The 72,089-nt window shown below is 38.5% G+C and overlaps 3 protein-coding genes across 3 annotated transcripts in view; 2 read left to right on the top strand and 1 right to left on the bottom strand.

Moving 5' to 3' along the window:
• Positions 1–6,878, top strand: part of LOC140244681 (uncharacterized) — a 133,443-nt gene extending 126,565 nt beyond the window's left edge. The window contains exons 16-19 of the mRNA XM_072324298.1: positions 223–307; positions 925–1,086; positions 3,930–4,010; positions 6,148–6,878. Coding sequence (XP_072180399.1) covers positions 223–307; positions 925–1,086; positions 3,930–4,010; positions 6,148–6,305 — 486 coding nt within the window. The 3' untranslated portion in view covers positions 6,306–6,878. The remainder of the gene's footprint in view (positions 1–222; positions 308–924; positions 1,087–3,929; positions 4,011–6,147) is intronic.
• Positions 6,879–11,762: 4,884 nt separating this feature from the next.
• On the bottom strand, positions 11,763–25,050 carry LOC140244152 (nucleoside diphosphate kinase homolog 7-like). The gene is made up of 9 exons (XM_072323782.1): positions 24,926–25,050; positions 19,713–19,829; positions 18,743–18,909; positions 17,986–18,026; positions 17,399–17,519; positions 16,653–16,807; positions 16,165–16,317; positions 14,545–14,678; positions 11,763–13,647 (listed from the first exon to the last, which is right to left on the bottom strand). The coding sequence occupies exons 1-9, from the start codon at positions 24,926–24,928 to the stop codon at positions 13,399–13,401; spliced, it is 1,140 nt and encodes a 379-aa protein (XP_072179883.1). The 5' UTR covers positions 24,929–25,050; the 3' UTR covers positions 11,763–13,398.
• A 325-nt stretch (positions 25,051–25,375) lies between these two features.
• Positions 25,376–62,522, top strand: LOC140244153 (RING-box protein 2-like). Its single transcript, XM_072323783.1, has 4 exons — positions 25,376–25,471; positions 27,631–27,999; positions 32,852–32,899; positions 62,280–62,522. The coding sequence occupies exons 2-4, from the start codon at positions 27,825–27,827 to the stop codon at positions 62,396–62,398; spliced, it is 342 nt and encodes a 113-aa protein (XP_072179884.1). The 5' UTR covers positions 25,376–25,471; positions 27,631–27,824; the 3' UTR covers positions 62,399–62,522.
• The last annotated feature ends 9,567 nt before the right edge of the window (positions 62,523–72,089 follow it).

The raw sequence follows: 72,089 nt of genomic DNA, 5'->3' as shown, positions 1-72,089 counted from the left end.
GTCAAAAAAACAAATAAACATGAGATTGATGCTTTGTCATTGGCAAAAACAGATTAAAATTACTGTCATATGACCCAGAAAGCTGGTAAGATTAGATGTTAGTCCATCTGTATTTGAAAGATCACTTCTGCCGATAAAATCGTCCCCGTTTCTTGCCTGAATGATTTTTGCATAGACTGTAAGGTTCACTTCTCGTTCATCTCGCATTTCCTAACTCCTCAGGACATTCTGAGGAGAGATGTTTTTGTCTACAAGGATCGCATCGATTTGGATGACTGCCAGATTGAAGATCTTCCTGATGGCAAAGGTATTACCCCTGTTTGCCAGTGATGGCCTTACTCTATAGTTAGTGTCGTGTGTTTCTGTTTTCATTTTACAAATGAGTACAGAAATTGTTCTTCTTGTTCAGAGAACTATCTGTCATTCCTATCGATAAATGGCTGGCAAATTTAAAAAGAAAAAGAAAATGAGAACCATTGCATGGAAATAGCTCATGTGAATATTAAGGATGAAAGGGACAAAGCACTGCAATATATTTAAAAAGAAATGTGTACCTTATTATACGCAAAGAAACAAACATGAGTGACATATATTGAAAAAAAAAGGATAGATGTATATTCTGCAAACAGCAGGAGCTCAAGGATACACAGAAACATTATGGAATGAAAAAACGACCAAATAAAAGATAGATAAGCTCATTTTTGCGCCGAAAATTCTGCAGATTTAATGGAAAACACTATTTTCCAAGTTGTATTGCTACATGTAGAAAATGTCTATTGCTCTAGTGGTAAAAATAATGTTTGTCCACAGATAATATACCTTTCAGCTCTCAGAACACTGCATTACAGTTTAATAAATGGCATCCCTAGTAGGCACCTACCTGTACAAATTATAATTTTTTTCCCCTCTGTTTTGGTCCCTCAGAGAATGACTGGAACCTCACCCTCCGCTATGCATGGAAGATCCAAAATTTCGAGGACCCGCCCAAGGTCTACGTCTTCATGTGTCGGAACCGGAAGGAGAAGAAGCGATGGCTGAGACATTTCGGCAAAGAGCGCAAGATTGTCCACGAGGGGCTCACGAGAGGTAAGACTTCCATCTTTCCTTCTGGTTTATTTATGTGGTATATGTTACGTTTCCAAGGCAACAAAGTTATTATCTATAAAAGTCTACTAGACCATAGAGTTTTGTTTGTCTGATATATCAAGAAACTGTTGTCTTTTTATTCACCCTTTGGCTTCTTGAGTGACACTTTTAAATTGTCCATCAAGGATTAGCTCTTCTTTGGAATGGCCTCAAATTTGTATACTCTCTTTTGAAGCAACTTTTACTGTCTTGGTTAAATTCTGTGAAGATAATCACTGGTGCTGTGGCAAAACTAACATGGGTTCATATGGTATTTTGACTCGAGAGAGAAAAGGTGAAGGCTATGTAGTCATCACTAATTATTGTTTGTTTGCAACTACTTTATTTCTGTTTGAATAATTTGTGCAGTCTTTTAGATCAGTCTTCTGACGGCCTTTGTGCAGATTTGCTTGTATTAGGAAGTAAAGTTTGACCAGAGAATTAATTACTGTTGTTTATTTCACTAAATTCTTATAATTCATATTTTTCAATTTTGATTAACTGTTAAATGGAAATCAAGCAATATATAAAACACTTGAGGCATTATGAATATTATGGCTTCAAAACATTTGTCTTGAAGATTTTGGCTTATCAAAAATTAAACATCATATCGTTCTCCTATCCATACCTGATATAAGTGTATATTTGAAACACTTAGTATGTGTTGTTTCCTTGAATTATTTGAAACATTGATATACAACTGGGTGATACATGTATTTATTGCACTAATTTCTTACAAACTCCATTTGGGCTTTGAATGTCTGTTTTTAGTTGTCCTTGTTTAAAAAATCTTGTTATGTGTTTTGACTTGTTGCTATAATACTCATATTGTATTTTTTTTTTTTTTTGCTCTCATTCCTCTACAAAGTGTATATCATAGTAAGAGAATAATAATGAGAATGAAGCACTGGACCTTCTTTGAAGAAATATAAACATTGTTTTCGAATTTATGTAAAAACAACACTTCTCTCAACCAAATATGTGTTGCATTTATTAGACTTTGTGTCAGAATACTTGTGTGAATGATAAGACATTAAAAGCTTGCATTTTATCATTGTCTCTGTCATTAACCATGACAACTCATTTTTGAAAGTGGGGATGTTGGTAGAATAATCTTAATTCGTTTGAAAACGTTCCTTTATTCAGTCAGAGAAGGTTCTCTGCAGAGATCCAGACCAAAGAGAAGATTTAAGAGTAAGAATTCTGCATGGTTCTCTCCGTATAGCAGACATGCCACGCTGCCATGGAAACTTCCTAACAACCAACCAATCAGACATTGCCTTTTAACTTCCTTTCAATGATATGATTTTCTCAATGAATTTAACAACATTCATTTTTTGCAGATCTCTGACTGCAAAAATTGAATGTCTGCCATGATTAAGTTCATTTCTGCATGTGATATGATTTGATTTTCACCAAATTATTTTCATTATTCTTTCACACATCTAAAGCATGATATTTTTATTCATTTATTTTTGTTTTCAAAGAATATTCACTCTAAATATTTATTTTTCAGTTTGATATGTCTGCGATCTGATCTAACTGGATAACTCATTTAACTAAAACATAAAATCACTTTTTTGATATAATTTATATCATCACTGCTTTCAATGTTTTCAAAAGGAACTTGTCTCAATCATCAACCAAAATTCTAACAAACAAATATATCCAGATATGATATTATATCATATGATGATATTTCATGTATTTCTCATTTGAGTCTATATTTGGACAAACTATTAGGAAGTATTCATCTTAGCCCTGAATTTGCGAGTATAACCCATTTTAAAATATTTCATATAAATATACTAATCATCCAGCATTCAGTTGGTAAAGAGGTATTTGCAAAATATATATACATATATATCCCCATATAATGACTTCTTCGGTTAATAACACTGATTATGACAAAACCTTTTTTTGTCAGTGTAATTGAATACTTTTCTAGGATGAGATGGTTTTTTTTACCATTGCCCATACCAATGTTTCCATGGTCAAAAACAAATTAAGAAGGAGTAAGCACAGGAATGGCATGTGCATTGTGTACTGGCATGGCATCTTCATTTTTATTTTTATTTGAACAACATACTTTTAAAGTACTTGAAGTTTTACAGTCAAATCACATTGGCAGGACAGTTGTTTTCTTTTTTTTTCTCTTTTTTTTTGTCTGTTATAAAAGTGGATTAGCATGCCCAAATATTACTTAATGGAGAGGCTCATTTGTTTCCAGTTTTCGCAATATTGTCATATGCGTATGAAGCCATGAATTTCCTTAATTCACTGAAATTTATGATAGCATCGATGATAGGAATTTCTAATAAAAAAAGGAAGTCTGTCAGTGTGGAATCTCTCCCTCTCTCTCTCTCTCTCTTGCTGTCTCTCTCTATCTGTAGTATATATTCCAAAATGCTTCCAATATTACAGGTGATTTGACTCTACTATGTGGAAGTTACCTTGGGGTATGAGAGTGAACAAAATTGTGATTTGAATAGTTGTAAAGGAAGGGTGCTATGACAGGAAAAGGCAGGCACATAATACTGCAGAAATGAGAATATCACGAGTTCATGCAGCATCAAAGTATCATATGAAACACATTCGACTTGAGGGATGTATGCCTTGTTTCTCAGATTACCTATAAAGAAAAAAAAATGTAATATGTAATCACAGAAAAGCCAGTCAGAGGTTGTGTAAGCGATACAAGTTGTAGCTCCAGTTCCATTCAGTATATGAGATACATGTACACGTTACTTGTATATTTATCAATCTATCACCATTATTCCTTTCATTTCTCCTCGTGCTTACAGGCAGCAGTTTTATGGCGGCCAAGGAGGCGGCTCTGAAATCAACCACCAACAACACGAAGCCAAGCAAACCCAGCGACAGAGGTGAGATATTTGCACAATTCATTCCTTGTCTTCCCTTAGTGCCCAGTCATCTATTATAATTAAGTCAGTGACAATCTCAATGACAAGAAGCTTCTGGAATGTAACTTCTCAAATTTCTATTAAACTTGAAAAGTAAAAAGAAAAGTAGAGTTTCTAGCACTGCACTGTGCTACTTGTATATTTCTGAAATTAGAATGTAATGCCCCTTGTCATCTGCACAAGCATTGACTTTCTACAAATTATGTTTAAGTAGCCATGTAAGTGGAAAATGAAATGAAATTTGGAAAGTGGAAAGAAATACGGAGAGAAGAATGTTGCATTCACAAAGTACATGCATGAAAATACACACAAAAAAAGCCATTGTCTTGTTTTTTTCATAAAGGCATATTTCTTTATATTCCCATAAGGGACACTGCCTTTTCCTTCAAATGGAAATTCTGTCTTGTCATCCAGGTTGAATACCACATGTAATCATTAAGAATTTAAGGCGGTGTCACACCTGTCCGGGCAAGCTATGCGGGCTTGTGGCGAGGAGGTAGTTTGAAGCACGTAGAAGATTTTCCGCGGGCGGACAAGAATGTTTGCAATTTTTGCACTTGTTTCTTACTTACTAGACGCGTGCTACTTAGCTTCTACTTGCGTGCGTTCCGTGTGACTCGCGTGAGAGCTTTGAAACCGATCCATTTTCTGTTACGAGCGACTTACGGGGATTGCGAAGTACCTGCTTTGGAGTTGCCTGTGAGGTGCTACCGGTAAGGGTTTCCTACTTGTGTTCTGCGCGTACCTCTACGGGCAACTCCCGTGAATCTTCCGGAACAAGTTTTGAGCATGCTCAAGGCCTTGTCATACCGTATCTGGGGAAGTTTTGCGGCTTGACTTGCGGGGAAACAAATTTGCTACCCGGAGCTCTCCGCAGTTGGCCCGAACTTGACAGTACCTAGCACTTATCTCGTCCTTAGTTGCCCGAAGGTGCGCACGCTAGTCCAATTTTCCCGCATCAAAGTTTTGAGCATGACCAAAACTATTTCCGGATGAGTCGCGAGGATTGCCCGAAGAGTTCCACGCAGAACACCCGTAGGAGGGCCGTAGCCGCCGCAATTCACAGGCATTTGACCCACTTGAAGTAGGTAAGTTGCCCGCTGATCTATGCCTATGTGAAGGGAGTGCGTGCCATTTGTTGGCTCATTCTCTTCTTTGTCCTCTGTCCTCTGTGGCGTCGAGGACTACCTGGACCCTTTCGGACAGGACTTCATCCGCCGAATGGACTTCAGCAGCAATTTGATGCATTTGCTGTGAATCTTCCGGGCTTTGTGGCTGTCCAGCCATTGGATGTTCTCTGCCCTTGTGCACTTTCCGTCTACGGGGCATCTTCACTTCTTGAAAGCTAGTTGACAAATGATTGTTTGCCCATCCACTCGAACCAGCCTATTGTTCAGGCTAGCACTCACCTCGCAGGCGACTAGTACGCAGATAATACGCAGTTGTGGCGCAGGTACTTCGCAGAACCCGTATGTCGCCCATAACTGACATAAAAGAAGCTATCACGAAGCTATCACGTGACACCCACGCGCCTAACATGCAGTTCAACGGAATACACGCAAGAAGGACTTAGGTATCACGCGTTTATCATGTAATACCCACGCCAAACTCGCCCTAAACCTTGTCCGGCCGCAGAAATTATTCTGCGTGCTGAAAAATCCCCATACGCAATAAGCCCGCTTAGCTGGTGTGACAGGGCCTTTTTTGGCAGCGGGTAAATAGAGCGAGCGTGCGCACCTCCGGGTAACTACTTTTGAGATACATGCTAGGTACTGTCATGTGCGGGTCATCTGCGGGGACCTCCGGATAGCAAAAATGTTCTTCGGAAGTCGCACGCAAGGCTGGTGTGACACGGCCTTTAGCTTTGTAGATGCAAATAAGATCATTGAATTTATTGTTGTGGAGACCCTCATGAACACTTGAGCTTTTGCACAGAGAATTTATAATTCAACATCATTTATCTGTTTCTCCTTCAGTTACAATGTAATTCAGGTTTGAAATTCATTTGTGTGGAATATGACCCTATGAATTCATATTCATATGGCTCTTCTCACATTCTTAATTTATCTTTTGGGTTTTTTTGTGACTTTTCCTACAGTCACTGTCCGGAGAGCACTGTCCATGCCACACCGAAAGGTCCGCGAGGCGAGAGACACAGCCATCCAGGTCCCTAAGACGCCCCCACCAGAGCCGGAGCCGGACACGCCAAAGCGAAAATCGAGATCACTCTTTGGCTTCCAAGTGGGAAAGAAATGAAGATATGAATGGACCCAGGCAGACCTGCAGACCAGCTGTGGGTTGTCTTCTTGAAAGAGGAGAAACATGAACAGTGCCATCTACTGACGAAAAGCTGCAAAACTTTCTCCTCATCTATCTCCGTATCACATCTCTCTGATGGCAGATCAACGTAACTTCAGACGTTACCTGTAGCAAACTTTCCATCGATAACATTCAGCTGTAGGAATATAGTCTCATTCCAATCTCAGCTTATTCACTTACCCGATTACATATAGTTTAAGGTGTAGATAGACCTACTAAAGATGAATTCAAATGGCCAAAGTGGTGTCACTTGTTTCTTCAAACTGCTGGTCGTAATGAAGCTGTAGAAAGATAGAAATATTGAATGCGGTCACTCAGGATGACGGACTGTCAAAATTCCATCACTGGCAGAGCGAACATTGCATCACTGGCGTGTAGTCGCTCACTGAGAGTTATTCTCAAAGTGCAAGTAGTTGACATCTCTAACAAGCCTGTTGTTGACTTCTGGTAATGACGGCCTACCACCGTAGAAACTCAGTCTTGTCACTTCTATGGCAGTCTTGTGTGAAGAGGAATGACTGTTGTTCTGTACCAGAGGATAAAGTGAATCTTCTCTGGCTTGATGAGAGAAGTGGTACCAGTCTCCAACCAGCAGCCATCATTTCAGCACCACTCTCTGTATGTGCCTCTCTTGATGAGGATTGCTTTCGGATCAGCCAGAAATCAGAAGCTGTCAATCACACATGTACATGTACGTGTATGTACTACTGTGTGAAATTCAGATTCACCACGCAGCGTCATTAAAAGACACACAAAGTATGCTTGCTTTGCAATCAGAAGATGTTTTCCTTGCTTGTTTTGAAATGACAGGTCATGCACATACTCTTTAATAGTTCTTGCTTAACTCTTCAAGAACTACCACCTCAAGATGTCGTAGACATCCCTACTGCATGAAGACCTTACTGATTGTAATGATGATAGTTAACAAGCTGCCCTTGACTGGATAGCTTCTTTTCTTTTTTTTTAAGCAATGTGTGCACAGCAGTTCTATTCCAGATTATTCAAGGAGCTGTACATCAGGAAGAGAAAAAGGGAGAGAGCTTGTGATCAGGACAGTCTTGCTAGATTATTTGATATATTTATAGAAGGGTCAATGTATCTGTAAAGCAAAACTTATCTTTCGAGACTTATCTTTCGAGCAATTACCGACTAGGTCTTCTGGTAAACTTTAAGAATTGATCCTAGTTTCTTACATATTTTTAGTAAGGTTTGGGCTATACCAAGGGATTGATGAAAGCTGAATCTAAAAACTGATGAATACTTTTTCAATTCCTTGTTGAAATTTGCCTCTGTTTTTTGGTGAGGTATAACCTATCATAATTATAATCATGTTTGGATGGATATGCATGTAAAATTTTGATGCTGGTCTTTTTTTTATGCCACTCCCGTAAGGTGTTGCCAGAGGAGTGTGTGTTGTGTATCAGGATACAAATTGAAATCTTAATATAATTCACCACTGGGCATGCATACATTGTTTAAGTCATTAATGTTTTCACTTATAAATAGATATTGTGAAACTTTCCGTAGACTGTTTGTAAAATACTGTTCACATGCTAACAGTAGTCATGCATCTTTAGATTCTAGATATTCCAAACTACAATATATCTTCTGCATTTCTGTGAAATTTTCATACTTATCCTTGTCACAGAGCAGCCACATTTTCTTGAAATATGTGTCAGTTGCTTTCGGTAACCGACAGCTTAACATATGTGTACCAAAGAAATACAAAGTGCTGTAGATATCAGTTGAAATACTATGATGCTTTATGATGTGAAAACTTGTGTGTGCTCCGTTTGGATTAGTACATCGATACTTCGTCATCAGAAATTGATATGGAATTATTTTTAGTATTATTAATTTCACTTTTATTTAATTTCTTTGAGGTTGCTACTATCAGCAAATACTGTAATGAATGGTTCCTCCAGAGTGTATAAGAGTGTATATATACAGTGCTTGTACATTTTGTTGTATAGTTAATAGCCAATTGTGTTCTATATCATTTATGATGTGGTCATCACAGAGTTGAAGTCTAGGGAAAAATCACCCAGGCTTCATATTATCGGTGTATTTGTTCATGTACATTCTGGTGATGTATTGATAAGCACATCTCTTCCATGTCAACAAACAGTATTTAACGATAAAATCGGGTCATTCTCGGGAGGAAACTGCTGTTAGTGGTGCAAGGGAATTTGTCAGTCAGTAAAGTAGCATCTATTGTCCAGAAGTAGTCCTGGAATTAGGAGCAGTTTTTACAGTAGAAAGCAGGAGGAACAAGGATCATTCCTGGTATGTTACTGGGTTTTTTTTAATGGTGGTATTATTAACACACAGTTGACATTACATACCTCAGAAGAAAACAAAAACAACAAACAAGAGACAACTTTCTATTTTTCATATCATGGAAACTAAACTTTATCTGTAAATTGAGTAGGATTCAAATATTTATGACCACAAAAATATCAATGTCTGTCCATATTGGACTACATGTATCTCAGGATAGAATAGAAGTTGAGTCATATGGAGGCACTCACACGCTAGCAGCTTTGACATGCCCATCAAGTATGGTTGTTTTTGGTTTGTTTGTTTTTTTTCAAAACAAAGTTAGTCTTATACAAATTTTTGGATTTTTCCGGGGGAAACATTACTTGAGGATTATATATGACTGGCGATATGAATATAGGAAACCTTGTTGAACAACTCATTGATAGCACTATGATACCACATGCACAGTAGGGAGCCGACAGCTGAAACTTCGCTATACACTTTAAAATTCAAAATACTCTAGCTATTTTACCTGGTAATGAAATAAAGCAGTTACTGCGTGTACTCACAAATATCTCACGTTGGATTATGATTGGGGTAGGGAGTGTTATGCTGCATTCTTAAAGAGCAAAGATTGTCTTGTGATTAGGTACCTACTCACTGCTAAACTGGTGTAAATACAAGAGTAAATGTGTTGATGGGTCTCTGGCGGGCCCTTGTGGGAGAGCAAATTTTAGGACTCGTATATATGAGTATGCAGACTATGCAACAATCCACTACTTACACGTACCACCAGTCACAAGCTGTGGTATATGTATAAAGCCTGTGAAGATAACGGCAACATTAATATGTGTATACCGATATCTCTCAAAGTCACAAACTCTGAAGTAGCAACTGTGTAAAGACCTATTTTATTTAAGCCAATACCTCCCAGCTACTGTGTAGTTTCCTAGGAGCTATCACACATGATACCTGGTCCCAAAAGCGATGGGTTAGTGTATATGCCATAATATATTTCGCAGGGATTTTATTTTTCATGAATTTCATGAATCAGGTGCTATTCGCAAATTTAGTAACATTAACTCTAACCCTGACAATCATGTCATGTGCACATGTACATTTTTTTGTTCATCACGGCACTCCATGATCCCGACTTTAACCACTCGGGGAAATTGTTGGGAAATCCCAATTTGCAAAAAGAAAATTTCACTCACTAGATAGGATATGGCGTATACAGTGGTGTGGGATACGTCTGGTATTACATGACAGTGACTATAAATGATGCGTCTCTCTCACTGAGGTAAAATATTAAGATGCTGCAAGTAGAAAGATGTATACTTGTATATATTGTCCAAAAAAAATTGACATGTTGATGATGGGATGAAAGATATGAAAATCATAAATTTGTGAATACTGATCTGGTAAGATCCTGTTTTGCAGCTCTGAATTGTTTTCATCATCTTTCCTCCAAACCATCTCTTACAACTCAAGGATACTGACTTAAGCATAGAGTTTTTGGGGTATTTTTTCTCTCTAGATATTCAGGACATTCACATGTAGTTACTTAGAGGGGAAGCCCATTATTTAAGTTCACCTTAGATTACACATTGTCAAGAGTATGTAGTTCTCACTGCTAGAAGGGTTTTTTCATGTTTTACTGTTTTGTACGGGCATCCTTAATCACAGGATAGATATTGTTCATTCAAACAGTAACCACCGCCAAAAACTCAAAAGATGTTTAATGAGATGAATGTCATCACTTTGAATCATGTCATGTATCAACAGTCCAATATATAACATTGTTTTTATGATGCTTGATGTGTGATAGACATCTAAAAGGGTTTATTAAGATCATATTGTACATATGTCATGTAAATATCCATGATTCCTTTAACGCATATTCATCTTGCGTTACCAGTGGTGACGATCAGTGTATCTTTGATTGTGTCTTCCAGTGTAAATGATCAAGATCAAATATGGCTTTTAGGGCCAAAAAAAAATCTTTCATTTATATCAGAATATTTTTGATAAGAGGAGTCAGCAAAGCAGAGATTTATATGACAATACAAATGTTTTTACTGTATACATCTAGCTGTGATTTGTTTCATTCCCAATGACTGACGTGTTGTAGAGGGGGCATGCAACAACGACGTCAAAAGTTGCCTTGCAGTAATAAAAAACAAGGATAATTTAAAAATCCCTGCGTTCTTATTCAGTCTTCCAACTTATTTTTTCATGTCAAGTCGTCTCATTTCATTGGTTGATGGCATGCTGTGTACATTTTTTTTTGGTGTGTGTACTTGATGTGTGTTGTAGTGTGTTTATGTTTTTGGACGCCCAGATCGAAAGCCTTCTACCGTATTTACCATGTGGTGTAGTCCAGAAATATACCTCAAGTATTTAATATGGACACATATTAACAGTGGATATCTTCTCTGAATAGAATGGTTGTGCTAGGGCATATGGAGCACATTCAACACTCTATTCTTGTACAGACATGTTGTCCCACAATCAGTATGCCTGATTTCAGCTATTAACTCCGAGTGTGCAAGGTCAATGTGACATTGAGATCAACTGACAGGCATCGAGACATTGAGATCAACCTTTGAGTCCATGGTAAGATGTTGAAGATTCTACAAAGTAGATCCAAGTTCCACAAACATAAACCTTCTAGATGTTTTTACTACGCTTTGGTTTTATAATGCAGGGCTCAAAACTAGCATTTTTCTTTGAATTCAAATCGTTGTTGGCCCAAAAATGAAATGTAGCAGCCCGAAATGAAAGGATATACAAAATTTCATTTGGAATTTTAGTTACCCGATCGGGCCAACAAAGAGATAAACTTTGGGAAATTTGGTGGCCTGACATCAAGTTTTAGTGGCCCAGGGCTGCCCCTGATGTCGAACCCTGCACAATGTATCACACAGACCTTGACACGGACACACACACACACACACATAAAGAGTGTGTGTTGCATGTGAACAGGGAGGTATTATATTGTATAGTATTCAAGGACCAAGAAAGAATTTGTTTCTAGCTTGATATCAGTGTAGGGTACTAGAAATTCTCTTTTTGATGTACAAAATGTGATTCATGACAGTACACAGTAATAAACAACCAACCACTGCCAGGTTACTTTATACTCGTATGGTTCAGGCTGTACGAAAAATAACTTTATTCACAACAGATCTATGTCTTGTACTGTAAATATAGCGGTGTGTTTTACAAGAATCAAACATACATGTACAAGGCTCTCAAAAAGGAATACGTACACATCACCTCAAGGCTCTCAAAAAGGAATATGTACACATCACCTCACTTCTATACAAAGGAATGTGTCATACAAGCTCTAATTAATCATATGTGGGCAAACAGATAATGTGCAAATGTTTATCTGGAAGTTGCAACCTAAAAGGGAATCTTTGCTTTTAGAAAAGAGCACATAGTGGTGTGGTTTTAACAGGAAACCAGAAACCAGCCACATTTTACTTGGGGTTATGGAGGTTAATGCCCCACCTTACTCCTGGGTCTTCAACAAGGTGGCTCATAACTTCCCAGCATTTCTAACAGCATGTTCGGTATTAACAAAAAATTGAGCAGCTATTTTGTGACGAATATGCGGTGGTTCATCAGTTTAATACCCTGCAGGAAAATATAATAGATTTGATTTTGAGGAAAAAGAATCGCATCGAAGAAGATTTTTGACCACAAGTCGAGAAGTACTGAGATATTGGAACTAACCACACAGTGTGAAAAATGTCAAATGAGTGAAAGATCTATAATTGGAATGTGAACCAGAGAATGCCATAAGTTTGTACAAAACAAAGAAAACCTCTGTCATAGATATTACTGGATTTTATCTGGAATACATTAATTATTTACAAATCCTTTTTTGTATCACAAGCCAACTATAGATGTATATTGTATCAAGGGTTGACCGAGCAATCCGAAGAGACCACTTGTTTATAAAAAGGGCATTATATCAACAACTACAATCAATACATTAATTTTTTGTACATCTACATGTATTTGCAAGTTAAAAGCGAATCCAGTCATACAAAATGGTGGTGCCACATTGCCCTTTAATACTTGACCAATGTTTTGAAATAAACATCTCAAGGTGCATAATTCACAGTGCTGCTGAAATGTAGCAACTTAACTGAAAGGGGAAAATGTCAATACATTTCAAAAATTGCTCTTTATGTCAGCATAGTCTCACAACTTAAATTTCATTAAATATCAAATCTGACAAGGTGCAGCTACTCTTGGCTCATGCCACATGCACCTGAAGAGGAAAACACTACAAGAATAGACCAGTTTGCCAAGGTCTCAAAATGTTATGCTCATTTCAATAGCATGATCTTTGATGACTAGCCCCAAAAGGTCACTGCACGTTTGCTTGAAGCTTGGCTGATGGGACAACTGGAACTCCCGTCATATGAATATCAAATCCCACGTGTAACAATATCAAGGTAGAAAATAGGGGTTTGAATAATTCATTACTAAAAATTGGGTTTGAAAGCACTGATACACAATGAAACCGACTCTGTTGCTCGGCAGAGACTTCTGACAATATGAAAGTGGCATCACAGGAAATGTTTGCGAAAACCACTGCTGCACCTAAAAGAGCATAGTCATGGATGTCTATTTGGTCAATTGTTGCTACACAACAATACAGTGAGGTTGGTCAACGATCACAGAAGAGTCGGTCAGAAAATCAAAACAGTGGGACTGGTTAAAGGAAGATTGGTGGGAGATAGTTTTAGCCCTAATCCGACAAAATCTTGAAGAAATACTCCACTTCCATCAAGCCGTCGGTGGGCAGGTCGGTGCAGTGGACGGCATTGTGGATCTTGTCCGAACCGAAGAGTGCCCTCAGGGTGTTCGGGCGCAGCTGGCGGGCAATCTCGGGATCGGCGGGACCGACAAACTCGCGGAAGGCCTGCGGCGTTTCTTCCCCCTTGCCGGTGATCTCCATGACATAACATGGTCCTGAGGTGAGCTCAGTCACCATGTCCTAGATGGGAGGGGAAAGGGTGGTAACGAATTTCAGCAGCTTGACTTCACCAAGATTCTGTTTTCTCTTCATGATCTTTTATTTATTTATTTTTTTTAAGAAGACTTGCAGTCACAAGTAAAGGCAAAACTAAGGACATATAGGCAGAGGTAGAGTTTAACATTTCACTACTGAAGACAAAATGTTCAGCAAATGATTCAAATGCTCTCAAATATCTGGAAATCAAAAAGATGAACCACTGAAAAACCAAGAAAGATTACCTGGAACAGATTGTTTCATAAACCCATATCAGCAGTTGTAACTTTGATTGAAAAGTCCTACTTGAAGTGTTGATGTTTCTTTCTTCTTGTGGTTGGTGCAAAATATATCAGTGGAGGTATGGTTGAGTAAAGGATGATTTAACCCTGCACAACTGAAACATGCCAACTAATTTGTTTCAGTTCAAATTTATCATGCAGGAATTAAAACTAGCTGTAGAGCAAGAAGTGGGCATGGTACAATGGCTTCCCATCAAACATCATGTTTTTTGCTCTCTATGAATGTCACTTTCTGGTATAGGGCCGACATCCCTCATCTGTAAATCCCTTTCATCTAGCAGGAATTCTGAAAAAAATACACTGATTATCCTAATACCGAGAACACTATTATTACCACTCTTATATCAGATTGGAAAACTTTCTGGAGAAATATTTCTAGGAAGAAGACTGCTTGCTGCAATGTTCACTTAAAATGAGATATCAAAGATACAAGCAGAAACATTGGAAGCTTCCAGGCTTTTCCGGTGGTAAAAGTAATTAATCTGACTCACTTCAAAGAATAATCAATGCAACATGACCCATTAGTTCTCCAAAAGCAGAGACCGACAAGAGAACAGAATGACAGGCATTGTAAACTGACCATGTACTCAGCCACGACTCCCTTGTATACTTCAAAGAACTCCTCCGAGTTGGCTTTCTCCACATGGAACATCTCCAGGGCGGTCACCTGGAAGCCTGCGTTGGTGATGGTCGTCATAATCTTCCCTGCCTTGCCTGCACAGATACACAGTCAATGAGATCAAGTACAGTTGTGTACTCTCCATCTAACTCTTTAATTAACCCGTTGAGGAAGGACTGATTTTGCTACAACACGCATTTCCGACAGACCCCTGCCCGAGTATACTCGGGACTCGTTCTCAACGGGGTAAGACACATGGGAGCTTTAAGTTGTAAAGAGGGTCACACTTAGCCAGGGGTAGGAACCTGCATTTCTGCACTTGCCATATACAGTGCACTCCCGTTAAACCGAACACGGTTATAACGAAATTCAAGTTATAATGAATTAAAAATTCAGGCTGCAACATTATCCGCTCTTTGTTTTTTATTAGGTTTTTTTTTTTTTTTTTTTTTTTGTTTGTTATAACGAAATTTCGATATAACAGAAAAAAACTGCCGGTCCCAAGGACTTTGTTTTAACAGGAGTCCACTGTACTTTATCTCTCCAGGGTTTCATGCTTGTCTTTTATATAAATATTTCAATTTTACAAGCATAACATATCAATGCTTGGCAAAGGAGGTGTGTCATGAATTATAAATCACTAGTAGCATGATGTGCACAAGACCAATATTTCATCACACAGGTTTTATGATGACTGAACAACTCAATGCTATGTTATTGAATATTGCCTGTGCTGGTTGAGTAATAAAGCCTCAGCCATTTGTGAAAGATATCACATGTCCTTCAATTATTGTGTCTGAGGACTTTGAAAACACCTGACAGCCCTTTGATATGAAATTTATAGAGTAATGGGTGCCTGTAGGGGCAAATTATGACAGATTCCTTGAGAATGAAAAATATTATTTGTACAAGTACTAGTGAAGGCATATATTCATAATGGTGCCTCTCCATACACAAACAATGAAAAGAAAATGTTAAAGCTAAAGTCAACCAACACCATAGGTAAAGTTCATCTCATAATGCACCCAAAGAAAAGCTGACACCTTACAGTGAGTGATATTCCGAGGATCATTCCCACAGTGCAGCTAAATAACTGGCACAAATGATTATCTGTGAAGTCCCTATTGGCCAATGCCTATATATTATACATAATTTATAGGCATTGGCTATTAAATAGGGATACATGTATCCTAATAACACATGGAAATGATAAAATGGATGGAAAAAATTGAAAGGTATGTGACAGGTATCATCTACGCCAATTATTGAAGACTATATCTATACTACATGAACAAAATTCCCTAACACTATAAACTTTTGATGAGAGAGAGAGAACAAAAATACTTTGGTAAGAATATGCAAGAAAATACAGGTGGCAACTGTACAGGAGACATATTTCCACTAAGATATAACTGGCATATTCAATGCGAGTAGGAAGAACTTCAACATCACAAAACCTTACCTATAGATGAGTACGATTACTCATACTGTAGATGAAATCAATTGGTCCTGAGCAGGTTTATCAACCTGATCACAAAAATCAATCATCCAATGCCATCCCTGTAGTGAAGACCACCTTACCTTCTTTGACGGCCGTTGGTTTGATGATACAGCAGGTACAGTCCCGGAAGGTGGCCGTGTTGGGTTTCCTGGCCGACGGTCCAAAGAAGAAGTTTGTCTCCCTGTCGGCTGACTGCACCGAGTCTGACCCATGGCAGGCATTCTTAGTCCCATCTGTAGGACACAATGTTGGAAATATTTTGTTTGTGAACATTTCTGCATTCTTACAGTATTGCAATGTTAATATTCCATTCAACAACACGCTCAAATTGACTCTTCTAAACGAGTGATGTAATGATCTGACCAAGGATGTAGGCGATGTGAATTTAATTCAAACCCAGAATCATTTAAGTGGAGGTCCAAAGCTTTGTTGATCATATCACTGTGACTTAAATGTACAGAACAAATGCACACTAAGAGTGCATATATTCCTGAGCTTACTAAGTAATCTATGAATATCCATCATGATCTCTGTACTAGTGGAAAAGGGGGGGGGGGGGAATAATCACCTGTGCCAAATCGTGCCCTGATGCTGTGAGGGGCATCACTGCGTGCCATGCTGCAGTCAGTCGGACCCAAGAGGGCCCTCCAGGCAGTGATACCATTGTCAGCCATCAGCTCCAGACCAATGCAGGGACCGCTGCTCATGAAGCGCACCAGGTTGCTGATGATAATGAAACAAAAAACAATAACGTTTTTATTATTTTGATACTCCTCACTGGATTTATGAACAATTGAGATGGCTTAATAGTAGAGTTCCTTCTGAACAGAGTATAACTCTTCCTTTATAGAATGGGTAAAACAAAATACATATTTCTTTTACAAAACGTACAAGGAAATACTAACTTCGGTTAGTGGAATCAGCAAGTCCATGAGAGGTGATTATTACATTATGTTATTTGAATGGCCCTAACATTGGATTAACGTTACTTCAATATATGCATAGAAATATTTGCTATTAGAGATGAACATACATATAGCACTCAATGAATAGTCACCAATCAATGCTCTAACTTTTTCAATACATTCTACTTACAAAAAATACATTGTCACTTATTTCTGATAAAACAAGAAAAATGTTGATGCATAGTTTGCATTCCGTGGTCAAAAAATCTGCGTCCATATTTGGTGCAATACTTCTTTGCCTTGGGAATTCTCTGTATTTGCTGTTCTTCTCCTTGACACTACAAAGATCTATGTCTTACATAGACAATGCAAAAATCTAACTATTTGCAGAAGGCAAACCTTGACTTACTCATAGAAGGGTTTGCCCACATGCTCTGCGTAGAATTCCTCAGCGTCCGACCTCGAGAGACGCGTCATCTTGGTGTTGACAACGAGGAAGCCGCCATCGTAGATCGCATCAATGATGGGACCTGCAAGAATTTCATCCGTCACAAGGTGCAATTTCATTAGTCTGTGAACGGAGCCTGTGAGCAAATATGCACATCTGATCCACAATTGCTGACAGCTCTCAACATGGGTAAAAAGGAAGGTACACACTTCATGATCACTGTAATGGGTCTCCTTCTTAGACTATCCATGCCTCACAACAATCCAGTCAAAATGGCTGTACAAGAACACACTCAGCTATTACTGTACAGCAATGGATTTATACAGGAATATAAGTATGCAATTTATGACAGACATTTTAATGAACTGCGGGTAGCTCGGAAATACCCTTAAAACTGCGACAAACTTCAATTTGATTGAGAAAGGAAAATGTCATACACAAGACAGCAATACAAAGTCTAATTGTATGGATCATACTATAATACACACTTTGGCACACATATGGAGCAGTATAATGTGAGAAAGATAGTATGAAAAACACACACTCACCAAACTTTGAGATAGCATCTGGCTTGATTATACACAGTGTTCTGCAAGAAAGAAGTTAAGTTTAACAAAAAGAGTAATGAAAAAAAAAATCAAAATCAAATGACATGTCTAACACCATCTCCTATCACTTTAAATAGTTTAATCAGTATGACATGGCAGTACTAGTGAGCACTCTCGTAGAATTCGCCTTTGCATTTACATTAGGTGTTAGGTACGAGTACATGTACATTTGGTATATGTCGTGAATACACTGTGGTATGATCTACTGCACATGGAAGAAGAATCTGCCAGTGTTAGGACAGTTTTTCACTTGTATCAAAATCTTGGATTACTTACAGACGAGAATAAGTATCCCAACAATAAAACAAAGTACTGGTAATGATAACGGTAAATAACAACTTCTACACTATTTATCTCATGCAGATAAAAGCATGCCTTTAGACCCAGACAAAAGAGACTACTGTGAAAGTGGATGTTTTCGTACAACGAATTTTTCGCGCTCAGCCGGGTAAGAAGAGTTTTGCATGTTTTTAATTCCGGGGAATAAAGACATCAACTACTGGAACATATGGCAAGCAAAAATATTTGCATGCTTTTATTTTCGCTCTAGTTAGTGGATGTGCGAAATGCACGAAAATTTCAAAACCGAAAAATTTCATGGGGGGGGGGGGGGGAGACAGAAATGAGGGAAAGCAAAGAAGTAAACCACAGCAACATTTACTTGTAAAGCTCATCACCCTGTATAATCCATACTCACTTCTCTTTGACAGAGGTCAGTGCTCTCCTTGTGAAGTCGTCCGCATAGTCCACAAAGGTCAGTTGGCGTGAGTGGATGTTGACTGTGCTCCCAACGTACAGGTCTTCAAGATGGACAGACGGGCAGGCAGATCGCTTGAGAAAGAGGCGTCGGTTCTTGATGTCGTACTGTTATCAAAAGAATAACGGGAGGTGAACGGCATTAAATAGAAATTTGGACTTACAGCTGCGGTGTTAGACTTCCAATTTACATGTAGTCCAACCATCCAACTATATACCCAGTCTTTCATGTGCACTGTTGACATTACCCTGTAAACTAACTTAATTCCTCTGTTCTGAAATCTAGTACGTTATATGTACTGTAACAAATACACAAAGATATATTTTGTATTATGCACATAATATGTACTTTGATAACAATATGGACATCAGCTGATTGAATTTCTACACATTCTACCTTGTAAGAAGAATCTGATGATGATCAGTGTGTTGTAGTCACCATTATGATTATCATCATACCATTCTTTCTAATAGTGGTGCTACCACTGTTATTGCTATCATATTCATCACTATCATTAGCAGTATTAGAATTAATTGAACATCATTGTAGAAGCAGTAAAATCAGTGGTCATCAATAGTGTTGTAGAATCATTAATGTCATAGCATCATGCCAGGAACTACAATTACACTTGTAAACATCATACTAAATTGCACTGATGTTCTCATCATCATCAAAAATATGAGCATAATCACTGACAACTTCAACTTCCATGGTTTAAAAACAAAATGCATGACAGTCATTTCATTGCTGTTCTCATGACAGGCTATACAGTTGTAAATCTCAAACCACTACCTATATCTCGTTGTAACAGATTGCATCAGGATTAACACCAGAATAAAAAAAAAAAAGGAAGAAAAAGAAGGAAAAAAAAAAACCACAAAACACTGCACAGGATATAACTACACTGTACCATTTCAATTGTGGTGTCCTTTGGGTAGAAAAGAAACTGATATCTCCTTGTGAGGGCTGCATTAGGATCATACCACTCTGCAATGAAAGAGAATCGGCCATCTTGTGCTGCACTTGCCTGTAAAGAAGTCAGAAAAAAAAATATTCCGGTATGAGGCACACATACGCTGAGACAGAAAACCAAGGTAGTTTTAAGGCTTGCCATCTTTTGTTGTGAGGTGTAAGACACTGGCATCTCGTAAGTTTTACAAACCATGTCTATTGACCGATTCGGGTTCGTTGAGGGCAGCAGACATTTTATGGCACTGGGCGCAGCCATGAGCTCAAATTGCGGTGTCTCAGCCGACCCCCCCTGCTCTCCCCCACCCCACGGGCAACATGTTTATCGCGCACTTGTAACAAAGGTTCGCGCACTAAGCAAGCATTCGCGCACTCAGTACGAGATGCCCATTGGCTAAAACAACCATGCATCAGTTTTTCATTCTGCGCGCGTGAGAGGGGTGGGGAGAGAGGAGGGGGGGTCGGATGATACACCGCAGTAATGGCGCTGCCCATGCCGAAAATACACATAGCGCGTCACAGAATCGGTCAATAGACTGATCCGACCTAGCAGAACACCCGCCATTAACTGCACGGTATTCTAGTTGCGTACACATATATATACACGTATGCTGAATGCATGATATATTGCAGCTGGCGTGAGCTGGTCGCCTGATCGGTCTATGAATCTATAGTACAAATGCAATCCTACATAGAGACAAAGTCCTACACTTTTTGAACATGTAAAGGTTCTACTTGCGTGTGCACTTCATCCACAATGTGGTAGTACATATAGGGGGAATCATACAGTTGGTGTGTAGTGTAAATGCTTTCTTTTGTTTGTTGATCTGTTTATATGTTATGATATCATTGGGTTTTATCCCCTAAAGTAATGTGGACATCAGAAATATACATCATTCTGAAATTCATGAAACTTTGTATGTCAACAATTGAAAATAAAGAAAACAAACAAACATATAGCTGTTCTAGACAAAATTAGCATAGCTTTTACTTTGTTAAAGGGGATGGCGAGTAACTGATCAGTGGGAATCAGTGGGAATGCTGGGAGATGATTGTTCCAATCCTTGTTGGATTCATTTAAGAGTACATTGTATACAGTATCTATTGTTGTGTGAAAATCATTCGCTTCAGAATGGTCTCATATTCAAGTAATGTGCAGTTTAACGTTTCCAGGTTAGCATGCCTGTACAGTGACGGGGCGATTGAAAAGGCCATATTTTGCACAATGTGGATTAAGTACAAAATACACCAAAGGTCACGACAAATAAGTGCGAAATTTCGACTTAGCGTGCTGAACAGATCATCCTCCTTGGGCTACTAGCGGTAGGTAGTAGATGCAAACCCACGTACAAGAAGGCAAAAGTAGTTCAGGTTTGTGATTCAAATACAGTGTACGTTGTCTGCCATACGGCCATATTATATTATTACTTTTGAAAAGAATGATATCAATGCACCCGTGTCATAACTGATACACTATTGTACAGCTAGCGATCGTCGTGAATGGGCTCAGAAGTTGAGCACTGTGTGCGTAGAAAACGATACACGTGCACGCCATCTAGTGCTGAATGACTACTTTAGTAGTCATTCTACTACTAGCAATGCTACTTTAGCCTCTTACTCTACTTGTCTCTAACCGTTAGTATCTATAAGACGTACTTTGACGTACTTACTATGTAAGCGCTGTATGTGACTCAATTCCGTCTGTTTACGGAGCCAAACGATAATGTCAAAAAATATAAAAGACTCCTCCGGACAGACGGATCTTTCTAACTTTAGTTTCAGATGTGAGATGGACGAAAAGTGATTTATTAGGGGCCACAACTGTGCCACATAGGCATAGCACAAGGACCGAGTCATGTCGATGAGCATGGCATGGCCAGGGTGCTCATGATGTGAGAGGATCCATGTCTTTCACATGATCGGTTTCCCAGACTGATTGATATGCTACTTGCTAGCCTGACTGACAAGGATTATGTCTAAGGCAAAAAACTTCTCATTTATAATAATGACATTTGCTGGGTCAGCTGTTTGCTTCTTATGCACTTGTCAATGTAATGACGCACCCCACTACCCCCGGACATGGGTGCGTCATGGTCATTTTTTGACTGACCACACAGGGTTTTTGACAGACACCACAGTCAATTTTTTGACGGACAAAACGCTGCAAGTGACGAACACCACAGTCACTTTTTTGACGGACATCCTCGGTACATTTGACGCACCCCCGAAAATACTGAAACGATTTTTGCATACGTTTTATTCAAGCAATTTAATTTTCTTTTGGTTCGTAAACATAATTTGTAAAAGTTTCGGCAAGTTTCCCTTACCCTGGCCCTGTAAGCACCGTACCGTCATTCACCGCACATCACGCTGCTGCATGCTACGATACTCCGTACATATGTATTCTGTGCATGCAATCCATACATGACAATCACATGTGTGCAGATGCGCTGTGTGTGCGCGGCCATTGCTAGTCCGGTTGGTGCATACTGCAGCGCAGGTACACACCGCGCCACGGCATTCCCGCGAGTATACACAGCTCAGTTGCTGTACGTAGAGATTCTAGCGTACTAACAGCGTCGCGCGTCTCGTCGGGCTAATCCCGCGAGCAGAAAATGGCATGCGGCAGGCAGTTTCTTCTGCTGCCGCTTCTTTTACTGTCAAAAATTCGCCTTTGTCACCACAGAACATTATTTAGACGCACATTGTATTGGAATATAAACGAACTTTCTTCGATAGCAATGTGTGTTGGTGTTGCATCGCAATATGCAATAGGCACTAAGTGTTCGACAGTAAGGTTGAAATTGTTACATCGCTAAACAGTCCTTGGTTTGAGATTGAGTATAAGTGATTTCATGGGTTTGTTGGATAGACAATGTGAGGAGAAAGGGTGGCTTTTAAATTATTTGCTTGCCAGATTCTGGCAAGCATTTTTCCCTCTTATTCGAAAACGCTTCCCGACTTTGATTTTCACTTGCCGCGGGAAAACGCTCACTGTAATTTCACTCGCGGTAGGTGTATACGGTACTGGTAGCGTGCAAAAATGCGTGCAGTTTTCCATAGCCAAGTGACGCACCCCTCGGTTCAGAATAATGCGTGTTATTTTCCATAGCCAAGTGACGTACCATGACGCACCCCTCGGTCAAAAATTTGACCGACAATGATGGGATTTTGACGCACCCCTCGGTCAAAAATTTGACGGACAAAGCTGGTAAAATGACGAACACCTGGGTCACAAATTTGACGGACCAAACGACGCACCCATGTCCGGGGGTAGTGGGGTGAGTCATTACATTGACAAGTGCATTAGACAGACACCATTGATACATACGTCATTGCGACAGTTTCCACCGTTGTGGTGGAAACGCAACTTCGACCCAGTTCCCCCGCATAAAAATGGTTATTATTTTTTCCAGCTTGGTTTTCAAACCAATCTGGAAAAAAAATATATAGAGTAACTACGGCAGTATGCGGCCTTGCAGCCGCTTGCGGCAGGTACAGCATACACAGTAATATCACCGCTAAACACAGCACCGCACTGAGTATGCACACTACACTACACACTAGCAATCAACAAAAACCAACCATTAAAATGGGCACGATCTCTGACGAAAGTGAAATTTTCTCACCTAAATGACAACATATCGCATCCAAAATGAAATTTTCGGTACTTCTTAACATAACAGTTAAGAAACAATGGTCCAAGAAACTGGATTTTTTGTCGTTTTCTCGATGTCCATGGATTTTGAAAACATATCCTAACGTAAAATAGAACTTTCGCGAGCCGATGTGGGCCGCCATTTTTTTCGGAAAGTGGATGTTACCATCGAAAAAAATGAGAAAAACACGAGAAAGACATCAACAACACCGCCAGATTTGCGATCTTGTTTGCGGCCAATGCATGTGCGGCCGCTATTTTCACGTGCTTTCGCGATGGGAATTGGCGCTTACGCAATGTTCGCGAGACATGTGAAGGCGTTCAGCTACAGATCGCGGAGCACGTGCGTATTGCATAGGGATTGTACATCGTGCCGCAAGCAGAAATACTACGTCGCATATCGCCCTTATCGGCGAAAATTGTGCCGGGTTTTGCCCTGGTAAATCATGAAAACTGCGTTGGTCAATGGTAAATTTCTTTTAGTTGCGTTAATTAATAATCTTGTCTATATATGAAATGGTTGAAAATAATTTGCCTGATTTGTTTACAAGTTGGAAAAACCCTTAACAATGTCTTAAACTGCCGCAAACGGGATATTTTACTCTGCAGGATTAATCAGTCAACATTTTGACTCACCTCTTCCACTTCGTAATATTGTGAATGAGCAAAAAAAATGCTCATTCACAATATTACGAGGTTAGATTTAGCACTCGAACAACTTACTAACGTTAGTACTTTTCAATAGTGATTAGTCAATAAACGTAAGTGTACCGATATAGTGATTGTATGGAGCATTTGGCTTGCTGCAGACGTTCGTGCGGTCATTTTTCAAACGAAGGCGGCGATGAATTGGAGAGCGCTGCAAAGAAGTGGAGGAAACAACCAGAAAACAGGAGGAAACAGTGGAAGAGGCGAGTCAAAATGTTGACTGATTAATCCTGTATATATTTTTTCCACATTGGTTTGAAAACCAAGCTGGCAAAAATAATAATAACCATTTTTATGCGGGGGGAACTGGCTCGAAGATGCGTTAAGCCAAAACGGCTTAAACCGTCGCAATGGCGTATGTATCAATGCCAATGGAATGGTGTCTGTCTAGTAACGTTAAAGAAGCGAAAAACTGACCCAGCAAATGAGACTCTAATATCTAAATGAGAAGTTTTTCGCGGAATTAGACATACTTGTCGGTCAACATGCTAGCTAGCCATGCAAACATTGCTATGTGGAGATACAGTCGGTCAGCAGCTCTGCACAGCACACACAACACAGCATCATGATCAGCACTCGCTCGTGAGCTACTTCGTATGTATTGTAACCGTGTTACAGGTTACAGGCACACACCGCCACATCGTCAATTGGCCTAACGTTAGGCCTACGCGTGTACTACGGCCACATCCAAAAACGCAGCATTACGATTTTCTCAGAATCACAATAACAATTCATTCATCTATATTCACGGGTATTATTCGAAGGAGACTGTTGTAATAGGGTTTTACCATGATTTGAATTGTCACCGGTGACGAACTTTTGCTTCAAATCTGCTGAAAAGAGAAGACTTGCCAGGTAAACTTTCCGTGATAAGGTGTCTGCTATCGGTTTGATGTTGTCAGGCAACAATCCTGTCCGTACGATTCGTACTGATTACATGACAATTATTTCCTAGCTACATATAATAAAATAAAACGTATCATACTTAAATAATGATAAATAAAACAATCATATTAGTACTAAAATATTTAAATACAGAATTTTCGGAGCTTGCATATTCATTAAGACAGAAAATTATAAACTAAAGTATTTAATATATAAATAAAAGCCTGCTCACTTTCCCCACGGAGCCAGTAGCTAGTCCTTAGTCCTAGCTGTTGTATATTGTGCTGTGACTCTGTGGTGCTGTGTACGGACTGTAATACTAGTATTTAGCTGCTGGTGCACATTCACATACCACAGGGGCGGTGCAGGCGGTGCAATAAACATACAATATAGGCCTAGGCCCTACGTTATACAATGAGTGAGCAAGATCGACAAGGACCGTGAACACGGTACGTACCTAGATCTAGTGTAGAGCATATCAGTATAAATCACAATTTTGCGTAGGGCCTAAAAAGAGTTCACAGACGTCTACAGAAGTAAAGTAAAGACAAGTAAACCCAGGTTCAGCCAGGTACTCACTCAGTCACATCAGTAGATAGAGTCTAGTAAGTTTACTGTAGGTAAATGAGGAACAATCACAGCTAACAGTGACAATGTTTCCGGTCTGATATCGTGATTATTCGTGTACTAGTATCATCATTCATTGCTGCAGTGTAGATATCTAATATAAATTTACTACTAGTAAGTAGTATTGCGATCGTGCAGACAGTGTAGAGATGATGATGATCTTGAGTGCAGACGTGGTGACTGAGTACGGAGCAGTACGGAGGTCAGTCGCCACGTCTGCACTCAAACATTGCCGTGCCGCCGCGCTTGGCGACACTCACACCAGTAATCGCTCGCATTTCAGCATTCGCATGGGTCGTTTGACATCGCATTTAAATCCATGATTTTAGATATGATGCCTCAAACCGATTTTGCTCAAATTTCGTGAGTAACTAGTAGTAGGAAACTTGTGAAGCTTTATGGACATAATCAAGCGAATTGCCGCAGTCCTTTCATTTTCGCATTGCATTGCAAAAAAGCGTGGAGACTCCTTATAAGGGGTGCCCCGGGGGTTACTTATGTATAAGGGGGACGGGGTTACTTATAAGGGGGACGGGTTACTTATAAGGAGGGGCCCCCCTTGTGAGTGGGTTTCCCGAACTGTTATGTACACATGTATATAATTACTGTAACTATACACAGCCCAGTCGCCAGGCCTAACTATAATTTACACAGTCCAGTCGCTGTACATGGTACGTCGCGACGTACCATCTACAGCGACTGGGCTGTGTTCAAGTGTATAGTTAGGCCTGGCGTGAAAGATTGTGTACCGTGTGGACATGCTGGATATGATGATCAATTTCGTTAAGTTTCATTGCGTACATTTGAATACTGATAGCATCAGATGTAGAGTAAATATTGAAGAGTATACTCGATGAGTTTGAGGTGACAAAAATGATGTTAAGTATCAAAATTCAAAGCTATCGTGATACGATTACGTCGCTCTCCTAGTGGTTGGTGGTCGCGCGCGTACAGCCCTGTCGCGACGTACCATGTACAGCGACTGGGCTGTGTATAGTTACTATATAATTAAACTCTAGATCTTGCTCTTGTTAGAGCCATCATTTATTTAGAACCCAACCCTGCCTCAGCTGGCTGGTCTAGGATTGATACTAAATTTACTTGATTAAGTATGAATGATAGACCTGCTTTGACTTTGTAAAGGAAGAGAACCTTGTTGAAGAGTAAATTACCCCAATTGCGGCAGGAAAGGGTTTTTCCACACACTGTAAACAAATCGGGCAAATTATTTTCAACTGTTTCATATTTTGTGGCATGATTCTCAGCAATCCTATAGTATGCAATATGCGCGTGCTCCGCGATCTTCAGCTAAACGCCTCCACATGACTCATGAACGTTGCGTAAGCACCCATTTCCATTTTGAAAGCACATGAATTATGAAAATACGTGTAACAGTGTTAGCTGGCGCACATGCACCGACTTCAAACGGGTCGCAATTCTGACGATGTTGTTGAAGTCTCTCTCATAGACATATTTTCATGATTTTTTCGTTGGTAACATCCACTTCCAGAAAGATTACTGCCCACATCGGCTCGCTAAAGTTCTGTATTTACGTTAAGACATGTTTTCATAATCCATTAACATCGGGAAAACAACAAAAAATCCAGTTTCTTAGACCCTTGTTTCTTATATGTGTCGATGTTAAGAAGTAGATCCTACTGAAAATAAAATTTTGGATGCGATATGTTGTCACTGAGGTGAGAAAATTTTTCTTTTGTCGGAGATTGTGCCCATATCATTTTTTTATTTTTTTGTTGTAGATTGGTATAATGTAGTGTCAAAGTATTTGCGTGGTATGCATGTTTCATCTTGTATAGAGTGTCCCTGTGTTTGCTTTTGGCAGTATATTACCAAATATGTTGTATCTGCCTTGAGCGGGATCAAGGCCGGATACTGCCACAATTACTCTAGATAACCCATGAACTAGAACTAAAAGAAGTAAAAAGATAACTTCATGACTTTGTTTGTTTTTGCATTCTAGAGGCTAGAAGTCTACCTGCGAAATTCTCTGCAGTTACACAACACCACTCCAGACTCCCAGCCAGTTCATGAGGCATGAGCCAACGGCAACGATAATTCTACAGACATCCATTCAGAATTTTGAACTACGTGTATTTAGTACCATTGTACCAGTAGTTCTGCAGTCCAGTGCAACAGCTGTGTCAATTGAAGACCATGTCCCAAACAACAGAAGTCGCTCATGCACAGACGACTCCAAGTGATGGGGATTCGGCATCTAATACAAAATCAGAACAGAAACTTTTCACATTGAAGAAGTGGAACATTGTGGCCATGTGGAGCTGGGACGTGGAATGTGACACTTGTGCGATTTGTAGAGTTCAAGTTATGGGTACGTTGGCTACATTTTATTCGTTGCCATGATAGTGGTTAGAGAGTCGAGAGGTAGGGGCCTACTCTTACAAACATTGTGTTAAACGCTAGCCACCCATATTTCAACCACAATGCCATCCAAAATTTGACCACCTGCTACATGTAGAAACCTGTATGCTTTTGCGCAGTCAAACCTTGGTGCGGATGACGGTATATCCTTCCAAATTTTATAATTCGTAGGCAGTGTTTAAACAGCCATAGGCGTGTGTCTACCATCCAGCCACATGCATGTGGGACTAGGCTGTACAGTGTAACATCTCGTGGTTGGAGTCTCATACATGGCTTATCAACACACAATACATTCACTACAATATGTACCTCACGAAGTTCTAAATAATTATATTTTCTTTACTATCCAATGGCCAATGGGTTTGACTCCATTCTCACAGTCTTTTTTTTTTATTAGATATGTGGATGTGAAATGAAAAGCAGAATTGTGATTAATTGGTGAACTTTGAATTGATTTTGAGTCCTTTAATTATTGCGTATCGAACAAAGCCTGCAAACACATGGTTGCACAGGTAAACACGATGGTGTGTATTTTGAAGTACAGTTAACCCACTGAGGACGGGCTGAATTTGCTACAACACACATTTCCCATCTAGACACTTGGCCTTCGATGAGTATACTCGGGACTCGTCATCAACAGGTTAAACAGAAAAAATTTATATTTGTAACAAGTAAACGAGGCCAGAAAAATGAGAAAAGACAAATGAAGTGGTAATCATTTTTAAGAAAATAAAGTTGTATGGAAGTAGAATATATGAAAGAAATACTGGGTTATGGTAGCATTTTGTGTGACAAACATGGAGCTACAACTGATCTGTGGAATATAAATACAAAATGTGTAGTTTCTGGTCCATGTTTATAAATTGTATTGCACATTGATGTCACGATGTGACTGTATCCAACCGCATGGCCCATGGATATGTATGATACAACTGTACGTACACATGTACGTATGTAACCACACAAGTGTGGCTGAATTGTAAAGACACATGCGTGTGGCTACAATATACACTGCACCATTCTGATATCGTCTTACTTTTGGGGGGTTGCCTGTCATTATAAGTACACAAGTTAAATATGGTAAATTTGATATATGTACAATGTACAGTGCTGACCCAACAATGTCCAATCATCTGGGCCCCATTTCATAACCAAAACTTAAACTTACAATGATAGGATACAACTCTTGCTGGAACAGTAGACTGTCAACTTCCCGTAGGAATGACCAGTAACACTATCAGAAAACAGGATTCTTGTCATAACTGTGACACTTTCCATTTCAGCAAGAGTTCCTTTCATACAAGCTCTTTATGAAATGAGGCTCTGATCATCAGGAATCACTTCTGCATGAAACATTGCTTAATTGCAATAAAAGTCAGTGTAACAAAGTGCTAACGCTATTTTTTTCACAGCCCTGTCAACACCAAAACCTGCATAGTGAACTTTAATCAAGAAAATGCTTCCACAAGTTTCTCCCTCTTTGCTTTTTAAACAACCTAGGAAAAATGTTAACTTTATTCAGAGAAATGGTCACAAGGATTTCATTTTATTACAAATTTAATGTTTCCATGGTTTCTGTGTTTACTAATCTCAGATGATTTTTAGCTAATTATACAGGTAAAAGCATAATCCCGTACTGAAGTACATCGGATGTAACAGATCATTTTTGCACTGTTCTGCAGGGATTTTTACTTCTATCTCTTATATACGATAACATTTTTGAGTATTTCTTATCTAAAGATTTAAAAATTATGTGTGCTTTAAAACAAATTGAGATCTATCACTACTATAGTGAGCTACAGTTTACCTAGTGTTAAGCACAGGAAGTGGGTCATAGGGTGTTGAATTTTATCACCATTATCATCATCATTAAATGTTTATTCATGCTGACATTTATGTTTGTTCAATGTGACCAGTCTCAGACTTTTTCAGTGAAAACCAACTTAAATATTTTACTCCAATCCTGAAATTAGCATGATTTTTTTTTTTTTTTTTAAAAGAAAGAGACTGTGGTTTCTTCACTCATTAATTTCATGTATTTTCTATATCTACAGTGTATGCAGAAACAAATATAGTTCCCCCAAAGTTTAAAAAAAAAGCATGTCCAACCTCCAAATGAGGTGTATTTTTGTAGGGATTTACCCTTCATCAACCATAGCCACTGTTTCTGAACAAGGTCATCCAGATCTATTCAAGTATCTTGGGCTGCTTCACTATCATGGTGTGAGACTGCAAGGTAGCATTGGTGCTCTATCTGCTCTAGCGCCCCCTCCAGTTTAGCAATGTGTCAATGCTATTGTGTCTGGCTTTTACTGTTTACTCACTGCCAACCTTGATGTTATGAGCCAGCTATGTTTACATTGTATTTACAGTGTCTACATGTAGTGTCAAGTTTCCTGCAGACTGCCTATCATGTCCATCCATGATTGATGGCATGCATGGACGTACATGTAGTGTACACGTGCTTTGTACAAATTTGTTTAACACCGTATTCATTCAAACATGGCTGTGTTTTTTATTACACAAATAACATACATCAGGGAGGGCATTAAAATTACTCACAGGAGTTCACCGCTGGCACCACGTTTTCAAAAGGGGGGGGGGGGGGAGGACACTTCCAGGTTTTGTGAGCTAACAAGCAAAAGGTCTTGAGCTCATCTTTCTCATTCCACTTCCGGGTTTCTTCAGCTGGAAAGCAAAAGAAAAAAAAAAAGTCTTCAGCGCAACTCTGATGCCACTTCCAGGTTTCTTCAGCTGACAAGCAAAAAAAAAAAAAAAAAAAACAAGAAAGGTATTCCAGCACAAAATCAAAGCCTTACCATGCTCACACTTTAAGGTTTTATCTATTTCTTTCTAGTGCCACTGACGCACTTCCGGAGTAAATAAAGTGGGAGGCCCAAAGTGATGACACCGTATTCCTTTGTATGGTGCAAAAAAAAAAAAAAAAAAAAAAAAAAAAAAAGGGGGGGGGGGGGTGGCCAAGCCTCCCCAGCCTGCAAGGTACCTTTGGAACAAGCTAACATGGCTGGGGCAATAGCCCAGGTTGTTTTATCGTACTATTGCAAAGGTACAATAACCTACAGTGTAGGCCTACGGAGTGGGGGCATTTTTGCACTAATGCACAAACAAAATGATGTGTGTTATTTGTTTTATAAAATGAAAGAAGCAGACATCTTCAGTAAAGAATTTCAACTGCAGGCATGTTACGGTACTTTCCACACCATCCATTTTTGCACCCTACATTTGTAAATTTAATAAAGCTACAAAATGTCACCCTGTCACCATCGTGACATGAAAGTGCTCATGACCGGTCATTATAATTTACTTATGATTGTCATTTATAAGCAAAATTAGGTATTACGCAAAATGGATGCCTGGTCACATGCACAGCGTATGCTGTCTATCAATTACATATTTGATTAGGACCTGCTACATATCGTTTTATAATTTATACAATGCAATGGTTGAGGTCATCATTATGACCTTTCTTGAGGTTGTGTAGTTGAAATGTGTTGACATTTGAAAGTGGTTCGATAGTGATCAGTCAGTTAGCAGACTGTATCATGCCAATGTCATCCAGCAGATCATACCATTGTTATCGAAGATTTTGTCATTGAAATCAGTTCTTCACCTGGTGAAGGACATCCTAAAATGCACCAAAGGAAGATATCCAGTAGACAAAATCTAAAGAGAAAGGTGAACCCATCAATTGATGCATTTAAACAGTGCAAGAGAGTTGTGCAAATTCCAGCCAAAAGTGTGTTGACAGATGTTGTAAATAAAATTGTGCAGGGCACCAGCATTTGTTGCTGTGCTTGGCTAACCATTGAAGCAAGGAGCTGTTGTGGTTGTTGTAGATTACCCAAAGGGAGCTTAAAACCATCGTCCTGTCGTTGCCAGCTTTTAAGTATAATTTCATTGCTTTCCTCTACGCATGACAGATCCACTTTAATATGGTCCAGTCTTAGAGGACAGTGCAACCTTTTGTTGATTGTTGTTATTCTCATTGACAATGATGATCATGAAAAAGAAATGTACTCTAGATGTGTATCAAGAATCTTCTTGTTTGCCCTTTACCAAATGACTACAGGCTGTGCATGAACCATTGTAGATCCTGTAGAAACTGTATCTAAGGATGTTTGAACTGTGTTGGAAAAGGGGTAATGTGGTTTTTACCCAAGGTACAGATGGTTAAATCTGTTTGAACTTACAAAGTGTATGTGTAGTACAAATCATTCTGTATTTTGTGTGCTCAGTTACAGCCACAGGTCTTTGCTCATATCATACATACTTGTACATACATGGTACAGGGGCAGATCCAGGAATTCTGTAAAGGGGGGGGGGGGGGGAACAACTAATATTTCTGGTGCCACTTCCGGGTTTCATTTCATTTTTTCTTTTTGTTTCTTTTGTTTTTAACGAAAAAGGGGGCGTGCACCTGTTGCGCCCCCCTTTGGATCCGCCACTGTGGTACATGTACAGAGTTCATGTATAGGGTAATTCACTGTTCCCACCCCATTTATATCATACATTAGGTCAAAGGACATCCTATGTATGAAAATGTTCGCAGCCCTAGCTGTTGAAAGCAATACTCACTTTTAAGTGTCCAATGTTCAGTGGCGGAGACATCGTCTCTGTTATTGACTTGATAGAAATTGTATGTGACAAAGGAGATCTTGCAAGTCGTGTGTTATTTGCTCAAACCCGAATGTTTACCTATCTTTGAAACGGCGACTGCTTTGATTTAACAATGTTCACGCTCAACTCAACCTCTTTCTTTCTCCTTTTCTCCCATGAAACAGATGCTTGCCTTCGATGCCAGACAGAAAACAAACAGGAAGAGTGCGTTGGTAAGAGCCAAATTTGCTGTGAACTTGAACTTGTGCAACACATTGTAATTTTGAGGTGTGCCCCTATTCATTCGGATGTGTACCGTATCATATCAAATATTGAAATCATGTCTACAAATTTTCTCTGTAAAAAGCCTTTCATTTTATCTTTCATCATGCCATTGTTTTTTGGGAAAAAAGTCTAAGATCATATCCACATACCATTCTTAAAGCAATATTGAAAGAAAATTATTTTGTGTGCAAAGCAAACAAGTTTTCCCACTTCTGCAGTTCTAAGGATTCGTGGAAACTTACAGCTATTTATGTCTGGACAAGAGAAATACCAACCCTCACTGATTGCTCTATGGAACCTCCCTTTAAGGCCCGTTTACACCGAGCACAGTAACAGCAACTGTCCAGTTTTTTGCTATGGTGCACCAAAAGGAACCATTTATGTGGTTCTGTTACAATATCACTTCCCCACTTATAATTTGTTACAAAATTAATTTTCAGGTATAGATTTTGTTGCTCTTGATTTTGACATAAGAATAACATTTAGAGGTGACTGACTTTGTACGAAATTACTGATTTTTTTTTTTGATTTTTTTTTTTTAAACAGAACCAAACATGATTCCTTTTGGTACACCATAGCAAAAAAACATATTTTATAAACCGTTGTCATTACCATGCTCGGTGTAAACAGGCCCATGGTTTGGTTGATATAGGATCTGAATGTACGATGTATTACACACAAACACATGTACACATACATGTGCAGTATATTATACCCCATTAAGAGTCTCCCTGTCTAAAAGAGAGCATCAGAAGGACATCTGGAGGACATGCCAGACAAAAATGAGCATGAGAAACACCCCGTTTCTGTTTCTATGGAAACCACTGGGTGGATGTTTCTCCTTGAGAGAGATGGCAGTTTCTCCTGTGCGCAGGTCACGGGAAGTGTGTGCTGTTTTCACACCGAGATCGTTTAGAGTCTTCTCGTCTAGCACAATCTTTACTTCAGACTTAAGCCAGACTCACCTCAGACTCTTGCTTTGAGCTGTGACTGTTTAGAGTGTTCATCGGTCCAAGGTGAATATGGCACGACTCTTAGAGATGATGTTGTGTCTTTATAGGAGACACTAAAACAGGGTATAATTTATCAGATACTTATATGTAAGCTGTGGTCTCAAGACACTTCAGTGATGACAAGCAAATGTGAACCGGCAACATATGGTATTAAACTTTAATAGCTAGCATTGATTTTTTATAAAATGGTCTATAGAGGCAAATACTGGTCAGTGATTAGTCATCGTGCATAGTGTATTCCAGAATTGACTGGCTGGTTGGGGGGGGGGGGGGGGGGAGGGGGGAGGGGGGAGGGGGGAGGCTGGAATGAAAGGATGTGCATTTGTGTGGACCATATAATATGATAAATATTGCCTTGTCTATAATGTACTTGATATTCCCTTGGAAGTTATATTTTCCCCTTGAGACAATAATTTCTCTCAGTGTTGGGCACTATGAGAAAATATAACTTCTGCGGAGATGTCAAGTGACATATACTGTATAAGCTGTTATTTTCGCGAGGGTTTAACTTTCGCGAATTGGATAGCGAATTTAACAACACACAAAAATGTCTATATGTGCTTTGTTAATAGAGCACTAATGTAAAGGTCAGCGTCGATTCGCAAAAACAACATCTCGCGAAAATGTCTATGACCTCGTCATTCGCGAAAATATCTGTACGCGAAAATAACAGCGTATACAGTACATGTAGTACACCTGATAAAGTGATTTTTGTATGACACTGTAAACCATTTACCCACAAACATTCGTGGCATGAAACTTCTGTAAATTGGATATGACAGACTTTAATCACTCAATGAAACTTTTGAGAATTGGTAACTGGCATTCAGTGCATTATGTGGACAAAACTCATGCGTGCATTTACATTTGCGAATTTTTGGCTCCTTGCGAAAATTGCACAATATTCATGCATGCGCAACTTTCTGGATTTACAGTGACACACGGTAGAGGTTAAATCTGACTTCCTAAAAATTGGCCTATCGGTATATCAGTGTTCTGGAAGAAGGACAATGTTAAGGGAAATGGATTATCATTCCTGGTTTGATAGTCAGGGTGACTTCTGTAGTATACGTGTACACTATCTTGAGGAAATCTTACTACATACATGTATACTATGCAGCAAGTGTACTTTTCAGAGACCCTAACATTGTATTTAATATGCACTTGTGTTTACGTACAGTAGATCGACACACATTTCAAATTTCATCTTTTGCCCGGTGCATTTACACATATTTTGTTTTCACCTGCCATTTTCTATAAAAGTAGGTCAAAACATAACAAAAGTCACAAGCTGCAAAATGTGGTAACTAAGCATTGTTGTTATGGTCCATATTACTGCTTCTTTTTCTTCATTTATTATCATTATTTCTTTTCTATCCATGTAGCTTGTTTCTTTGTATTATCATTTGGTGATTAACAGGCGTAGCAATAACAGTGAAGGTTGTCATTGCTCTTTGTTGATGTAATTATCAACAAAATACAACCATTTCCTGCACAGGATATGCTGTACCTTTATCATCTGTAACCAGTAATCATATTGTTCAAATTGTCATCTCTGCTTTGAGTGAGCACACATGATTCCAGTGTGATATGACCCTTTGAAATACCCATTTTCCTTCCAACACCCCATTAACCCCCCTTGGTGGGAGCTTCAAATCTATACCCGGTACTTTGTGCTTATAGGCTGAATCTCAACTAGTGTATTGCCATTAGGCCAAAAAAAAAATTGTTGCATTGGCGTAACCCGCCCGACCCTAAAAATTCCGCCGACCCCATGTTTTTTTATTATTTTTTTTGCTATCGATAACAAATATCTTTGACAAATTGCCCTACATCGACGTAAATAAGCACTGAATTGATCAGTGTTTTAGTAGTAGCCATGATAAAAAATCATGGGCGTACATACTCGAGCAGGATTCGAACCCACGACCTCCTGATTACCGGACAGGCGTCATCTCCACTAGACCACCGAGCTTTCGCCCGACAGCAAGTGTTGGTTCTAATCCTTATAGCATGCAGCGGGCACTGCTTTTGTTATTCAAATTTATGAAGTTCTTCCGTCGAGATGTTTTTCATTGCAACTGATTGACAAATTGCCCTACATCGACGTAAATAAGCACTGAATTGATCAGTGTTTTAGTAGTAGCCATGATAAAAAATCATGGGCGTACATACTCGAGCAGGATTCGAGTCCAAGTTCGAATCCTGCTCGAGTATGTACGCCCATGATTTTTTATCATGGCTACTACTAAAACACTGATCAATTCAGTGCTTATTTACATCGATGTAGGGCAATTTGTCAATCAGTTGCAATGAAAAACATCTCGACGGAAGAACTTCATAAATTTGAATAACAAAAGCAGTGCCCGCTGCATGCTATAAGGATTAGAACCAACACTTGCTGTCGGGCGAAAGCTCGGTGGTCTAGTGGAGATGACGCCTGTCCGGTAATCAGGAGGTCGTGGGTTCGAATCCTGCTCGAGTATGTACGCCCATGATTTTTTATCATGGCTACTACTAAAACACTGATCAATTCAGTGCTTATTTACGTCGATGTAGGGCAATTTGTCAATCAGTTGCAATGAAAAACATCTCGACGGAAGAAACAAATATCTTGTTGATTGCGATCGCGATCGCACAAACCCGGAAGTGGAAACGGCTCTGGGGATATCGGATGTACGAGGGAGAGATCTAGCATTCAGACTGCGATGTATTGTGCACAGTTTTGCCATAGGTTTCTTGTGTGGAGAACTTACACGAATCTGTAGAACTTACACGAATCTGTATATGTGGGACTGTAATAGAGATCGCCGTGTGCGATGAAAAGATCGTACATATGGGTCAATTTGCATCTATCTTATCTAAGTCAAAATAGTAAAATATGAAGTGAAAACATTCAGGATAGGGATTTCAACATCTTTAAATTCTGTGAAGGGGTATAATTCCAGTAATATCGGCCTCATAAATGATTTGTAGAATAGATGAACACAGCACATTCGGTTCAGCAGTTATAACTGTTTACTGAGCTGAGCACGAGTTTTACACGTAAAATGCAGGTAGCAAAAAAAATAAAAAATATAAAAAAAAATCCGCCCGACCGACCCTATTTGAAAATCTCATGTTACGCCAATGCAACAATTTTTTTTTTTTGGCCTTAGGCCTATACAATATATGTAATATCAAATTATCTAAGCCTCAGGATTTCATATTCTCATGCATTTTATTGAAAAACTTCACATATCATGCTGTATTTACCTAGTTATATGGTTTATTCATTTATTCATTATTATTCATTCTATTTTTTTTATTTCATTTTGTTAATGGGGGGGGGGGGGGCAGGGTTGTGTTATAAGCTACCAAGAATGCACAATACTGTACTTCTGCTAAGAACACAGTGTTATGGGCTTACCGAGAGTTTGCAATGCTGCCACCTGTAGGCAGGGTGTTCAGCAATGTTTCCTGCTGTGCAAAAAGTCTTCTTTTTTTTTTTCAGTACATTCCATCCAAGAAGTTTATTCAACCACAGATAAAAGAAAATAAGAAAAATACATTGATCATATATGCCAGTAAAAGATACAAACCCTGTGAATCAGAATCAAGGGATATTTCTTTTGGTTTCAACTTACATACAGCATAAATCACATCATGTTTGCTTCATCGGTTGTGACAGATTTATCATCAAGATTTATGCTGCCTCTGACACAGGTTGCAATGGTCTGTGAAATCCAGCTCTGGCATTGTTTGTCCAACAACAATTGTTTCTAGTTCATGTGTGATCTAGCTCTATACGATATGACTTCCTCATAATTTATCTAGGCAGTTCTTCCTGTCTCCAAGTGGGGCCCATTTTTTGATGGAGGAATTCAAGCGAAGTAAACTAGGTTTTATAAAACTGACATGCTACCTTTGTTATCTTTTTTTTTTTATAGTATAGACAAATTGAATCTGAAGATTCAGCATATCTGTGTAAGTTTGTACTGAAACGGTACCATAAGATCCTTGCCATATCTAAAGGAGACCTCCAGATGATTTTCAGACTTTTACATTTGAATAACTATAAATTATTTGAAGAGCTTGCTTCCAAAAGGCACTAGATCCATCATTTATCAATGGATTTATCACCTTTTGGTTGAAAGCTCTTCATTTATACTGAGTACAGAGTTTCAAAATTTATAGTGATTGGGATGAGAAATAAGAATGTTTTCAAAATTCATAACAAATTGCAATGAACAAGAATGATGACATGGCAACCTCACCATAAGAATGCATGAGTTAGGGCTCAAGGAAGCAGAACAAAAGAAGAAGGCATGCATATTTAGTTCTACACAGGTGAACTTCAAGCGATGTTGTAATGGAAATACACTGTTACATTTCTGAAATATGTGAGGCTCTATGTCATCAACACTGTTCAGTGTAATTTGTTTAAGATTTTCAGAGTATTAATTTCTCTGCTCAAAGACCATAATAAATTCCACATGGTATCTATTATATGTGGAGCTGTTGATTTTTGTACTACATGATGTGAAATTATGAAAATCGTGCGGAATGTCCCTTTAAAAACCTTTCCAAAGCTTCTGGTAATGAGGAAGCCAAAGTACACTGTACTTACAGTAGGATTTGTGTGTGTGTGTGTGTGTGTGTGTGTGTGTGTGTGTGTGTGTGTGTGTGTGTGTGTGTGTGTTTTAAAAAAGACACTAAAGGCACATTGATTTAGTCTTCATTCCTCCATCTGAGAAATTTGCAGTAGCTTGCAGCAAGTTTGTGGCTAGTTTGTGGCAAGCTCGTGGCAAGCTTGCAGAATAAGCTATTTGCAAGCTTGCAGCAAGCTTGTGGCAAGCATGCAGAATAAGCTATTGGCAATGCTAAGTGGAAAGCTTGCGACAAGTTTGTAGAATAAGCTGTTGGCAAGCTTGCTGCAAGCTCATAGCAAGCTTGCAAAATAGGCTAGTGGCAAGCTTGCATAATAAGCTCGTGGCAAGCTTATGGCAAGTTTGCAGAATAAGCTAGCGACAAACTTTCAGCAAGCTCATGGCAGGCTAGTGGTAAGCTAGCAAAATATGCTGGTGGCAAGCTTGCAGAATAATTAAGCTAGTGGCAAGCTTGCAGCAAGCTCATGAATAATCTAGTGGCAAGCTTGCAGAATAAGCTAGGGGCAAGCTTGCTGAATAAGCTAGTGGCAAGCCTATGGCAAGCTTGCAGAATTGAAGCTAGCGACAAACTTGCAGCAAGCTCGTGGCAAGCTTGCAAAATAAGCTAGTGGCAAGCTATCAGAATTAGCTAGTGGCAAGTTTGCAGCAAGCTTGTGGCAAGCTTGCACATTAAAGTTTTTTGGCAAGCTTGCAGAATAAGCTGGTTTTCGTAGCCTGTTCAAATTTTATGCATGTCCTTTAAACAGAGGTTGTTTTGCCAACCTTAAATCCTGTCCAAGGCTTGTCTGACATAGCAACAAGTGTGTAAACTGGATTCCAGCAATTGACTTTCCTTTTAAAGTTACTCTGGCGTGATGGTCTTCAAATTGTGTCGTAGTGACATCATATACATATTATATGTAAAATATACTTGTAGAGGTACTGTATATTTATGGATAATGATGTGTGATATTAACATTGTATTGAAATGATATATTGTAAAAGTGAAAATTTTTGCGATGTTGAAATTTTCGCGCATTTCGCACAACCAGAAACTACCGCGAAAATAAAAGCTCGCGAATATTTTTGCCAGCCATATGTTCCTGTGTGTGATGTCTTGATTCCGCGGAATCAAAAACATGCAAAACTCTTCTTACCCGGCCAAGCACGAATTAGTCGCGCGAAAATATCCACTTTTACAGTATTGTAAAATAAGATCTTTTTTGTCCTCTGTTGGCTTACACAATCAGTGGGTATGGCTTTGAAAGTGAAAGCACCATTGGTTATCGTTAGTCTCCTTATCTCCTCATGATCAGGATACATTCCTGTCAATCCAGCTCCGGTGTGTGTCAGCCCGGTCCAGTTTCAGACAACAAAAAGCATCTCATTTCTAATCACAAGGATGAATATCTCGTTTGTAATCAGTGTGGGTGAACTAGCCCTTGTCTGTGATTGTCACGTTTGTAAAACGTGTTTCTGATCACGTTAAAAGAGTCATGGGCTATTTCTTCACCTCTTCACCCTTCACTGGAAACCACAAACGGTAAATCAGAGTCAAAATGAAAGTTGTGTCCAGTTAATTATCACACTCTATGACATATGGCTTGTGGTTTGAGCATGCAGCTCTCAACCAAATCCATACCAAGTTCTCTAATTCTCATAGACTTTATACAGATCCACCCAGTTTGTGTAGTCAGTGGATTAAAGATCCAGGAGTGTGGGGATGCCATGGAGTGAAAAGGCTGGCCCTAGTCGGATATGGTGTATTCAAGAATCCTTGGAATGAATTGTGTACAGCTTTATCACTAATCTCACACAGACACCCAAGGAATCTCAACTGATGTCGACCATTACCAGTGAGCGCGAGCTGCTGTCTATAGGCCCGTGCACACACAACGAAAATCGAAATTACAATCGCGATCCAAATTTCGATTTTTTTTTTCGACCGTTCATACACAAGGAAAAATCGCACTTCGCAGCAAGGAAAGAATAATCAGTGGCCAAATTGCGCATGTGCGAAACTTGCATGACCGAAGACTGACCCCGCGGTCCCAATAATGTTGACGTTCACGTGCTACGAACGATGGGATTAAAAATACCGATTTCCGAATCTCGATCGCGCTCACACACACGACGCTTGGCAAAATAATTGCGATTATTCTGAAAAATCGCACTAATAGTGCGAGTTGGATCGCGATTAGGATCGCGAAAATTAGTGAAATTTTTCTGTCCACACAGGAAAAAATTTCAAAATTTTGATCGCGATGAGAAAATCGATTTTTAAATCGCACTTTTTCCCTTGTGTGTGAACGGGCCTAATGTACGCATTCGCTGATGCGTGGCTGAAAAGAGCAATTGTGGTTGAAAATATCGTGGTAGGTAGGAAATGAAGATCAATTCAATCATCAGATATTGCGGTTCTTCAGTTGAATCGATCTTTGTTGGCTGCCAACCGTTGTACATTAAAAAACCACAACTAGCGCAGGCCTGGTAGAATAGAATTGCTCATCAGTGAATATGTGCACCAAAGCTTACGCTCATCAATAATGGTCAACTCCAGTCAGGCATGATTCTTCGGCAGTGTGTGTGCTGCGTTAGAGGGATTATGAGTCAATAGATTAAAGATGTACGCAAATGTTCGGGACCCAGCCCAGCAAACTTCACACCAGATTTGGGCAATCAGAAACTGATGGCAACTCTATCTTTGTTCCCTGCTAGTTTTGAACAAGTCCCTTGTCGTACAAAGCACAGTACTGTATACTATGGACAAGCGAACAAATAGTGCATGTATGTAACATTTTGAAAGTCCCAGGAAATTGTGAGGCAAATGCAATTGGATGTTCAAGTAAATTTTTTTTAAATCAATCATCTGTAATAAGGACAGCTGAGCCATTTCCTGCTTCCATTTCTACCAGTATTACTACCATATTCCTTGGCCTAATGTCAAAAAGATCTTTGCTCACAAAGTGTGATTGAGTTAACAATACAAGTCAAGTTCAAATCCACATCAGCAATCTATCTCACTATGTACACAATTCCCATATTTGTACCCTCGTTAGGGGAAAGAAAAACACCTTTTTCCATCCTGGGATTATTTTGTAAGTGGCATAGTGTCTTAAATGACAGATGTTTTTATCAGCGGTTGTCTATAGCACATTCCAAATGTATCACAGCAGTGAATAAAAATGCGTGGAAAATCCATATCAGCTCGGTTCACACATTTGATGACAGAGCGCCACATTTTTTTTTCTCCAAGTTGAGGATATCACTGTGTAGGTTATATTGTGATAGCATGAAGGTTTACCAAATCCCATCTGAGGATAACAACCCCGTATTGAATAGTGGATGTCACCTATTTTTCATTTTAGCTCAAAGTACTAATCTGTGGGTTTAGTGATGAAAAACATGAATTCTTCTTGACTATCCCCCCCCCCCATGATCATTTGTATATTTTGTTCTAGGTTTATTAACCCATTGAGGACGGATTGATTTTGCTGCAACACGCATTTCCAATGAATAGTAGAGATTATGATCATGGAATACAGCACCAAACCTCAGAAGTATAATGTATGGTCTAACTCGAGGACTTGTTGGGATTTCAAGACCTGGCAGCGTGGGGATCCATGGAGCGGGAAGGCTGGCCTGGCTCAGATTTATTCGAGAATCCCCACAACAAACTGTGTACAGCTCCATCCCCGATCTCCATGTACGTAACGTACACACACAGCCGAAGAATCTGGACTAGAGTACATTATGTAGACCGTTCCCGACGAGAATGCGCTTCAATTCACATATTTGCTGACGGGCGCTATTCATCATTGTTTGATGTACCCTGCTGGGCAGCGAATGAAGATTGATTCAATGAGGCCACCCATGTCCCACCACCTACTGGGCCTTTAATGACTTTTCTAGTCACATACAAGAGGTCAGCAGGTTTAATAAAAGTAATAATAATGTTTTTTTTTTTTCATTTTCAATGTTCAATTATGACCTGAAAAATAGAATATACTGTATGCTGTGCTCTTGAGGATGGTGAGAAACACTTTTTTCTGACTTTTTTCTAATAGTAATGCTTAGCGCTATAAAGAGGACCTTTAATCTAAAAGTAGTTGAAGTTTGTTTGATCAATCATTATAAAAAGTAAAGGTCATGGCAATGTGTCTGGAACCAGTGAAAATCAAATCTCATACCATTATTCAACATTATCATGAAATTAAAGATTATTGAAAAAGATATAAACATTTGTAGTTCTCTGTCTTTTTTCTTTAAACCAAATTCTATCATATTCAGCCTTATCATATCTTATGAAATCATCTTTCAGTCTTTTTGTTTGTTGACATCATTTCAATGTCTTTGCTGGTAATGTTTGGTTTGTCAGGGTTGGTTTATTTTTTTCAGTATCATAGCAGGTTCTCAACACTTTGCACAACTTTCCATTGACCAACATGTACATGTATGTCCCATGTCATTTGGTGTGAGGATGAACTTTGTGAGAATGCCAAACAATCTTGATTCCCATGCCTGTGTGTACTAGTATTCAAAATCTATAAAGCTATTTGAAAATAACATGTGCATGTTCATGTTCTTCCTGCCAAAGGTAATCTTTATGGCTGGTGGCTTTCATTTATTATGTTAGGAGGGGATGAGGCTTTCCGATAGCTTTTGTGGCCGTATTCAGTTGTGTCCCTTGTACAGTCAGAGCTTTCTATGTTGTACCCGTGCTCGCATACTTGTATGTATATGCCCATTGAAGAGAAACCAAATACTAGTAATTGGTTTGGTTAGCTTTGATCAAAGGAATATTAAAAGCAAACAAGGAATATTAAAAGCAAACAAGGAACAATGAACATCAATCAGACAAAAACAGGAAATTAAAATCTGTGGATTTCTGTAGTTTCTCAAGTATTATAAATCTCGTACATTGTATGTTTGTTTGTTTTTTGTCACTATTAAATAGAAAATTCATGTAATCTGTCTCTTCTAGAAAGATCATTGCTCAGTAGTCATTACTACTCAAGACTGTTTTGATACGAAGGATATGATTGTTTCCTTTGAAATTCATTTATTAAAAAAAAAAATATTCTTGTTTAATATTTCTAAGATTTACTGAAATGTTTTATATTAGTATAGTCTGGGGCAAATTATTTGATGTATAGGGCCCCATCTTTTCTCTCTTTCTCTTCTTCCTTTAAAACAACAACAAATTCATTTAAATATAAGGATATTTGAACACATTTGGCATCCAGCCGTTTAAGACATACTACAACTGTATATATGAGATGATGATTATGAAATCCCCTCATATACAGGGCACTCCCATTATGACGAACAACAACATTTCAGTTACAACAAAGTATCCACTCTATGTATCTTTATTGTTTATTTGTTCGGTTATAACGAAATTTCGATATAAGGAAAGAAAACTTCCGGTCCCGAGGACTTGGTTATAACGTGAGTCCACTGTAATTTGCATGATATTTGATGTGATATCACTTTCATGAAGGTATATTGTATTTGTGATTTTGGATTTTATATGAAATTTTTGGCTGATGATAAAAGCTGAACACCATTTGCTTGACCCTGCTCTTTTCATGATTACTTGAAAATGGCAAAGATCTCTTGTTTCAAGCAAATTTACCCAATGAGCAGGATAATTCTTAGCAACAAAAACCACAAAAATTTCAACATTTTTGAACCCTGAGGCTGTTAACTCAGTGCATGATATTTCATCCTTTGGGGAACCATTCTGCCTGATACTGCACTTTATCTGTCACATTAACAGGCAACTGATAGACCGGAGTCTTTTATACAGCTGCAATAACGGTGAAAAAAATTTAAAGCTGGGATTGTCTTTTCTGTTTTTGTTTTTGTTTTTTTCTAAAGCACACACATTAGAAACAAAATGAAGTTGGTAACAGCATGTTTTTATTAGGGTACAAGACTGAAGAAAACTTATTATTTGATATGTATATCAGTCTGATTTCCAGACACTCCGCTATCTACTACTTCTTTTGCCATTAGGAAATCTTGTTGATATTCTGGGAAACAAAATAGTATAGGCAGATGGTCTGTAAGCGAGACTAGATAGTCATGGACTTTATTAATGACCTCATGACACTGCTTGAGATGCGATGGGTGTTAAAATAGCCACTCCTCTTTATGTGAGAGTTTGAAATACATGCAATATATTCAGAAGTCATTGCTTGAATGCTGAAGATACCGAGCGTTTCTCCTTGGGGATCAATTTCCTTGTAATCCAATTGTGTTCATGCTGAGATGATGTCAGCCATATCTGCCATGGCATTGTCAGTAACAAGTCATGTCGTCAAAATTGGAACAGGGATATTTTATTCTTCTTTCCTTAGCATGCAGGAGGGAAGAGATAATGGGATTTCCCACTGTTCTCCCCTTTATAAGCCCAGGCACCTAAAGCCAGCCTGGAGGTTTAAACTTGCTGTTAGAAAACTTTTTTTTTTTTCATAAGCATTCAGATAATCCCCCAAAGGTTGATTCTCTTGTAAGTTGGACAGCCCGCAAATATGACGTAGACCTGACAATATGCCTCAGTCTTTTATAGGCATCCATGCAGAAGGCCACTTTGACACAATAGGGATTAAGGGATTAGGTATTAAAGGATGGTATAGTTTTGGTTGAGATGGGGCTTCAAATTTCCAACTTCTTTTGTGAGATAATGGGAAACCTCTTATGAAATATGAAAGAGCATATAATACCAAGAGGAATTAGAAGTTTATTTGATTAGAATTGGTTTTGAATTGCCGAGATATCAAAAAATAAAAAATAAAACCAAACAAACAAACAAATAAACAAAGTAATACAAAGTGATCCTAATAAAAGGTGGGACCCACCTTTTATTAGGATCCCTTTGGTTTGATATCTCAACCATTTCAAAACCGATTTTCATCAAATAAACTTTGAATCCCTGTTAGAATTACATGTTCTTTCATATTTCTTAAAAGGTTCCTCATTATCTCACCAAAGAAGTTGGAGATCTGAAGCCCCATCTCAACAAAAACTATACTATCCCTTTAAATATTGTGCTTTTTGAAAGCTTTTTTTTAAAAATACATGAACGTTCAGATAATCCCCAAAAGTTGGATTTCTTCTGCATTGGACAGCCCACATTGGCCTAACAACAGTCGTATACGAAAGGTCGCATTGACACTACGGGAATTAAGGGGATTAGGTTTCAACCTCAATAGGTTAACATAGTTTCTAGATGTTAGCATCAATTGGTGAAGGCAGTGTCCCAGCGACTGTGGCAATTGGCACATAAAGCACTGAAGGTGTACACATTTCTTGTTCTTATATACATTCACTGTACATTTCAGAGTTACAAAAACAAAAACTCACTCTGATATTTCATAGTCTATGTATCTTGCATTTTGTTAATAGTACAAAGAGCTATTTATTCTTTTTGTTATCATACAGTTATACCTGTATGTTTCATGAGAACAAGTTCCAGCTGCAGTTCTCAATACAGGTTCTCATTTTTGCTCTTGACTGATGCAAAAAACAAACAAACAAACAAACCAAACAACAAACTTTCATCAGTTGTTAGGATAAGTTTGTTCTTGTTTTTATGTGTCTGTTCTATGCTTTGTGTGCACCTGGGGTTTTTAGCATCACAATGTGTTCATGACCTTTCAGTGTTTGACTACATGTAAATGTACACTTGAAGAGTTTGATTGCATAACAAGTTAACTCCATCCTTGTCAAGTTGAGATATTTTCTTTTCAACCTTCAAAAAGAAATAAAAAATAGGTATATATGAATATTTTTATTCAGATTTCAAAAATATTCCCTTTTTTGTAAAAAGTGTTACTTTGTTCCATCTGACAATGGACTTACTTTAAAATGTTTGAAAATGGCGCTTAATCTGTTTTGTAGTCAAACTCTTGATCATTCTCTTTTGGATGCATGGAGGATTGTCCAAAATTAAAGGGAAAAAAATCAAGAATTGGTCCCAAATTGGCCCCAATCCCCATGAATAGCCAATTATTTTTGGAGTTGTAGCTCCATGGTTGAATGTACATTATAGCAACTTAATAGGTAAATTTGGGTATTAAAGTCAATGATTCAGTCAGTGTTGAATTATAAAGTAGGAGGAGTATACTTAATTGTGATAGCTTTTCTCCTGACCCATTAATAACTAGAGATTGTAATTTGTCATTACTGACAAATTAAGGTGATCCGATTTTTTTTATCAATGATTCGAGTCCTGATCGCAATACGCATGACCATACAGGTTTCATCTGTGTTTAGAGACATTGGCCGTGTGATGTTTGGATTCTCATTTAGAAAAGGGAGTCATATCTGCCATCCTTGGTACTAAATTCTGTATACACTAGATAACGAAGATACAGCAACAAATACATATGACCTTTGACCCACCTTTACTCTCCCAAAATGGCACCTTAGGAAAAAGTGGTTAATTTGTGAAATGATTCTTGCGACATCGTCTATGAGTGTGCAAAATATGGGAAAGATAGGACCGGTATTCACCAAGATATAAGATGAAACAGTTATGACCTTTGACCTTTATTTACATACCCAAGATGGCGTCTGATCAAGAAGTCTCGTTATTATATAAAATAATGTAGGTGACATGAACTAAACATGTGCAAAATATGGTGGTGATGGAGCATGTTTTTCTTGAGTTTTTGCAAATAAACTTGCGCAAAGAAAGAAATATTTCAATACATCGTTGATGAGCTTTAATTTCAACCAAGTATTTTGACGTAATACCGACATCGTGTGAAAAAACAAAGGGACTTATATGATAGCACAAAGTTTCAGCTACAACATATTAAAATCTGGGAGAAATTCACTGAAGCATAAGTGAGATAGTGCTTGATAAAGATAGTCATGTCAATTTTTACATCTAGAAAAACTCCCTCCCTTAGAGATAACACGTAATAGCGAAGATTGAGAAAGAAGTACATATGACCTTTGACCCCACTTTGCACACCCAAGAAGGCATCTGAGCAATTAGTGGTTATTTTGTGAAATGATTCTTGTAACATGGTCTTTACGTGTGCAAAATATGAGAAAGATAGGACATATATTCACCAAGATACAGGTTGAAACATGTATGACCTTTGACCCTAATTTACAGACCCAAGATGGCGTCTGATCAAGTAGTTGTTGTTTTATGAAATAATGTTCGTGACATGAACTAAACATGTGCAAAATATGGTGGTGATAGGGTATGTTTTTCTTGAGTTATTGCACATAAAGTTGTAAAAAGAAAAAATATTTCAATACATCGAAGATAAGCTTTAATTTCAACCAAGTTTTATCACGTGATCACGACAACGTATTGAAAAACGAAGGGCATATGGCGAAGCTCTACGTCTCAGCTACAACATATTAAAATCTTAGAGAAATTCACCGAAGCATAAGTGAGCTAGTGCTCGATAAAGATATTCATGTCAATTTTCATTTCCATAAAAATTGCACTCCCATAGAGATTACACGTAAACTGGTCAAATTTGACAAGGTTACCTTCAATCCATTTTTTCGATGTGATGTCGTCATCTAATCAAAAATGTGTAATTACATTTATGAAAGAACATTTCATAAGCTACAACATATTGTAATTTAGGTGAAAATTGGCAAAGGATAAGTGAGATACGCTCGAGTAAACTTGAAATTTGATGACATCATTTTGAAAATTTACTCTTTTTAATTTATTAAGAAATTTGATATCTTTTAATCATTTTGTCAGCATAGCCAGCCCATGAAATGACATGTACAACTCATCAGCTTTCAGAATATGCAAAGAAAATGGGGGGTCACCGTCCATCCTGACGAGTAAAATCCGATTTAAAATTGGCGGTTTTTTGGCATAGTTGCACTGTGTATCCCCATTGACGCACGCGCGGAATTTTGAATTTGACGGGCCCGTATGACGTCATATTGAATCGGATTGACTTGAAACTTGGTAGAAATATTCCTTGACATTTTGGACATCCGATCCGTGTGAAAAAATTGAAAATTTCTATTTCATATTAGCTGTGCGTGCGAATATGTGCGCGCGCGTACGCGTCCGTCCAATTTTTTCAATTTTTCAAAAAATGCTTCAAATGGTCTGAAACGTGCGCAAAAAAAAATTTGAGCTCGATTTGAGCATACAAATATTTCAACGCGCGCGTACGCGCGCGTTTTGAGATAAAAATAAATTTTGAGAATATGAGTAGAATCCGCTTGACTTGAAATATATGTGACGTAAATTTCATTGAAATATTCTATTCCATTAATGCGATATTCATGAAAATGTGTTTTCATATAATGACGTCATAGTGACGTCACGGTCGACTGATCACTATGATTTTACTTGCGCTGTCGTCTTTGCGACATGATACATATATGATTTAAGTCTGACATTGAGAGGCAATGCACTTTGTGAGCTAACCTCTGCACAACTTTTGAGGAGAAATAAAGAAGAAGAAGAACTAGACTTGGAATTTGTCAAGACTGACAAATTAGGTGATCCGATTTTTTTTTAATCACTGATTCGAGTCCTGATCGCAATAGGCATGACCATATAGGTTTCATCTGTGTTTAGAGACATTGGACGTGTGATATTTAGATTCTCATTTAGAAAAGAGAGTCAGGTCTGCTATCTTTGTTACCAAATTCGGTATACACTATAACGAAGATACAGAATGAAGTATATTTGACCATTGACCCAACTTTGCACAGCCAAGATGGCATCTGAGCAAAAAGTGGTTATTTTGTGAAATGATTCTTGTAACATGGCCTTTGCGTGTGCAAAATATGGGAAAGATAGGACATGTATTCACCAAGATACAGGTTAAAACATTTATGACCTTTGACCCTAATTTACATACCCAAGATGGTGTCTGATCAAGTAGTTGTTATTTTATGAAATAATGTACGTGACATAAACTAAACATGTGCAAAATATGGGGATGATAGGGGCTGTTTTTCTTGAGTTATTGCAAAGAAAGTTGCAGAGAGAAAGAAATATCTCAATACATCGAAGATAAGTTTGATGTCAACCAAGTTTTTTGACGTGATCTCGGCGTCGTATGAAAAAATGGAGAATCACTGATGATAGCCCAAAGTCTCAGCTACAACATATTAAAATCTGGGAGAAATTTACAGAAGAGTAAGTGAGGTAGTGCTCGATAAAGACCGTCATGTCAATTTTCATTTCCAGAAAAATTCCCTCCCATAGAGATAACACGTAAACTGGTTAAATTTGACAAGGTTACATTATATCCATTTTCACGTGGTGAAGACATCATCCGATTAAAACTTTGATTAACAAAACTTAAAGAGTATTACATTGGCTACAACATACTAAAATCTGGAAGAAATTCACCGAAGGGTAATTGAGCTAGTCGTCGATAAAGACAATCATGTCAATTTTCACATCTAGAAAAATTCCCTCCCATAGAGATAACACGTCATAATGAAGATAAAGAAAGAAGTACATATGACCTTTGACCCTACTTTGCACAGACAAGATGGCGTCTGAGCAAAAAGTGGTTATTTTGTGAAATGATTCTTGTAACATGGTCTTTACGTATGCAAAATATGGGAAAGATAAGACATGTATTCACCAAGATACAGGATGAAACATTTTTGACCTTTGACCCTAATTTACATACCCAAGAAGGTGCCCGATCAAGTAGTTGTTATTTTATGAAATAATGTACGTGACATAAACTAAACATGTGCAAAATATTGGGCTGATAGAGCTTGTTTTTCTTGAGTTATTGCAAAGAAAGTTGCAGAAAGAAAGGAATATGAAAATACATGGAAGATAAGCTTTAATTTCAACCAAGTTTTTGGGCATGATGCCGACTCCGTATGAAAAAACGAAGGGCACACTTACGATAGCCCAAAGTCTCAGCTACAACATACTAAAATATGGGAGAAATTCACCGAAGCATAAGTGAGCTAGTGCTCGATAAAGATAGTCATGTCAGTTTTCATTTCCAGAAAAACTGCACTCCCATAGAGATAACACGTAAACTGGTCAAATTTAACAATGTTACTTTTAATCCCTTTTTACGAGGTGATGCCGTCATCCAGTCAAATTGTTGTTATTATATATCTGAAAGACCATTTAATAAGCTACAACATATTGAAATTTGGACGAAAATCAACTAAAGAATAAGTGAGATATGCTTGAATGAACTTGAAATTTGATGACGTAATTTTGAAAATTTACTTCTTTTATTTCATTAAGAGATTTGATATCTTTTAATCACTTTTCCAGCATCGCCAACCCATGAAATGATATTTACAACTCATCAGCTTTCAGAATATGTAACGAAAATGGGGGGTCACCGTCCATTCTGACGAGTAAAATCGGATTTAAAATTGGCGGTTTTTTGGCATAGTTGCACTGTATATCGCCATTGACGCGCGCGCGGAATTTCAACTTCGACGGGCCCGTATGACGTCATATTGAGTCGGATTGACTTGAAACTTGGTAGAAATATTCCTTGACATTTCAGGCATCCGATAAGTGTGAAAACATGGGAAATTTCTGTTGCATAAGAGTTGTGCGTGCGTATATGTGCGCGCACGTACGCGTCCGTCCAATTTTTTCAATTTTTCAAAAAATGCTCCAAATTGTCTGAAACGTATCCAAAAAAGTTTTGAGCTCGATTTGAGCATACAAATATTTCAACGCGCGCGTACGCGCACGCTTTAAGGATAAATATGAATTTTGAGAATATGAGTAGAATGCGCTTGACTTAAAATATATGTGACGTAAATTTCATTGAATAATTCCATTCCATTAATGAGATATGAATGAGAATGTGTTTTCATATAATGACGTCATAGTGACGTCACGGTTGACTGATCACAATGATTTTACTTCCACTGTCGTCTTTGGGACATGATACATACATGGTATAATTTTGACATTGATAGGAAGAGGACTTTCTGAGCTAACCTCTGCACAACTTTTGAGGAGAAAAAAGAAAAAGAAGAAGAAAAACAAAGAATCAGTACAGATACAGAAGGTGATCCGAGAGGATACTCGGATCACCTAACTAGAGACGCACTCTGAGAGTGCAGACCTCCGCCAAGCATGCAGCTCATTTCTACCACTGATCTTGTTCTTCCATACAGATACAGTATTCATCGCATAATCGGGACAGGTTGGGAGTAGCAAACACGGCCCCTTTAAGCGGGGTGCCCGATTTCGCGATGAGCACTCACCATACACTAACTGCATACGACATGTACATGTAGTGCACACACACACACACACACACACATGCATACTGACGTACTGTACATGTACATGAATACACAACCACGCTACCCCTCGGCACGACCCTCTAGCTCTCCCTGCATTCTCGCAATGATGTAGAGTAATCGCAACCGGGTTCTTCTTCTGTCACCTCTCTTCGAACACAAAATATGTGGATTAAAAGCTAGCACTTTCTTAAACATTCGTAGAATTCTTGGACACGTAGGCCGTTCCGTATAAATACATATCCACAACCATGGGCAATGATTACCCAGAACTGATGTGGGAACGTCAATGAAAAGTCCTTCAATCATTCAATCATCACTGCTTGATTGTTTACTTGCCGCGATCACTGCATTGTGTGTGTGTGTTGTAGCGATCTAGCTCGCCATTATACACATGTACAGAAAAGCGAAGGCGGGCAGCGAGCTGAAATGTACGTGTACTGGATGGACGGAGGTCAAAACACACCAGTCCGAAGCTTGCTTTGTAAGTTTGATGTAAACGACAACTGATAGGGAATCTTTGAAATATTGTTGTGGTATTTTGGTAGACTTTTTGTGTAAAATATCAACAAAATCAAAGATCGCTTGAAGAAAAATTGTCCCGTTTATCAGAGGTCCCCGCCCGATTATCCAGTGAAAATAACGTGCATTGGAAATGTTTCTGGGAAGCGTATGTCATTTAAGCGAGGTTCCCGATTATCAGATGCCCGATTATGCGATGAATACTGTATCAGTGATTTCCACCCATACATACTTATAGCATTGTGTGCTGAAAGTCGCCCGATTTCCCAATATAGAAGCCTTTGTTACGTCATAAACCCTTGGCTGCACGGCGCGCCTTGCCCTAGCAGAAACTAGAGCACGTACTTTAGTGCGTGCATGCAAACCTCAAATACACGCAGCCTGAACTCCCAAGTTCAATGACCCTACCTGCCAAAATATCAAAAATCCTTCATAAATTCCCCCAAAATTCTCGGATCACTACCAAAATTTAATCATCTGTTACTTGTATCATTCTAAACCTTTCTTGCAAGTTTCATCCAAACCCGTTAACTACTTTTTGAGTTATTTTGCACACGGACAAACCAACGCTAACGAAAACATAACCTCCTCCCTTGGCGGAGGTAATAATCACATCCAAAGTGATCTCAAAAGGGGCCCTTGCAATATGACAGCTTCCATGACACACTCATTGACAACAGTGTGAGAGCCTTGACAAATACGTGTAGGCAACATGAATGTGTGCTACAGGAAAACATGGGATTCCCCGTCTCATTGAACACACTTTCAGAGGCTCCGTGCAACCCCAAGCACCTCTTAAAAGGGAGATTCTCCCACCTGGACCCTCCCCCCCCCCCCCCCCAGCAAACTGGAGACTGATTGTGCCATATCATGCACACAATATTTTACATGCCTGTAACGCACATTATGAGCTCAAAGCACGACATCACTTGCGATTGGGGTCCAGGTCCTGCTTGAGGTCCAGGTCTTGCTTGAGGACCCTGGAAGTTGTAGGGTTATAGATGTTCTCTTGTGCTAGATATCTTCTAGAGTCTTCTTCATGAACATGTATGACAAAACTAATGTTGATGTCTTGAGTGGGAGACACACAGCTAGAGTGAAAATGGTCTCAAAGTGGAAGAGAGGGAATCTGTGTATTTCCCGGATACAATTTAAACAAAAAGTTTGTCGTTGGCATTGAAGCTGATGGTGCATCAGGAATGACAAATGACAACATTTACGAGTACATAGCTTTATCAATTCTGTTTTAGGTATAGTTCAGCTGCCAGCAAAGATATATTCAGGAGCAGGGTCATATTATCTGTCTTTATCCTCCAAGTGGAGGGAAAAATGTATCTTATCTCCACAGGAATTTTCCTTGATTTTCACTTGACATCTTATCTGACACAAAGGGCTTGAAACAACGCAAAAAAAAAAAATCTTGATTAGAGAAAATTGATTGCGTAAACAGGATTATTTTGCTTTCCATCAACCCGTTCGTGGATGAGTCATGAGTATACGGGGCAGGGTTCTGTGGGAAATATGTGTTGTAGCAAAATTAGCCCATCCTCAATGTGTTAAGCATATTATCATGGTCGACTCGGTTACAGCTCGTCATTCCGAAGGTTCGTTATTCCGAAGGCTCGTCAGTCCGAAGATTCGTTATTCCGAAGGTTCGTTTTTCCGAATTTCATTTTCGGATTAACAAATCTTCGGAATAATGAGCCTTCGGAATAACGCCACAAATGTTCGGATTAACGAACCCTTTTTCATTTTCGGATTAACGAACTTCTAGGTATAGGGAATTTGTGTGTTTCGGATTAACGAACCTTCGGAATAATGAACCTTCGGAATATCGAACCTTCAGAATAACGAACAGCACCCGGTCGACTCAATAGTGATCCACCATTTTTTTTTTTCACAAATTACAAAGATTGTCATCGACTACTATATGTAAATCATTGTTTTTAATGTAAGCATAGTGATGAATGAAAATAGTGTTCTTTGTATGCAAATTATGATCCTTCAGATATTTTGCCGTTAGGAAGGACATGCATGTGAGCAGTATGAGCGGAGAATGGCATTATCCATTTTATGTCCATCTACGAAGGAAAAATTGTCTTCGTCTGCCGGAGACAGGATATGGATCCATGTTGCCATTTTTTCCCTCCCATTTGAGTAATGATTACTCAGCCTTTTGTAGGCTTTCGGGATGAGCAGACTTCCTGTGACATTGTTGGTAGATTAGTGCCATGCCGGTCCAAACCTGTGTGTCAGCGTGTCATAGGTTGGCAGGGAGGGTGAACATGCCGGTATCTGTTCCTAGAGATTTAAGATTTAAAAAAAAAAAAAAAAAAAATGAATGAGAAAAAGAGGGAAAAAACAGTAGAGGTTGCAATAAGGACCAATGATTCCAAGCATCCTATAGCTATGGTCACATGTGTCATTAAACATGAATGATGCTATCTTCAGGGATAGCGGAAATTCCTTGTTTTTGTAACAGATATCTCATTCACATAGTGCATATTGTCGATAAGCATTAGCAGATTTTGTCAATGAATACCACCGGATGACAGATCCTCTAGTGTAGTGTGCGGAATGCCGTGACTGCCTTTTCATATTTCACTATAAGTATTGAGCATGGATGTTTAAAGTGAGAAGCAAACAAATAAAATCACTCTTACTAGTGGTAATAACTGCCTGTCGTCACATTAAATCAAAACCACAAAACTCTTTACTCCTCATGAGACTTTTGTTGAGGAAATGTACAGTTTAGGGTACCGGTATTGTGTTTACTTGAAGTAGTTGGGTGCTTGGAATTCTAGGATAACTGTGTACTTGTTAGGTGCTTTTGCACTGAGGTTGAAATACTGCAGTATTCTGTATATTACATGGTAGTTCATATTACAGTGGACTCTCATTAATAACAAAGTCCTCTGGACTGGCGAAATTTTGTTATGACCGAACAAATTAACAATAACAAACATAGAGCAGCTAGTGTTGTAGCCTGAATTTTTACTTCGTTGTGACTGGAATTTTGTTATACACTGTAACCATGTTCATTGGAACAGGAGTGCTCACATCTTACATCTTACATATCCCGTAGTCAAGAAGACCGTTGGGGGCGCCACAGAAAACTTCGCAGCCAGTTTCCTCCATCCCTCCCTCTCCCCTGCCTCTCTTTGTGCCTCTCTCAATCTTAGGCCTGTCCAGTCTCGTATGTTGTCTTCCCATCTTAATTCTTCTTTGGTCTTCCTCCTGCTCTCTTTTCTCTCACTGTGCCTTTTAAGATTGTCATGGTAACAACAAGAATCCAGCTTCCTGATTGGCTGTTGCTATTGGAAGTTGCCACTCCAGCAAGAGTTGCTATCTTAACATATTTAATGAAATGGGTCCCTGGTTTTTGTCCTACCCACACCCCTCCCCCACGGCAGAAGCGAGACATAGGTATCACTTTTTCTGTTATCTGGCAGCGTCAACAATTTGGCGTACTTTACACAGCTTTGAGTTTTGACTACCAAACGCACACCACAGGTATATAACGTAAACATGCCAGTCTTCAACTTCTTGTCACCCTTTTTTCATTTATTTTTTTGTTTTATGTATTTGTTTTCCAATCATTGCAAATCATATGTATATAATTTGATTATGCTTGTGATGATTCAGTAAAACATGTACAATACAAAAGGTTTGAATATGGGTGCAGTCTGACAAGGTCAAAGGTCAATGAACTTGCCCTGATAAGCCCTGTACTTTAATTAAAGACATTATATTGTGTGTATACTCTCAAGAACTTTCCACAGCTTTGAGCTACATTTGTACCACTACCAAACTCTGGATCACACCATACAATGTAGGTGTATTTAACCTAAAGATATACATTGTACTAGTCAAGTTTGAATATTGGTGAAGTCAGACAAGGTCAAAAGTCAAAACGTCAATGAACTTACAAGTACTTTGAAAAACACTGTAGTCACAGATGGAGATACGCAGGCTAGACATCAATTGGCATTTGCCTTATAAACGGTTCCAAAACCTCTTTATGCATGAAAGCTTCATGAATTAATGTTTGATGTCTCGTCAGTTAAACACCATTGCCAGTTTGTGCTTTATACTTTTCATTGCAATGGCAGGGTGATTTGTTGTCATAGCATTTGATAAAAATTGCAGATAATCATTCATTCAAATTCATGAAATTCTTCCGTCGAGATGTTTTCTTTGCAACTGATTGACAAATTGCCCTACGTCGACGTAAATAAACACTGAATTGATCAGTGTTTTAGTAGTAGCCATGATAAAAAATCATGGGCGTACATACTCGAGCAGGATTCGAACCTACGACCTCCTGATCACCGGACAGGCGTCATCTCCACTAGACCACCGAGCTTTCGCCCGACAGCAAGTGTTGGTTCTAATCCTTATAGCATGCAGCGGGTACTGCTTTGTTATTCAAATTCATGAAATTCTTCCGTCGAGATGTTTTCTTTGCAACTGATTGACAAATTGCCCTACATCGACGTAAATAATCATTCATTATCTTCATCCTCCAATGAGAACATGTCCCCTGCAGAAGTTTGGATATCTCATTCCCTATCCCCTTTTATCTAATGACACAGAGTTGTACCTGTAGGTATGAATTCTCCACAAGTACCTCTTAAATATATTCTCTACAGACCCCGTACATGGCAAACACCTCACATTAGTTTTCCTTTATATCGAGTGACAATGGATCAAGTGCTGAGGGGGATTCAGACATCCTTAAAGGGACTGTACAGTACTGGTTGAGGTGGGGATTCATGTTTTGAACATTCCTAAGTTAGATAATGAAAAGCCTCTTATGAAGTACGAAAGAGCATGTAATTTTAAGAAGGATTCAACGTTTATTTGATGAAAATTGGTTTTCAAATGGTTGAGATATCTAAAAAAGTGCTAATAATAAAAGGCGACATGCCACAACTTTATCAGGATCTCTTTGTTTCACCTTGTTTTTGGATATCTCAGCCATTTCAAAACCGATTTTCATCGAATAAACTTTTCATACCCCTTAGAACTGCATGCTCTTTGACATCTCATAGAGTAGTTTTTGAATATCTCGCAAAACGTTATAAGCTAAATCCTCACCTCGACCAGAACTGTACACACCCTTTAAGCCCTTGTTTGTAACCCAACCTTCTCCTGATGTATTGCAAATATGTTCAGAGTTACAGAGTCTTGAATGAGTCTCCCCACAAACCGCGCAAACTGCAAACAATCATACAAAAGCTGCAGTAGTATGTCACTACTAACCCCATGGCTTACCAATGTGATAAGTATGATTCCTGACCCCATTCACACTGAAAAATTGAGCTGCGGCTGAGCTTGACTCCCTCAAGCCTGCCATCATGGCGTGCTTCATGTTGTATGACTCTGTAATGCGGCTGTCCTGAAGATCTCTCCAGGTTTTCAACTTATCAATGGCACAAATTTGGTCAAAATGTCCCAGATCTGCTCATGTACAAAGTGTACCTCTGAAACTGGGTATAGTCTATATCAATTTTCAGTACAAAATTGCTATTCTTTAGCAGCATTCTAACATTGATTATATCTTCAGCAACTTTCTAACCTAGGTTATGGGGATGAATTTTTCCTGAAGTACAATTGCTATCAAACATTCAGTGATTCCCAATCTCCTATTGAAAGTGTAGTCAGTAGCCGCTGTCACACATGCAAAAGATTGCGAAGTTTAATATTGTGAAGTCTTCACGATCTTTAGTCATCCATCCACACCGGCAGCCAAACCTCTCGATCTTTAAGGCTACGGTCACAACCCCCAAAATCAGCCTGCTGGGCTACGGGTCGGCGAGTTTTTAGCCAAAACCGGTCAGACAACGACCGGTGACCGACCAGTGACCAAGCAGGCGCCTCTGATTTTTAGGGCATCGGTCGGTCGCTGCTGAAGTTTTAACGCGGAGTTAAAATTTCAGCGGCGACCGACCAGTTTTCACTCGCTGCCCGAAATACGCTCGGTGTCCGAGCGGGAACCGCCCAGGCACTGACCTAATCGAGCGATCGCTGCCAAGCGCTTTTAGGGAGCAAAAATAATAGAGACAAAATGACAACAGCACAGGAGAAAACCAAGAGAATAGATCGAGCGGTCGCCGTTGAGTGATTTAGGGACTAAAAATGTTTAGATAAAAATGGCAGAAGCACTGAAGGAAACCAGGGACTAGATGATGGGGGAGAGAAGCCAGGGCAATGTGGAAGAAGCGGGGGGGGGGGGGGGGGGGGGGGGATAGAAGCAAGGAAACCCCACCAACATCTCAGCATCTCAACATTGGCAGCCAACATGAGGGACATGGAAGACAGGGATAACCACTTTGGGCAAAAGAGATGAAAGCTAAAAGTTAGTGTCGATATGCTGACGTAGGAAAACATGGTTTGGTTACCTTATCATTCATTAAAGGCCTATTGATTGAAGAAGAAATGAATGACAAGAGATGGGGGAAATTAAAATATGGAATTAAATAGGAATAGAAAAATACTGTAAAATATAGAACCAAACAGGTTATTTTGGAAAATTCTAATCTATTCTAATCTTTGTTCGATCTTGGGTGTTCCTCCCTTTTGTTTTATTTCCTAATTTCTAGTTATCTGTGGTATCACATAACTGAGGTTCGTTAGTTGATAATTTAACTCTTAGATCTTTAGCCTCAAGTTTTATCTTAATTAATTAACACATGACTGCTCGGACTCTGCGCGTTGCAGATCCCCATATTTCGCCAAAATTTTACTGAAAATCGATCGGCGACCGACGGGAAATCGACAGGGCATTGCTCGGTCATCGCTAGGGTTTTACAGCCTGCTCAACATCTCCAAAAACTGCTGAGCGGTGCCAAAATTTCAGCAGCGACCGAGCAGGCTACAAATTGGTCGGTCGCCGCTCTGAGTTGTGACCGTAGCCTAAGTTCTTGAAGTATGGGTCACTCGTGTACATAGTTGTGCAAGAAGGAAGAAAAGAGTTGAGACAGAGCTGGACATGTACAATGTAGAGAGATATGTAGAGATCATACCATTCTTACTGCAAACACCCACACAGATGACTGATCATGTGATTTTAGAAATGTGTCTGAGAGATGCATGATTCAAGTTTGCTTTCAGATTTACAAAAATAACTTGATAAGCAGGAAACTGTGTTTCAAAATGTTTATGATTCCCAGTTGTCAGATTCCACCTGTCACTGAAGAGGTCAGTAACTTGATTAGAGAGAAATTGCTTCAAAACATGTTTATGAATAAGGTCTTCAGTGAATGTCAAACCCTTCTAATTCTATGTCATGAGTAGCTTCAGAATAAACAATTCAGTAGCCATAAATATTTGATAAAGTTTCATGTTTTATTAGGCCCCATTCCTTGTCTAGCCAAAGTCTTTGACTGCAGATCCACAAAAACAGGTTTTTCCCCCCAAAGTTGGTAATCTGACTTTAACTGAATTCATATTTGTTTTCAGGGGTTTTCCATGGGGATACTTTTAGAGTGCCATAAATCAAATATCAAAGATGTATTTTTTTCCAGTGTAAAACATGTTTACACACTGAGCCCTGAAAGAGAAACGTTCCTCTCAAAAAGATCTAACCTTTAATCTCTGAGGAAATGTCATGTTACTTTTGAATTGAAAGTATGAAAATGCAAGTTCACTGTGCACATTCTTTCATGTCTGTCTGCAAGATATTTTGAGATTGAATCGAAAGGGCAAGAAAGGGTTCCTATGAAGTTTGGTTGTGAATGACAGGTGATATGTCAAAGCATTAGAAGCTGATATGTAAGAGAAAGTATGAGCTGCATATGAGCTACAGTAATCTAAAAAAAAAATTAAAAAAATAAGAAATGTGAGCTAACCACCCTCCCCCCCCCCCTTCAGCTAAAAGAATAGTTTAGAATTGCAATGGGGGACAGTTAGTTTGCATTTTAGTCCCACAGGTCAATTAATGTTCATTCTGGTAACATCTTAAAGGACAAGTTCACCTTCATTAACAAAAGGATTAAGAGAATGTAGCAACATTAGTAGAACACATCATTGAAAGTTTGAGGAAAATCAGACAATCCGTTCAAAAGTTATGAATTTTTGAAGTTTTTGTGCAGTCACCGCTGGATGAGAAGACTACTGCAGTGTATGATGTCACATGCGTACAGCAATATAAGGACAATATAAAGAGAATTTCACAAAATTTCATCTTTTGAAAAAAGTACACATTCCCTTGACTCGTTACTGACATATGTTATGGGTAATATTATTCCCATTGCCTTTAGAAAGAGGCAAGTCAAGTGCTCTTTTATTATGCAAAAAAAAGTGAAAATATGTTGAATTTTCTTTACATTTTCTTTATACTGTTGTACTCATATGACATCACGAGCCTTAGTAGTCTCCTCAACCAGCGGTTCCAACACAAAAGTTTAAAAAATTCATAACTTTTGCATCGATTGTCCAATTTACCTCAAACTTTCACTGATGTGTTCTACTAATATTGCTGCATTCTCTTAATCCTTATGTTAATGAAGGTGAACTTGTCCTTTAATAGAAGTATATTTTTTTCACACTGGTCTTTCTTTGCTTTATGGGGGATGAGGGAGATATATACAAATGAGGATATTCTTTAAGTTTCAAGCAGGTCTTGCTTCCCTCATTATACATGATGTAGAATTACATACGTACTGCACTGTTGTGTGTTTACTTTGAGCAGATTCTTGCAAGCAAAAATCAAATGAATAGAGATATGTTGAAATTAGAAAATGAGGAACAGTGTATATCAGAAAGAGTGATGGTTTAAATATTTACCTAGAAAAAAGAATAACAAGGATTTTCCTAACAATAGGAATAGAAATGTAGTATGTACAGTCAGGATACTTCCAAAGCAATATAAGGTGGTCACACCTCACAGTTTCCAAGTGACTTCGAGACATCCTTGAAGGACAATATGTACAGTAGCCTATACTTCATGCTACTTGTTTGATTCTGTTCAATAATGCTGAGCTGGCACTTTTTCTTTCCTTTTTTTTTTCTTTTTTCTTTTTTGCTGCTCTCACTTTTAGAAATTATGTCCTTTCTTCACCAATTGGCACTAATCCCTGTAAGTGAAACCAGTCTCCTCAACTCCATCGGCATGTTGTCAACTTGATGTTGACATTGCTCGTCCTGTTACACCGTGCTAGGAGGCTCAGGTATTCCCCGCTGGTTCTCAGGCCGTGCACAAGACTTTCCCTGGTCTGCTCTGTCAATTTGGATGGGGTTTTCCCCGGGCTAATGTTTATTTTGCATTTTTGCATGATCTCCCCTTTCTCTTTGTACATACAATGGGGGTCGTAAGGGGATGGTTAGGTTCAAAGTGCTTTGTTTGTTTCAAAAGTTATCAGTGCCCCGTCTTAATTCGTTCTGTCTTCACTCCCACTCATCACATCATCTTTATCCAAAAACGTAGGCCCTAATCTGTTACTTTTTTCTTTCTTTTAACATCTTTTCAGTTAGACTGTATACTTTCTATTTGATGTTCATTCTCTCGCTGTGGGACCTAGTTTTGGTTTCCTCATTTATGATATCAAAGTCAATTTTCATCTTCTTAAAGTATAATAATGGCATATTTTTTCAAGCTTTTGTCCCTTTTGTTTTGTTGATGAGCCATGGTAAAAAGTTTGTAATTGTTTCTCACCAACAAATTATGAAATTGTCTTTTTCTTTTTAAACCAAAGACTGGTATTTTTTGAAATAACTGAATATTGTTACCATCAACATATGTACACCATGAAAATATATTTTCTTTGCATTCCTAACACTTTATACTTTTTTGAAAGTTTCTGGTCTTTCCTATTGTGAGGTTGTCTTTAAGGTTAGATGTACTTCAGTAACATTCTATGTTGTTTGTTCTCTGTCTCTCTTTCTTTCTGCAGTGGTATGGGGCGAATGCAACCATTCCTTCCACAACTGCTGCATGTCGCTTTGGGTGAAGCAGAACAACAGATGCCCTCTCTGCCAGCAAGAATGGATGGTGCAGCGCATCGGCAAATGATGCTGCCCCCATCTCTGCTCCACACACACTCCCCCTCTCTCTCTCCTTGCATCTCAAGCATCTGGCATCAGCACAACACCTGCCTGGATCTCTACCCCAGGACCGGTCTCATTTTCTTCCTTGCTTCCTCTTACCTCTTACCTGGGTTTTCACTCACTGAGGAGCCAGGCAATCCGAAAGGGTCAAAGAATGCCACCTCCAATTTGGGGCAGATTTGAGGGCATCCGGCTCCACAAAGGCAGAGCTTGTTTCATCATCATCAACGTCATGGGGACCGGGCCATGGTAGGGGAATTCATCACCGTGTACGCCGCTTCACTCCGTGGGAGAGTTAGCTGAAATACGACTGGAAACGGAAGATGCAATGGGCATAAATAGACCACGTTCTTGGAACTGGGGAATGATTGAATGTTACCTGACCCTCCCTTTGGTCATGTTAGCAATGTGGAGAAAAGAAAGAAGGCTGATATCTCATCCCCAGGATCCAATCCGTTGGTATTTGTAGTAACATGAGTAGGCAATGAGACAAGTAAAGCACAGCAGTAAGAATTCCATGTGAGATTGCATGAAAATATGATATGTCATCGCTAAGCTTTCACATGTTTTTGGAGTTGTTTTTCTAGGAGAGTGGAAGTTTGCCACTGTAAGTGATCCAGTACATTTTGTCAGGTCTGTTGCATAGTGTTACACCCAACAGATGCGAAGTCAGTAGTACCCAACATGGGTCAGATCACTGCAGATCTCTGAAAAATTGAAAAGAAAAAAGGGGGGCACACTATCTGAAGATCTCCAGGGCTGTTTTGATATATGAGAAACGGGGTAACAGGTGTGCAAAACATTTCTCTCCAATCCCCGCCATGAGATTTTGCTGTCATGAGAGAGGCAAGAGAATGCCTAAGTTTGCCCCAGTTTTTTTTTTTTTCTCTCTCTCTCTCTTTTTTTTTTTTTTTTTTGTGCATGGCTACAGGGTTGCACCATGGAGCTACAATACACTGTAGCTGTGGTCATAGAAAATTAACTTCGAAAAAAGCTGGTTGAAATTATGTCAAAAGTTTACTGTAGGAATTGGCTACAGATACCCTTACGTTTTGTTCTTGTGAACTTACAAAATTTAAACCAAATGACTTGAAATTTCCTGCTAGTGATGTATTTGACTGAAAGGCACAGAACAAATTTGGAGTTTGAAGTAGAATGATTATATTAATCATTTTTAAGTGGACAGTGGTCTCAATGAAAGTGATTTTCTTTTCCGATTCTACTGACATACTTGGCATTGACATATTTCTAAAAGAGAGGTGATGTTACAGTTATGTATAGCAGTATTTGCATATATTTTAAAAGAATAAAAATGGACTTAAATGATGTGATATTCTTGGAAAATTGAAGTATTTGATGAAGTCTCATTGCTTCCCCAAACACACAAAAAAAATGCAAAACACATGAACTTACAGCTTCTTTGAATGGCTTTGCCCTTGCACGGAATGTACCGTTGAAGGCATAATGAATGACTGAGAACATCATAGATGTTTGAAGAAGTGCCACTTACAGTGTACCTGCACTAAATATCGTAGTCATATTTGTAGATGCAATGTGCACACTCTACACTTATCACAATATTTCTTTGCCATAGCACAAACAAACCTGGAGAAATACAGGATGCATGCTAGGAGCAACGATTCAATTCTCCACGATATTTTGCTGTCTGCCTTTTTATGCTTTGAATAAATTTATGTCTGCAAAATAACCAGCCTCTCTGACATAATATTGATGAACTTGAGGAGCTTGAAGGGCTGTGAACATGTTAAAGCATATCTGTGATATTTAGTCCCTCCCATACATGCCATATTCTCTTGAGTGATATGCTATACAATGTACATATGTAGCTAACTTTACAGCAAGCTATGCATTACAAGGTAATAGCTGTGTTACCAAATCTTCATTATAGTATCCCTTCATTGTTGTATGTGGAATGCAGACATCGTGATCATGATCATGTACAAATATGAATCCATAATCACCTATTATTGGCGTATCAATAGTGAATACAGTGCAATTTTAGATATCTCATCCTGTATTTAATCAAATACAGTAGTTATGAAAATTATTGTAACAGGAATGCTTAGATACTATTGTAACTTTTATGTATGGGACATCATTGCACTTGATATTTTTGCTGATACTATAATGTGTACTTGTTTTCATTTTCTTTTTCTTTAGTTGTCCCTTTTGTTTTTCATTTGTCTCCTTGCTTTTCTGAAACTTTCAAGTATTTTGTGTTTTGGTCAGTTCAGTGTATGCTTAGTTATCATTCAAAGAGTGTTGTTGGAACTTTAAAAGTAGAAACTCTCATCATTGAAACATCTCGGAGGAGTCTCAATACAGATAGATCTAGGTTCATCGCAGCGTAAAAGTGACATTTTCTATTCGAGATAATCATCAAGACATTCCATGTGCAGTCACGGGATGTCTTACTTTGGATGTGATGAATCAGTCACTGCATCCCATAAACCTGCAGGAAGAAAGCGTCAACGTCCGAAGCCAACCCGAACAATGAATTCTGATTTCCACAGCCAGGAGCTGAGAATTTAGTCATGACTTGAATTTGGAAATTTGAGGGAAATTATAATAGCTTGCAGACAACAGCTTCTGTGCACATCCAGTAGAAATTGAGACATCATGCCTCTTCATATTCAAGTTGGTTTTAATAAATAGGATGGGAAAAAAAATCATCTTTAATCACACAGGCAGAATGGTAACATTTTCGTAAGCACCATTCTGAGTATGATAAATGTGTGGAAATTTGAAGTTTAACATTATTTTAACAAATGATCCTGGTTGCAATCACATGCAAAAATTAACGTCATTTATATGCCTCTAACTCACAATCCTGCTATTGTTTTCTGCACTGAAGTATGATGAAATGTATGTTATTGATCAATAATTAACTCCCCACCCCCTACCCCCCCCCCAAAAAAAGTTCTGAGTTTGAATCAAAGATAAGTGAATCTTTATTTGTAGGTCAGAAGGTGGAACCTCTACCATTGTGTTCACTTGTTTTGTTTGTTTGTTTTTTGTCTTTTATAAAAAAAAGCACAATTGAAAATGGCTGTGGAATTGCACTTTAAGGATACATGCGTGTCTTTTCAGTGTATTCATTATGAGCTTTGTGCAACACTTGCCTCGACACATGTTCATAACATGCATTAATTAAGTTGGACCTTGGCTCCTGGAGAAGATCATAATCACATTTTACTTGATTACTCACTGCACTCACTGTCTCCTCACACGGAAGTGCCTGCAGAGGTTATAACAAAGCAAAAACAAAGCAAAGCCAAACATACGTGTAAGAACACGAAGACAGAAACCATGTGTGAAGTACAATGTAAATTCAAGTGCGATATGAAGAAAACTCCGTTCAGGTGAACTGTTTACACTGTGGTACACTGTATGCCTTTAACCTTAATTATGCAGTCATTTACATCATGTATGGTGTAAAAAGAATTATTGTCATTATAGTCTTGCAGCCCGCTTACAGAAACCATGTTGCAAATTCAACATTCTGTGGAAATACAAAAATCCTTGAAGTTCCTTCACCAAACCCGTCTTCGTGGCATCCATATGTTTGAAGCTCTAGTATGTGCTATACATTTGTATACTTCAAAATGTTCATATGTCTGTTATCGTACACTGTTTACCATTTGGAGCACTGATTACAAAAAAAAAAAAAAAGTTTTACTTATCACATTTGATGCATATTTATTATAGTTCAGTTTTATCACACAACATCCTACCATATTTTGATTTTGCATTAAAGCCACAAATAATAGGAGATATCACTAATTCCCTCAATAAACCATAATTGTGGACTGTTTATTCTAAAATAAAACTATTGTTCACTCATGTCACTCTTACCTAGAATTGTTTCATCATATTGTTTCAGTATGCAATGTCTGAGATTGTTTCATTATTATTGTTTCTATGCGCAATAATTTGTATATCTGATTTGATTCAGGCACGGAATAAAAAAAAAAAAATGTAACCAATGCAACCATTTGAATTGAATTACATTATTGTCAATTATTTCAATTCTATTTTTCGCTGACGTGAGAGAAAACTAGGAATGAAAGTACATTATGTGCTCTGTTTTATGGTGGTGCAAGTGGTACAAAGTCTTGCAATGAGTCTAGAGTGATAATGCAATATTAGTGAAAACTAGAATAGTGAAAACTATAATGTGCAGTTGGTGTTATCGATGAAGTGTCGAGCCCAATTTTCAAAACTTAGATATGGCAGATGGTCCACAGAAGATACATCTGGAGATCTACATTTGGGTAGTTTGGAAGGATTAAGGGAGGTTGCACAATGAGAAAACGGTTACCAATCAAAGGAAATTAATATTTAATGCCTGCTTGAATATAATATATTTTTAAGAATCACACAGAAAAAAAAAATGTTTTTATATCAACGTGAGTAAACCCAATCAGCATTTAAGCTGTTTTTCAGTGGGTCTAAGCGCTAGATAAAAAGGGCAATGATAATAATAATCATGGCGATAAATACGGCAAGGAATGTTTCAAGTTTGCTACAACTAGTAAGGATAGAGACAAACAGTCATTTCTTAGGGAAGGAAAATGACTCTGTTCTATCTTTTTCTTTGGATTCGACAACCTTTTATATGTATTTAAAGGACAAGTCCACCTTTATAGACATGTGAATTGAGTGAATGCAGCAATATTAGTAGAACACATCAGTGAGGGTTTGAGGAAAATTGGACAATGTTGGACAATCTGTTCAAAAGTTATGAATGTTTAAAGTTTCTGCTCAGTCACTGCTGGATGAGAAGACTACCACAGCTTGTGATGTCACATGTGTACAAAGATATAAGGAAAACAAAGAAAATTCAACATATTTTCACTTTTCTCGCATAATAAAAACTTGCCTCTTTAAGAAGGCAGAGGGAATAAGGATATTATCCTTAACATACGTCAGCGACAAGTCAAGGAAATGTGCATTTTTTTTCAAAAAACGAAAATTTGTGAAATTCTCTTTATATTTTCCTGGCGTCGTCGTACGCATGTGACATCATACACTGTAGTGGTCTTCTCATCCAGCAGTGACTGCGCAGACATTTTAAAAATTCATAACTTGAGAACTGATTGTCCGATTTCCCCCAAACTTTCACTGATGTGTTCTAATATATCTGCATTCACTCATTCCACATATTGTATACGAAGGTGAACTTGTCCTTTAACACAAGTTGAGTTCCTAGCTCTGCCTCTGCTTGACACAGTCACTCCCACATCCTCCAAGCTTTATCGCTCTTTGAGAAACATAAGTTGGATCTTTGGCACTTAGAGTGCCAGTTGCCACAGAAAACCACTGCGTTGTACACACTGCCCAAAGTTTCTGGCACCGCAAAGGGTTGATATGTAGGCCTATCGCATAGAAAACTTTCAAACTTTACAGCCTCGTGAATGTGGATGTGGTTTTTACTTTTCATGTGCGTACGAGATTTTTTTATTATTATTATTGCAAAGAATAATATATAGATAAAAAAGGGAAGGTTCTATTTTGAAAATGAACCACGAGATAACGACAAAATCTTAAATCAAAATCTGTTTGAGGGGTTTTTACCATTACCCCTTGTAATGGCTCATTCTACAGGGTTGTTCACTTTTTGTTTTGTTTTTTTCTGTGGCTGTTCTCTCACCTGTCTTCTTTGTACGAATTTCAGGTATGCAAACGTCAGCTTGCATTTTCATGCTCTTGCTGTCAAAATATGGCATAACCATTAATAATGTTTGATTATCAACGACAGATGAAAGGGTTCATCGTTTTTTTGTATGCTGTGATGGCGTATTTCATATTTTTCATACTCCAAATATACTGTAGCATAAATTCGTAGACGATTTTCGTTAAGGTTCACGAGGGCATGTCCAGTCATCGATGATTTAGATGTCGATTCCACATCCAATGACAAGTTTGCACTTTGAGGGCGACCCTACACGGTGAGGACGGTTACATCTTCCCAACGAAATGTCAAAGTGCTTGATCCTTTACGGTATTAGAGTGCGCTGAAAAGGAAAGGATGTCTCTTCATATCACAAATACATTTACTTTCAAAAATATATAACAGTATATAATAACACAATGGAATTGACTCTATGCATCGACATTCATTTGAAGAGATGGTACAGTTTTAGAGACCTGGCTTCAGGTTTTAAACTTTTTGGTGAGATAATGAGAAATTTCTTATGAAATATGAATGAGCATGTAATTGCAAAAGGAATTCAACGTTTAGTTGATGAAAATCGGTTTTGAAATGGCCGAGACATCCAAAACAAAACGATACTAATAAAAGTTAGGACCCACCTTTAACTGGGATTGCTTTAATTTACTTCGGGTTTTGTTTTGTTTTTTTCTCAGCCATTTCAATACCGATTTTCATCAAATAAACTTGACTTAAGTACTTCCTAGAATGGTATTCATACTCTGCACTATTTCATAAGTGATCTCTTGGTATCTCACAAAAGTTAAAATCCAATCATCATCTCCACCAATACTTTACCATCCCAGTAAGCGAAGTTAGACAAAATGTTACGAAAGTAGCGACAGTGTCGAGGTCAGAAAGCCATCCAACATCATGAACATGGCGTCTCGTCGGGGATCGGTTCGATCACGTAACGTGACGTCGATGTATCTTTCCTTGTTTTATCGGCACACACACATACACACACACACACACGCACACAATAGATAAATAAAAAGAAAGGAAGTTAAATCCTTCTGTACCGTTTCTAGTTGTTTCTGAAGAAATCTGTATGTTTGAACTTGTATTTCCTCAAACATGTAGAACTGTCAATAGCATGCTCCGTGTAGTGGCGTGAGCATATCAAGGGGGGGGGGGGGATTTCGATTACTCTGATAATAGGCCAGCATTCAAATGATCTCTCAGACCATCGTTTTGGTGCCGTTTTGCTCCAATGTTTACGTCTGTGTTGCTTTCGTATCACTGCTAAATGGTCTCATGCAATATTAAATCTTATATCTTCCTTTTAAATCAATACACAGAGACTTTCAGAGATTATTCAATTGTCGTGCTGAAGAATGACTCAGTGGTTCTGACAAGATCACACCAGTTAATTGACGGCTCTCTACAGGATTTTGGTGTTTTGTTTTCACAGAAATACAGGTATCTGGCAATGACTTTTTTTATTAAGGTGATTAAAGATTTTCAATGTCAGGTACAGAGTCCTTTGTACTATTTTGATCGTGAAGTTGGATGACGTTGTATAAACTACAATTTGGTAAGAAATATTTCGATAATTGACGGGGTTTGTGTGTGTGTGTGTGTGTGTGTGTGTGTGTGTGTGTGTGTGTGTGTGTGTGTGTGTGTGAGTGGTTAGTCCATGAATTCAGAGACCTTGCCTGACTGTGGTTATGACTATATATGGAAGAATTGTTTGCTGCTTGAGTCTTCTTCTTTGGAAGTATATAGCACGTGAATAAAGCAGCGCATGGCTGCTGGGGAGGTCATAGGCGTATAAACAGAACATGAGTCTATATAGTTAAGGTTATTATTCAAAACTACAACGCATGTGTACACAGTTGCAATATTCTAATTCATGGTGTATACGTGACATTTCCAAGATTTTTCTCCCCTTGCGTCCGAAAGGAAGCTAGAAACGACGCCCTCTATACGCACGTAGCAAGGCTTGTTGGAAATCTGTAAGTCCTTAAAACATTTACAGAATCGTCTAGGCATAATGCATCAGAAATTAGGGCTGAAATTGCTGGTACGTGTTTTAATTATTATAACGTCAGTGTCATCTTCGACAAAATTATGATAGAAACCAGAAGGAATTGTAATAAATCTAGTACGTTGTTGATAGGGCCTTTAAAGGCATGGTTCTGTTTTGGTTAAGATGGGGATTCAGGTTTTTAACTTTTTGCAAGAAATAATTAGAAACCACTTATATGGAATATCAAAGAGCATTTTAAAGGGAATCTAAAGTTTGCAATGTATTTGATGAATGAAATGAAAATTATTTGAACGATGAAATTATGCGACAGCACTTCGTTCCTACACTGATCCAAGGGACATGAGTATCAAATCAGGCACTTAATGTTACTGAACGATTCCGCTCAGAAAAAAAAAAGAAGGAACTGTACTGTCCTATGACAGACGATTTAAGAAGAAATCCACTATAAGATTTCATCAATAAAGGGAAAATAATCCCTGCAGAACAGTGCAAAAATGATCAAAATGGGATAAGAAATAATTAGGTTATTCTGAACCTTCATTTTCTTTTCTTTTCTTTTTTTTTTGGGGGGGGGGGTCGGAAAACACTTCTTGACCAGTCGTTATGAATATTCAAATCACCAAGTTGATGATTATCATGCTCTCACAATTTCCTATTTATTTCATATACGGAAAGAACAAAATTCTCACATTTCAGTTGTAGAAATGTGTAACATGCCTTGAAACCACCCAAAATAAAAAAAAAGAATAAAAAATGGTATCACCATGTTACCTGTGATACATTATTCTATGGGAATATGCTTTTACATGTATGAGCTAAAAATTAACAATTTTCCTGAATTTCATGACACCATCTACTTGCTCATTTGAATATTTATGAGTACTACCCTTATGGGACAGTCATAGTGCTGCCGCATAGTAAAACACACTGTGATTCACAGTGTTCACACCAGTGAGTTATGTCACACTTTGGTTACTTGTGAAATTCGGACATGTGGTACTGCTGTGTTATTGTCACACTGTGGAAAAATAACAGAGTGGTTATCGTGGTAACGGGTATCATTACCACAGGTCTGAAAATGTCATAGTGTGTCACATTCACAATCCCCACAGTACTGTCCACACAAATATCACACTGCGATAGACTGTGGTAGGTAACACGGTATATGTCAAACTGAAGCATCCAGTATATACTGTGTTATCTACCACAGTAGATCTACCACAGCCTCTCACAGTCTCACACTGTGTTGTCCATCACCGTGTTTCACTGTGTGTTATCAACCACAGTCAAAAAAAAAAAAAAAATCTGGGATAATTGATATCAATATATCCCATAATTTACTTGATGGATTTCAGGACCAACATGGCTCTACCTAACCTGCCCAACTCCTAATAATCATATATAACCTGAAACAACAGTCTCATGTCCTATAGTTATACATACAGTAGTCAAGAAATGTTTTTTTAAAATGTGACATTTCAGAATTAATATCTTCCTTATTTCTGATCCGATTTCTGTCATTTTTGGAATGTTCAGTATGTTTTATTTTTTCTTTGTGTGTGTTTCTTTATTCTTGGAGTGGATTTCCTCTTTAAGGAGGCATAAGAAGACCAGACGGTGAAATTAGTCTTCGTAGTCTTCCCACTTCGTATGACCTCTGATGGACATCCTATCGGTATTATATGATGTTGCATAATTTGTAGTTGAAGGACAGCTTGTGCCTGCATGTTGTGTCCTATATCCTTTTAACCTCTTCAAGAATGATTGTTACGCACTTAGGTTTCAGTCTAGCCTCTCTGGTTCCTAGCGATTATCATTCCCTTGTTAGTTGAATTCATATCTAGGCCTAATTTAGTGATTGATGCCTCCACATGGGAGAATTAAGTCTGAGTTCCCGTTACTCATTAAATGACCCCAGGTAACATAGTG

Source organism: Diadema setosum, chromosome 21 (assembly GCF_964275005.1).
Source record: "Diadema setosum chromosome 21, eeDiaSeto1, whole genome shotgun sequence".
NCBI classification, from domain to species: Eukaryota; Metazoa; Echinodermata; class Echinoidea; order Diadematoida; family Diadematidae; genus Diadema; species Diadema setosum.
Note: the sequence above shows the minus strand (reverse complement) of the source record. Positions and strands in the feature narration are given on the sequence as shown.

Coding starts and splice junctions, on each gene's coding strand:
- LOC140244152 (XM_072323782.1), bottom strand. Junction 17,520..17,985: donor AGATGCTATCTCAAAGTTTG/GTGAGTGTGTGT, acceptor AAATTCTTGCAG/GTCCCATCATTGATGCGATC. Junction 14,679..16,164: donor ACCAACGGCCGTCAAAGAAG/GTAAGGTGGTCT, acceptor GTATCTGTGCAG/GCAAGGCAGGGAAGATTATG.
- LOC140244153 (XM_072323783.1), top strand. CDS start 27,825: ATGTCCCAAACAACAGAAGTCGCTCATGCACAGACGACTCCAAGTGAT. Junction 28,000..32,851: donor TTGTAGAGTTCAAGTTATGG/GTACGTTGGCTA, acceptor CCCATGAAACAG/ATGCTTGCCTTCGATGCCAG. Junction 32,900..62,279: donor CAAACAGGAAGAGTGCGTTG/GTAAGAGCCAAA, acceptor TTCTTTCTGCAG/TGGTATGGGGCGAATGCAAC.